Here is a 72,089-nt window from a genome sequence, read left to right as displayed (position 1 = left end):
GAAAGAACTGTTCATGTTGGAGATGTCAACAATGTCCCCTGACCCTGTCAGTAATACGATGGACAATCAGTGGCAGTAGAGTCTGGTTGGACTCATCAGCCAGAGCCATGGTCTATAGAAGACTGCAACCAGGAAACCTGCGCTGAGGCTAACTTAGAACTCTTTCCAAAATGTACCAGACCCAGGACCATGAGACAGACACACTCCCAAACTTAAAAGAATAGAAATTCTATAACATAGGACTTAGACCATATTGGGTTTAAACTCTGAGTCAATAAACCCAATATACACGGAAAGGATAAAGCATCAAGGAGATTAACCTACCAAATTATGCACGAGTCAGAGAGGAGGAGCCTTAGAGAAATTTTGCATTGAAAACCTAAAACAGATAAGCAAGACAATTGAGGGGAATGCGTGACATGAGACACACGGGAGGAGACAGAGCAAGGTCAACCTCTGACCTTCCAACCTGCGGTGGTAAAGAAAGGCAGGGCTAGCAACCCGAAGCAAGCAGGAGAGAAAAACTCACACAGTTGCACCAGAAATCCATGGAAAACAGGATGGCAACAGAGACAACCAAGGGAGCCAAAAATTGTGGTTTTTTTTTGAAAAAATAAATAAAATTTATAAACCTTTAATTATGCTAGCACAGAGAAAAGGAGAGAAGACATAATTTAATAATCTTAGAAATAAGGGTAGTGTGGTGGTTTGAGTAGGTTTGGCCCCCAGAGACTCATGTGTGTGATCGCTTGGACATAGGAAGTGGCACTATTAGGAGGTGTGGCCTTGTTGGAGTAGGTGTGGCCTTGTTGGAGTAGGTGTGGCCTTGTTGGAGTAGGTGTGGCCTTGTTGGAGTAGGTGTGGCCTTGTTGGAGTAGGTGTGGCCTTGTTGGAGTAGGTGTGGGTGGGGCTTTGATGTCTCGTATTCTCAGACTCCACCCAGTGTGGAATCAGAGCCTCCTCCTAGCTCCATGTGGAAGACATTTCCCCTCCGCTTCCTGCAGATCAAGATGTAGAACTCGGGGCTCTTGTAGCACAATGCCATGATGGTTGTGCCTTATTTATCCATCCCCTCTTAAAGTATTTAATAGGAATAGTTAGTCCACTCTTGTTGAAAGGGTTTATTGATAGACAAAGAGACGGTGATAACAGCAATCAGTTGCATGATCACAACTTATAGATTAATGAAATAAATGGTAGTGATGATGATGGACTAAACCCCAAAGACTGTAAGCCAGCCCCAAATACATGTTGTCCTTTATAAAGAGAGTTGCCTTGGTCATGGTGTCCCTTCACAGCAGTAAAACCCAAACTAAGGCAGGTGGCTCTCAGCAGCTAAGAGCACTAATCGCTCTTTCAGTGCACAGGAGTTTGGTTCTGAGCACCCATGGCTGGCAGCTTGCAAGTGCCTGTAACTCCAGCTGCAGGGGACCAAATGTCCCTTCTTGTAACTATAAGCATCTGAACATATATAGACACACATAAATAAAAATAAGGTAAATCCTTTTAAAATACAATATGCAGGATTTCCCCCATAGACCCCATGGTAGTTTTATGTCACAAATTTGATAATCTGTGTGAACTAAGCTGGTTTCTTTAGGACATAAAAAAAATATTAGAGAATCTGAATAGGCCTCTGTTCTATTAAAAATTTGAACAAGAAAAAGGATAACTTTACAAAGGAGAAGGTATCAGGCCCAAGATCTCACTGGTGAACTTTCTCAGAAAAAAAAAAGAAATAATACCATCTTTCTACAACCACTTCAACTTAACTGTGTGACTAAGGCAACACCAAGGTTTTAAGACTCTGGGGGGAGAGAGAGAGAGAGAGAGAGAGAGAGAGAGAGAGAGAGAGAGAGAGAGAGGGAGAGAGGTGAGGGAGGGAGGGAAGGAGGGAGAGAGGGAGAGAGGGAAGGAGGGAGGGAGGGAGGGAGAGAGGGAGAGAGGGAAGGAGGGAGGGAGGGAGGGAGGGAGAGAGGGAGAGAGGGAAGGAGGGAGGGAGGGAAGGAGGGAGAGAGGGAAGGAGGGAGAGAGGGAGGGAGAGAGAGAGGAACCTCTAGAATTAGACTCAGATAGATGTTTCCCATTTAGCCTCCATTGATATGCTGACGTTTCTCACTCATTCATGTTGAGTATTTAGTCATCCATGGCAAGGGACAGAGGTTGACCAACAGCAAGTTCACAAAGGAAGGCTCTGGGGTCTCAATTGTATTCTTCATACAAAGCGATCTCTTGAGAAAGAAGGAGCAGACTTGATTGCCACAGGATTTTCAATGTTGATCTCCCTTCCTTCCTTCCTTCCTTTCTCCTCCTCCTCCTCCTCCTCCTTCTTTTTTCGCATGTGTATGTATACATGAGTGATTGCATGCAGGTTCATATCTACATGCACCCATGTATGTACTGGTGTGCATGTATGAACAAGGGCATTGCGAAAGCCCAAAGCTGATATCTCATGTCTTTCTACACTGTCCTATATGTTGTGTGCTCAGGGTCTTTCACTGAACAGGGAGCAAATTCTCACTGATTCCGGATCGTCAAACTGTCCAGCTTGCTTACGGACACACTGTGTCTCCCTCTGAGCACAGAGAATATCTGTGACTACAACACCTGCCCAGGCTTAGTTCATGGGTTCTAGGTATTTGATCTCCAGCCCTCAGGTTCCACAGCACAAGTGTTTATTCCACTAAAGCCATCTTCCCAGCACCTACTGCTTAACGCAGAAGCTGCTCAGTATCTTCTAGTCTCAGAAGACTTTTTCCTCTTCTTAGTATAGCTAGGTATTACCCAAGAAAATATATTAACAAACACTATTACATAATTAATTATTAATAATGTATTAAGCACCTATATAACACATACACTGTGTAACATGCTATACATACATAGTGTTCACAGAAACACATGCATGTATGTTACATACTTATATATACAAATATGTAACATATACCTGTTTTCTAATATAGAATACAGAGAAGAAATCTACAAGTGTTTCAAACTACTTAAGTACATTTACTAGAACATTTGAAATTCCAGGATCATCTTCAGTTCAAAATCCGGGCCTCATCTGACTTCCTAAACAGACGTAGATTGCTGATTTGTGACTGGTTGGGAATGCGCATGCTCCCTAACTCTTGAAGGAAAAGCCGTTTGATAAGGCTCTGCTGTCATTGAGTGAGTCTTCCGGAAGCTCGCTCTTTATAGCACTAACAATCCGTGATCCTTTGCACATCCACTAGGGAATGATTACTTTCTCTCTCGGGATTCTATTTGGGCTTTGGCTTGCGAAGTGACTCCAAGGTACATCATTTCCCAGAGTGCCTTGCTTTTCCTTGTGGATCCTGGGTTCTCCGAGGTTTCCTCCTGGTACCCATCTGTTGACATCCTTACAGTATCTTCTGATGTTGGTTTTCTCTCCAGCCCCTGAATTGGAAGTACAAGGAGTGATGTCACATCATATATTATCATAGAAGGAAATGACCATGCGTGCTGTATCTTACAAAGATGTGCAGAGAGGGTAACAGTCATTTAAGAATGGCCAACCTCACTACATTGAGATGAATCCGTCTTTATGGGCAGAACAGGAGCACAAGCAGTGGGCTCAGACTGCCTACCAGAACCTCAGGGAGCTTTCTTAACTTCTTTAAGACTCAGTTTCCCCATTGGTAATGGGGAACCAATAACAGAATGCTGTAGTCAGAAGTGTCCAAAAATATACCTGAGGCCAGGCAGCCTGTATAAAAAATTAAGTAAATATGCGATCGCCATGTTGTTGAGCGTCACCACTGTTATTGCTGGTTCTTTTGGAGATTCCCTCTGTGAACACAGATTCCTGCATTCAGACAGCATGAGTGAAGTGTCTGTGGTTCAACCGTCCATCACAACCTTACACTAATGGGCACATTCCTTCTTCACGCCATCATACTTTGTTCTAAAAACAGAACGATGGGCTAAGGGTGAGCTCACTGCAAATGCTTTCCTAGCATGTTAATACCCCTCTACTGCAAATCTAACATATATAATATATAAATGACATGTAACATATGGCATATGGCATATTATATATAACATGCGATAGATGATAATTAATATAAATATTATATTACATATTTATATAAATTATATATAATATAAGGAAAGCTTAGTATGGAAAGAATTCAGTGGTGACAGTTTTGTGCTGGAGACTGACCCATGATGCCCACTATAGTATATTGCATAAATATAAATATATAAACATACAAAATATATATTTATAATATATAAGTTATATATTATATGAAAATAAATAAATATAAATTTTTCTCAGACGTATTAGATTTATTCTTCTTTTATGTGTCTAAGGGTTTGACTGCATGCACATATGTGTACTATGTGTGTCCAGTGCACACACAATAGGGCCACTAGATCCCCTGGAACTGGAATTACACATAGTTGCCAGCCACCTGAACCATTTCCTCTGCGAGAGCAGCCGGTGCCCTTAACCCCTGAGCCATCGCTCTGGCCCTGATACTAAGGTTTTTAAAAGTCTCTTTTCCATGCATTTCCTGAGTGGGTTCAAAGAGTCAAGAATGAAGAGTAATTGTGATTCTGTACTAGCTCTTCCCAGAATTCGTCACCCCATGAAGTTTAAAGGAAACAACATGAGTAGCCGGAACTCAAGATCTTGACATTTCCCCTGCATCTTGGAGCCCCATTATCTCAGCTGGCCTAGACACATCCCAGCAATTAGCATAGTCGTGCAGGCAGCTCGTGGGCCACTTAGGCTGACACTTTGCAATATTAGCAAGGAATTACTGCAGGTGCACTGAGCTGGCAGAGGCCCAGGAGCAAGTTTGCGAGAGCCTCAGAATTTTAAAAAGTTTTCTGCACTGTCCCTTATGTTACTAAGTTGTTACAATTAGAGGCGAAAATCCTGTTTTCTTTGGCAGCATCTTGCTTCATCTATAACGTACCGTCTGTCTCCCGAGGGAAGAGGGAGCATCATTTGGTGGGATTCTACAGAGGATGCCGTCATTGCAAACCGGATGCAGGTCCAGAGCGAGCTGTGTGACAGGTTGACAGAGGAGAGGACTCTTCCTTCCACACCAGGACAGCCACCCAGGTGGCGCACTGTTCTGGACACTTCAGAAGCCTCTAGTCTACCACAGCCTCACAGCCAATGCTCAACGGCGACATTTTTTCCCTAGAATTTCCTATATTCACGTTGTCCATATTTTCCTTATTAGATTCCGCTCACCCCTTATAAAATGGAGCGCTATGCAAGGCTATTACCGAAGAAGAAATGAAAGCTGTGGATAATTGCAACCATTAAGCCTCTTAATGCAAGATGGCATAAAGGGTTTATTATAAATCTTCATAGATGTGATCAGGGATAACTGACACTAGGAGAAAAAGTACCCTTTATCAATGCTAGAATGTTTACATTAAAAATATGTTTAATATCGTAATAGAATTTGATGGCTTCTTTGAAAATTCCATACCTGCATTCAATGTATTTTAATCATATCCACCTTTCTTCCTGCCTTAAGCGCCCCCGTAGGCTCCCTTATACCTCCCTCTTCCAAATTCATTTCTCCACATTTCATTTCTCCACATTTTTATAGTCTAACGCATCCCGTTGATGCTCACCTCAGGTACTACTTGGATGTGGGACCATCCACCACAGCTTGAGTAGCCCACTGCTGGACACGCCTCTGAAGAAAAATAATTCCCTTTCAAGCATTCATTGGCTGCTCATAGCTCCTCCCCTAGGGGCGGGATCAAGCGATCTCCTCCTACCTCCATGATGGAATTTTCATTGGCGTGGGTTTTGTGCAGATCTTGTGTATGTACCCATAGCTGTTTACGTTCACATGTGCAGCAGCTATTCCATGTCCAGATACATGCTTTCTGCTTCCTGTCCAGGGTGCTGGTCCTTGAACCTTGGCAGGGGCTTAGTATAGATGTTCCACTTAGGTCTGAACACCTCCGGTGCTAATTATAAGATATAATGTTGATTATTTTGAAGCATTGAAGTGGAGGTGCCTTGCACGGGTGGAGCAGCGATGCCCCAGAGACACAGGTTATATTAAACACATTACTGATTAGCCTGTGTTAATTTTGTACTCTGTCACTTTGCCAGAAGTGTTTATTAGCTTTAAGAGTTTTATTCTCCAGAGTTACTATTTTAAACACTAATTCCTGTCGTTTTACTGGAGCTCATAGTCCTTTCTAACCATCGAAATGTTTATTTCTCCTCCAATTATAATAGATAGTTTTCAGTTGGCAGTTGTGTTTCTGAGTACGAGGTGTGTCTTTCCAGGTTCCTCGGTGTGTGAGGCTTTTTACTGAATAGTTTGCTATTACTCTGATGGCTCTGCCTTTACAAGAGGCTCAGCCCCCTCTCTTGCAGCTTGTGGCACCCTTTCTTTATTCTTTGTCATTAGTTTTAACCAAGACGTGCCATGTGGAGCTTCTCGTCTCTTCCTGTCTATCTACTATTCTCTACTACTGTTCAATCTCGACTGCCATCTCCTTTTCTAGGTTTGGGAAATTCCATTGCATGGTTATAGCAAAAGTGTTTTCTGTGCTTTCGGTTTGGTACTCTCCCATGCCCATAATTCAAGGATTAGGTCTTTTCTTTGGTATCCAAAGCTCGCTTGTGTTCTGTCTGTATGTATTTTTAATTTACCAATCGATCTTTAACGATGACCCAATTCCTTCGTCTTCTCTTCCAGCTTCTATTCTGTTTCTCACGTGGTCATATCTATCGGTTAAGTTCTCTGCTGAGCTTTTTATCTGGCTTACTGAGTTAACATCATCATTTCAAGGTGGCTTTACTTCTCTATTGAGTTCTATTTTCATATGTTAGATTGATTTCCCTACTTCATTCATCTCTGGTCTTGTTCTCTTTGAGTTATTTGAACATAGTTATAATTACTCTTACCAATTCCTTACGCAAGAGCTCCAGCGACATATTGGTTAGTGTAGACATATATGCATTCCTTGTCTGGGAGTTCTTCAACGTCTTTACTACTGGGTTACTTACTACGGCTTAGTAGGTTTTGGAGAAGGCATGCTATCTTGGTTTTTGTTTTGCATCTGTTCATGCTTGTTCCTGTGCATTTGAAGTTAGTTTCTTGGTTGAGTCTTACTTCCTTTTGAAAACTCACGTCACCTTTTTTCTTTCTTTTTTCCCCCTGTAAATCTGTTCTATTGATTGATTGATTGATGATTGATTGATTGATTGATTGATTTTTACACTCCAGATTTTGTTCCCTTTCTGGTCCACCCGCCCCCCAAGACAGTTCCACATCCCATACCTCCTCCCTGCCTCCCCATGTCTCCACAAGGATGTCCCTCCCCAGCCCACCCACCCCACCAGACCTCTAAACTCCCTGGGGCCTCCAGTCTCTTGAGGGTTAGGTGCATCATCTCTGACTGAACCCAGACCTGGAAGTTCTCTGCTATATATGTGTTGGAGGCCTCATCTCGGCCTGTATGCTGCCTGGTTGGTGACCCACTGTCTGAGAGATCTCAGGGTTCCAGGTTAATTGAGACTGCTGGTCCTTCTACAGGGTTGCCCTCCTCCTCAGCTTCCTCTAGCTTTTCCCTAAGTCAACCAGAGGGGTCATTGGTTGGGTGCACATATCTGCCCACCAAACTGGTACAACCACTCTGGAAATCAATTTGGATGTTCCTCAGAAAATTGGAAAGAGACCTACCTAAAGACCCAGAAATACCACTCTTGGGAATATACCCCAAAAGATGCCGCACCATGCCACAGGGGCACGGCCTTATTTCCAGCCGGAAGCTGGAACCAACCCAGATGTCCCAAGACAGAAGAATGGATACAGAAAATGTGGTTCATTTACACAATGGAATACTACTCGGCTATTAAGAACGTGGACATCCCAAGTTTTTCAGGTAAATGAATGGAACTAGAAAATATCATCCCAACTGAGGTAACTCAGACCCAAAAGGACTTGCACGGTACGTTCTCACTAATAAGTGGATATTAGCCAAAAAAAAAAGTACAGAATACCCAAGATGCACTCCATAGAACTCAAAAAGGCTAATAAGCTGAAGGGCCCAAGTGAGGATGCCTCAGTTCCACTTGGGAGGGAGAAGAAAGCAACCACAAGGGGAGAGAAATGCAGGGACAGGGGATGGAAAGGGAATGGGGGTGGGACATGATCTGGTATTGATTGGGAAAAGGGACTGAAGCCCTGAGGGACAGCAGAAAGAATGTAAACAAGCGACCTCAGGAGGAAGGAGGTTGGGAGGACCCTCTAGAATGTACCAGAGACTGTGGAAGTGAGAGACTCTCAGGACTGAAAGGGGGATTCCTAGTTGAACTGCCCTACAGTGGGGAGAGCAAACTTATTAAGCCCACCTCCAGCAGAAAGACAGGGCACCAAGTGAGGGATGGGGTTGCTATCCCACAGTCAAAGCTCTGGCCCACAATTCTTCTTGTCTGAAAGAAATGCGGGGATGGAAATGGAGAAGAGCCTGAGGAAAAGATCCAGCCACCTTCCTTCTTTCAGTTGAGGGGTGTGCCACATTCAGGGGTTACATCATGGAAAGTTTGAGGTGTCTTCTGCTGTCAGACTGGCAACCAGTGCCTCTGGAGTTCGCTAATATCTTCAATGACAGTAACAATCAAAGATAACTTCAGCGTATCCCTGGCTGGCCCCCAACCCCATCACTATCTGTGGTAGCCCTGCCTGTGGATAGCTTTGTCCTGGTCTATGTTTCTGTGTCCATCCATCCCTGTTAAGGAATGCTGAGCAACTCAGACCCTTATCCTGTGACGGCTCTGATTCTAGAACAGTGTCCACGGCTTCATCATATGTGTGGGACACATATACCTGTGTGTGCCTAACCCTGGGCCTCCGATATTAAAAGCATTTTGTGGACCATTAAGGGCAGTACGTGTATATACACAAAGGTGCACGTGTAGTCCAATCATTTCCTCAGCATTGTGAATCATAATGTAAATATCTGTGTTTTCCGATGGTCTCAGGCAACCCCTGTGAAAGGGTTGTTCGACCCTCAAGGGGGTTGCAACTCACAGATTGAGAACCTCTACTCTAAGGGCTGAGCAAAATAAACATCATCAGTGACCGGTCTGTATGGTTTGGGTGCTCTCACAGTCCACAGAAGTGAATCTGGTAGAGTAATCCCTTCCAATAGCTTCCTGTCTGATATGGAGTCTTATTCCACTGTGGATTGCTGCTAAATCTATATGGTGTCAGTTTGGGTTAATAGATTTTCTATCTATTTTCACAGATCAAAAACGACCATTTGGTTGAAAGCACAGAGCCTAGAACGCAGTGGGAATTCATCACGCATTCTTTTTTTTTTTTTTTTTTTTTAGGAGCTGGGGACCGAATCCAGGGCCTTGTGCTTGCTAGGCAAGCACTCTACCACTGAGCTAAATCCCCAGCTCCCTCATCACGCATTCTACAGTTGAACGTGAACCTGTTTTGCTGTATTTACACACACTTGTTCTCTGTAGATATCTCACGCTTTCCCTTTGGAGAGCAGCATTGAAATGAGCCCCAGGGCCAGGTGTCACACTCAGACACTTGGGCCATAAATCTATTTTATTGTTTGTTTGAGGGTTTTACTGCTGCGAACAGACACCATGACCAAGGAAACTCTTATAAGGACAGCGTTTAACCGGGGCTGGCTTACAGGTTCAGAGGCCGGGGCTGGCTTACAGGTTCAGAGGTTCAGTCCATTATCATCAAGGTGGGAGTGTGGCAGCGTCCAGGCAGGCATGGTGCAGGAGGAGCTGAGAGTTCTACAGCTTCATCTGAAGGCTGCCAAAGGGAGACTGGCTTCCAGACAACTAAAAGGAGGGTCTCCAAGTCAACCCCCACAGTGACACACTTCCTCCAACAAGGCCACACCTACTCCTACAGGGCCACACCTCCTAATAGTACCACTCCCTAGACCAAGCATTTTCAAATCAACACATCATTGTTAATAGATTTTTCAATCTCCCTTTTGTATTTTTCAATCTCCCTTTGACTTTTGGTTCCTTTGTGGGGTTTGGGCTAAAACCAAGCCCCTCATATATGTTAAATACATGCTCAATCACTAAGTCCAAACTCCAGATACTTAAGAGTTGGGATTTTAACTTAGAATTCAGAATGCAAATAACTTGCCATTCATACGGTGTGAACCATTTTGATTTTAGTCCATAGCTATGTAGAATGAAATGAGATTTGAGTCTGCTCTTCACCACAGACCCAGTGAACCAGAGTACTATAGCTTATTTAAAACTTGACAAGCCAAACTTCAATTTGTAAAAACATGATAAGTTCTGAAACAAATGTAAGCTTACAAAACCTATACAAAGAGCTATAGTTTACAAAGAGAGACAAATAAAAATCAAATACTAAAACACACTCAAGTGAGATATAAAATGACAAGAAAATAAAGTTGAGGAATAAGAACAAACTCAGTATAAGTAATAATACATCAGGCTTAGACCCTAAAACATAGTTAAGAACACCAATGATAAGACTGAAGTTTGTCAGACTTGGATTTAAAAACAGAGCATGACCCGAGTATTCCTGTCTACAAGGCTGTTTCAAATACCACAATAGGATTAGAGACCCATAGACTGAAAGTCAGCAGAAGAAAGGATTTAACTGGAGCTGGATAGATGGCTTCCTGGCAAGGACCACATACTCCTCCTACACAGGACAGGGGATAAGTTTCCAGAGCTCATGTTGGGTGGATCACACCTGCTGTAACTCAAGTTGCAGGGCATTCACTGCCCTCTACTGGCCCTCTGCTGTCTTCTACTGATCTCTACTGCCCTCTGCTGCCCTCCTTGGGCACTGCATTTATGTGTCATACACACACACACACACACACACACACACACACACACACACGCACAAATAATATCTGTGAAAATGCAAAAGGAAGAATGAACTTCTTATAAATGAAAGTTCAATGGACTTTGCTTTTTTTTGGGGGGGGGGTTATTATATGTGAGTACATTGTAGCTGTCTTCAGATACACCAGAAGAGGGCATCAGATCCCATTACAGATGGTTGTGAGCCACCATGTGGTTGCTGGGATTTGACCTCAGGACCTCTGGAAGAGCAGTCAGTGCTCTTTACCACTGAGCCAGCCCCAAAACTCAATGGACTTTGATGGTAAGGCATTTCCTAGCCAACTCAGCCTGAAGACTTCTCCATTCTGTATGACGTCAGAAACACTCTAAAAGTGATAGGGCGTGGGAAAGGACAGCTACAGCACACAGACACAGAGAGTTGCAGGAAATGTTGATGCGAGTGTGAAGAAGGAGAATGGGGGAGGTTCTTTGTTCATGGATCATATCATTTTACATAATGGTTATGACGGTGACTGCATGGATCTACACATGGGATAAGATGTTGTAGAAACATTCGTGCGAACTCCAAATGAATTCAGGTTTGAAAGAAGAGTTAAAAACTAAAGAGGTTTTTGATAGAGTTAACAATCATCTTAAATACCAACTTCCTGCTTTTCACGTTACTCTGAAGTTATATAAGACACCATATTTGGGGTGAGAGAATAAAGGGTGCTTGGGGCACTGTGCTGCTTTTGTTTCTGTTGTTGTTTTGAAGTTTCTTGAGTTGATAATGTAGTGAAGACCTATCTAAAAAGAACTATCAGTGGTTCCCACAGCACAAAGTGTCTTTGCCTTAACCTTTGACCCCGTGGGTCTTTCTGACTGCTGGAATGAACAGGACGTGGCAGAGCTGAGGTCCCTCATCTCTGAGATTTAGAAATGGCTCTGAAGCTTCTGCCGATTGCTTTCTAGAACTTGATGCTCTCAGCAGCCAAGTCGGGAGGAGCCACCGGCCCCCTGAACTCACCCAAGAACTCCCTATGGAGGAGGAGATGTTGCCTCAGTTGTTCCAGTCCAGAGGCTGAGTTCTTCTCAAACCTGGTACCAAGAATCCCAAGTATCTCAGTGTGAACCTCTTGAGGTGACCTCGGTCTCAGCCAACGTCTGGGAGGAGTCATGTGAGGCAGTTTGAGCTCAGTCAATTCTCAAACTTAGCAAGGGGAGAAAGTAAATCGCTCGTGATTTAAGCCACTCATCTGTTGTGCTTGGTTGTCTCTGCTGATTTCTCTGTTGACTCTTGATGTGTGAACTCCGGTTACCTTAGCCCCTTCATGGGCTCCATTGCATCTAGCACTCCCTCCTGACAGCTGGGGGTTCAAAAGCTACCTCTCAGTGCTGTTGCTTGAACATGTTGAGTCTTGTTATCCTTTGTCAAGCCTGACTCTTGCTCTAACACTGAACCTAAGACTTGCTCCCAGGGCCCCAGCACGTTTTCTGAACCCTGGGTTCTGAGAGGGCTCTTTCTTTCTCAAAACTAAGAGAATGCTACAACCTGATCAGAGAGAGGGCAGGGCAGTCATATGCCATCAGGACTTTGAGGCTTCCCATGTGCCACCTGACTCTCTGGACTCCCATTTCTCTAATGCTAGAATGAAGAAAACAAGCCATTCAGTTGGCAATAATCTGTCTATTGATGGAGCCTACACCCATCAACTGTCATCATGAAAACCGTTGACTTTGGGTACAACTGCATACTGTCAAAGGCAGGGAGGGAGGGCATTGAATCTCCCAGATACAGGCAAGAAAAGAACATCCCTAAGCTCTTCACTCCACTCCCCTTCCCCACAAGCCAACGGTCCAGTCCAGCAATTACTGACAAAACAAACACAAGGCCCTTCTCCGGAGTGTAACCCAGGCCGACTGCCAACGAATTGGTGGTGGTTCCAGTCCTTGATTGCTGAGGAGGAGAGCCTAGAAGTTGTCTTCTGTTTTCAGTGTTTGTTAATGAAGCCCCCTTCGATGGACAGTCCCAAGCACTTGGTGTTGCAGTGAATAACTGTGATTCGACGCATCCTGGCAGGCTGATGTGAGCTGTGTTGGAATGATTATCAGGCTGATAGAAGCATCACATGTGATTTAGAGTGCTACCTGCCACCGAGACCCTTTGCAGGAGGTCACAGGAAGCGGCTTGATGCTATACATGTGGACAAGCAGAGAGAAGAAGGTGGCCGGATGGTGACTCCTCCAGAAAGGCAATTAGCCTGGCTTTGCTCCTCCTGCCGTGAATTAGGTGGGAATTAATGGGTCTCTTGTTCCATTCGCACCTGTGCTCACCCCTGGGCACTTCACCTCACTCACTGTGGAGTGAGTTCACCCTCCTGCTTTCCAGGTGCTGAGCAAACCATTCACACTTGTCAAGAACATTGTTACCTCTGACTTGCTGAAGCCCAGAGAGGAATGCTTCCCCTTGCGTTTCTGGAGTGACACGCCTGCAACTCTCCTTACACTTCTCTCCCCTATACGACTAGATTATAATGATACCCTACAGATATAGTCCTCAGGCAACTTCTGCTGAAACTCCCACGCTGCTCTCTGGGTTTTGCTTGCCCTTTGATTCTTCTGCACATGATGACAGCGAGGGAGAACAGTGTCCTAGTCAGTTGAGAATACGCTCTGTGCGCTGGACCCTCCTCTGAATGCCTTAGAGCCTGGCCCTACTCAATCTCTCAACCAGCTTCTTTCCTCATGATACAGAGAAGAAAATCAAGGGTGATTGGTTTAGGAATCAAGCCCCAGGGACTCCAGAGGGACTCAGTTGGTAAGGCACTCCCTTATCATGCAAGAATGAAGACCTGAATTCCATCCCTCATTCCCCTAAAATAAAAAAAAATAAAAAAAAAAAAAAGCAAGGCAGGGCCGTGCATACTTGCAATCCCAGGATTCCAAAGGCAGAGACAGGGGCTCCCTGGCCAGCCCGCCTAACTGAATTGGTGAATTCCAGGCAAGTGAGACAGTTTGTCTCCAGAATCAAGATGGATGGCACACTGGGGAGCAACTCAGGGTTGACATCCGGCCATGACATACACATTCATACATGTGCACCTGCAATGACCCCTCCCCCCATACAACCAAGTGCCAGATCACACAAAGGACTCAAATAATAGAGGGCCCCAAATATTTCACTCAGCACTCTGTTTTTTATTGTGGGGCAGTAGAAAGGAGACAGTCATTCTGGCTGAAGGTGACAAACTGAAAACAGACAGAGCACCTGTGGCTAATGCTATTGAAAATTTAATCTTAGGACGTTGGCACTAAGTAACATTGTCTATTTCTTGACACTATTTCTTCCATTAGCCTAAGGTAGTGACCAGGTAGGATATGTGAGAAACTTCATATGCCTGCCTGAGGTATTTATGGAACTGGTTGCAATTGGTAGAGCCTTTGGGATTGCCAATATTTATTCTGTAGCCTGCCTCCCACTAGGAGCATCAGAAATCAGAAGAGAGGGGGGAATTCTGCACCAAGCAGTAGAATCCATCCCAATGGGGCTGCAGGTGGCTCCACAGGGGTTTTCTCCCATGCCTTGGTGGTGTTAATTAGTTATGGGACATCTCAAGGTCTCAAGTTAGCTGACTTTCACTAACAGACCCTTAGGCCATTGTAAGTCCCAGGATCAACATAATTTTGGTGACTACTGATTCCCCAGAGCAGTGCCTTTGCCGAACGTTGCTTCACTTCTCACTTGAGACTATGTTCTGTAGTCAGCCTGTCACTAGCAGACATATGAGATAATTGTCATTTGATCATATCAGACTTGACCCGTGGTCTACAGTCTTCAATCACCCTCAAGTTCAGCACATACCATGCAATCTGCCCGCACCTAGAGCATCCCTCTGTCTCAGACCTAGACTCCCATCACTTATTGTCAGGGTTGTAGAATCACATGGCTACCTCCCTCCCACCCTTGTCTGCTTGCCCCAGCCTGACACATCTGAGCCCTCAAGCTCATTAACTCTGAAGCTGACTGATGCACAACTGTGATGCATTTCTTCAGGCCACAAGCTGAAGTGCACACAGGCTCTGAGCAGATTTGGTAGACTGAATAAACAGTCTGGGTGTCCTGTGCTGATTCCCAGAACCAGGAAGTTATTTCTAGGTCAAAATATGAGACAAGGTGGCCATTTTGGTTTGTTTGTTTATTTGTTTTCTACAGTGTCTTTCCAGAAATCCGCACTATATATGTCTGATCTTTGAGTTCTCCTCCATTGAAATTGATATCCCTTAATTGTCATTAAAAAAGTTTGTGAAGACCAAATTAATTGTCTATGAAACAATGTTGGCTTAAGATCTGCCATGTTGTTTAGGAAAATCTGCTGATGTGTAAGATTTGGGGTTAAAAAAATCAATTGGTAAATTTTCTCTAGTTCTTCAGTAGTATAAAAACCATATTCACTGTCTTGGGTACAGTTGGGTGAAGGATTGATTGACTGATTAATCGATTTTTCTGCATAAAATATTTCCTTTGGAAGTTGTGTTCACACATAGAACCAAAGTGATTAAGTCCAAGAACTAAACATGATCTGTCTCCTGGTCCCACACTCCTTCTGTGCCTACACAAGCAGACAGATGGTGTCGATGGTTGATTGGGAGAGCAGCGGGTATGAGAGTCACAAGAGCCCCAATGATGAAAGGGCCAAATAAGCTGAACGATGCAGAGTGGTGCAGCTAGTGTTACAAAGCACTTTTCAAATTCTAGTGGTTTTCATGTTTCCCGTCGCTGTGTCAGGTGTCCATAGGGCAAAGCTGAGCACATAGCATGCCAAGAATTGTTTGTACCATCAGTCGCTTGTCCCTAGAATGCCATTAGCAAACATGTTCTCTTCTATTCATGTCTGTAGACCCAGAGAGGATTTATGGTGTCTGGCTAAGGAAAGAAAGAAAGGGAAGGGGAGGGGAGAGGAGGGGAGGGGAGGGGAGGGGAGGGGAGAGGAGAGGAGAGGAGAGGAGAGGAGAGGAGAGGAGAGGAGAGGAGAGAAGAGAAGAGAAGAGAAGAGAAGAGAAGAGAAGAGAAGAGAAGAGAAGAGACGGAAAAGAGAAGACATTTTTTCCACCTCTACAGCAGGGCAACGGTGCCTGTTGGGGAAAAATAACAACACTGACAACTGAAATAGAAGTTTAAAACAGCTGAGTATAGAGAATCCTGTCTTTTAATGACCAGCGTTGTCAGAGAGATACCTTACAGAAATCCTTCACAGGTTTTGTCCACACAGCAGATGGTCTGCTTTGCTGCCTCACAGCTCCATCTGTGACAGAGACTCTCTTCTGTCTTGCTGAGGCTACTGCCAGATGGTGGGGGGCAACCTGCCACACCTCTGTGACCTCCCCAACACAGAAAAATGTCTCCAAGTGTGACCTTCCCTTCTTGGCTCCTCATGCTGAGGCTCTTGACCTTGCCCTGTTGGTCATAAGATTGAAGGCAAGGAATGCTCCATTTAATGAAGGTCTCAAGGGTAGGGAAGTCACCTCTAGATTTAGGAACCAGATGGATTCTCTGCCTAAAAGGAATCGGAAACCGTAAAGAAACCATATATTCAGAATGCTTTCCAAAGCTGATGAGCAAAGGAATCATATATCACTTATGCAAAGACATTGGTGTCATTGGCAAGTTCAGTTTTATCAGTTAACCTTGGTGGTTCCCTCTCTGCCTGAAATAGGAAAGCTCTGAAAGGGCTATGACTGTAAACATGATTATGTCTGTGGACACATAGCTGTCAGTTAGAGCTTTCTTCATTTCCCAAAACGTAACGGGAGCCAAGATAAAACATTGTTGTTATAATTTCAATCTTGTTTTAATTTCTGGCTCACGATCTTCTATTCCCAACTACCAGCAAGAATTCTAGAAAAATCATTGTTCTAGAAAATCTAGAAAATTCATCCCCTTCCCCCAATTCAATCAAAATGAAAGTTTCTCTATTGCTTGCATTTCTGTCTAGTCCAAAAGGCAGTGTTAACTGTGGTAATTGGTTTGTTTGTTTCTAAGTTTGTCCTCTACTCATCAGAATGATTTAATCCTAACTAAATCTGACCTTTACCCTCCAGCTAAAATCACCTCAGTGATTTCTGATTGCCTATGGACAAGTGTCTAAATTCATTATAACACAGTTCACAAGATTATCATGGATGGGATTTTTGTCTAACCTCAATCTATCACTATTTCTTTAAATTCTAACTGGGATAGACTAATTATTATCAACTCTAGAAAAAACTATATTATTATATACAGCACTTCTTAAAGATGGCCCTCAAATCTCCTTGTCTGTTGGACTTCATGTACTTTACCCCAACAAGGATTTCAGATTGACTCTTTTTCATTCTTTGTATGTGCATGTGGTATTCATGAATGTAAGCATGCATGTTCTCCTGTGTGGTGAGTGCACATGTGTGTCTATGTGTGTGGATTCCAGAGGATGCTAACTCATGTCATCTTCTATTAATCTCCACCTTATCTACTGAGTCAGAATCTCTCACTTGACTGCAGAGGTCACTGATTTGGCCAATCTTGCTAGCCCACTTGCTTCTGGAACATTATCTCTGCTGCCAGACCTCTGGGATTACTGGTAGACCTGTATACCCACTGAGTATTTAATGATTGCTGGAGTTCTCAACTCTAGTCCTTATATTTGCCCAGTGAATACTGTTGCCCACTGATCTCCTACCCATCATTGAGTCCCACAGACCCAGTTTAATACTCCCCATAAAACACTACATTAGACTGGGTCTAAATGAGCAGAAGAATTATGGTGGAAGCAAAGAAATAATCTAGATCTAGGGTGTAGATACCATTTCCACTTTACCCCTACATTCTTATATATATTATTCAGGGGAAACTGGAAACAGGGAAGACTTTGGAGTCCTGTGTAAGGATCTACATAAAAAGAACCTAGATCTCCTTTAACGGTCACCCCAACTTGTCACCCATGTTGAAAATGAGATGCCCCACCCCTCATTAAATGTCAGCTGACACAGCTCCATCTAATGTCATGTCTGAGACACTTTGAGTAATCATGAAACAAAACAATCTACCTGAACCCATTCTGAACTCTTAGCCTCCATGCAATTGTATGAATGCAGTTATTTCAAACCACTGACAATGTTTATTGAGCAGTCCACAAGTAGCTGGACGCATGGAGCAGGTGCATGCTTTTCTAAATGGTCGGCATGCCTTACTTCTTTAATTACCACAGTAGATGACACTGTCTTCACTTTACAGGGAAAGAATTGTGGGCCCTGAACAATTTTGAGTGATTTTTTCCCAATGTCAAAACTTGTCAAAGATTACAGCTACATTAAGACTAGAGCCACACATTTTTAAAATTCAAACTTGGCCGTTCATTTCATTGTTACATACTTTTATTTACTTAACAAATTTAGTTGGACTTCTGTCCTCTGCTGGACCCTGTTTCGGTTGATGATGGTGACATATGAAAATGATAAAGTCTTCTTTGCCCTCATGACACATGTGAGCTCATCCCAGGAGAATCAAAACCAGACACTGGAGGAAGAAGTGAGTAAACACATCAATAGACAAATCTGTCTGTGGATAATTGCTGTAATAAAAATAAAGCAAAATACTGAGGGAAATTGTGTAGGAGGGCTACTGTGCAGGCACTGGTCAGAAGGGCTTTGGCTCAGGTAGCAATTAAACAAAGATCTTAGTGAAGCATCAAAACTGCACTAAGCACAGAGCTTTGTCAGGCAGAGGCAGGGCACAGCAAGGTTTGGCATGTCTGATAAATAACAGAGAGCAATACAGCTGGGCAGAGTGAACTTCTTGCCTTGCCTTGTTGTATCTGAATAGCCACATCCCTCTGTCAACAAAGGTTTTGATTCTGATGTCTAACGTTCAAAAACAGTAGCTATAATTTAGCGAAACTAAAGGGGTCAGGCTTCTTTGGCAAGTGATGACAAGGATTCCTCATTGTTTTCTGTGGAGGATGAAGCCTTTGCTCTGTGAGCTAGCTAGTGAGTGGGCCTAAGTTCAAATCTCTGACCCTTTGTAGATCCCTAGGGGAACGTGTTTAGAATATGGAAATAGGTGAGGTGTGACTTCTTCCCTTGAAACTCTCCACCAAGTGGTTAACAGTCTACTACTCTCTCTCTTGGTCAAGGGAAAAAGAGCTCTGCTCCTGCTTCAAAGATTCAACCTACTTTCCTGTCCTATATCCAAGTCTTTATGGCTTGTTTGTTGGTTTGCTTTGCTATCCACTGATTTTAAACAGCGCCACCTGTTTGACTGTGACTTTAGAACTATAAGGTACCTGGGGTTCGGGGCAGACAGAGCAGGTTGGGCAGCAGATGAGAGTGTGGGAGTGAATGCAGACAGAACACACTGCACATGTATGAAACTGTCAAAGAACAAATGCAGTAAGAAAAAGATGAAGAAACAAAAGCTTAACTTAGGCATGTGTAATGTTACACATCCATATTGCTCAGGACGGTCAGGAGTTCAAGGCGAATCCTAGCCACTTACAGAATTTGAAGCGAGCCTACGCTACATGTGATGCTCTATCGTGGAAAAAAATAAAAAAGCTCAATCTGTTTAGTTTCTTCAACAATATCCCAGTGGCTCACTAGACATTAGTTATTAGAACAAACCAAACAAAAACATGAGGAAATTCTATGAATGGACAATCTATATGTCATACCTGTAGGAGACAATACATCATATATAGAAAAGATATGTAAATGTGTATATGAGTACATACAGACAGATATAAGTGCTGACACATATGCATGGGTTTCTATTGCATTATTATATTCAGTAGAATGTATTAAATTATATTATGGCATATAAAAAAGGGACTGAGAACCACTTCTGAGTTTTCACTCAGATTCCAGAAGAAAAAGTATTTCTACCAATGTGTTGTCTGAATTCCTCCCCTGAACACAGACTAAACAGGCCACGGCGCAGCACGATGAGCTCCCACAGACAGAACAGCATGAGAGAAACATGTGACTACCCTTACAGATCCCACCGAAATACCAACAGCACTGTCTGGGAAGACAAAGAAAGGGTTTGTAATAAAATAACACACATTAGGCATATGGGACAGAGAATAATACATCCAGAAGAAAGACTCCCTTTAACCAGCCAGTTGACTGACTCACCAGTCACACTTATCACAGGAAGGCACCCCAAATCAGTATCACTCTGAGGAGAGCCCTCCATTGGCCAGAGTTCATCAAAGCCATAGGGGTAATATAATACCTTCTCCCTGGATCATTTAACATAACTTAATTAACACATCTACTATGTGTTCATTTTCAAAGTAATTTTAGAAGTATTTCTCTATTGAAACAAACCAAGGTGCAAAATAAATTTTTATGAGTTAAAGAACAAAACAAAGCTCCAGTAAATTGATGTGAGTATCTCAAACCCTTTGGTGCCTGAATCCTCATGTGATCTCTGCTGACGATGCCTGCATCATCACAACACTGAGAACTGGGCGTAGGCCTGTGAGATTTAAGAAGAAACACACACTTGGGTCACTCATGTTAAAAGAATGCCGTCCAGGCTTTACTGAGATCTCCTTATATACCAGAGGCAAAAGCTGTGGAAAAATAATAAAGCAGGTGAAAATCCCCAAACAGGAAAACAGGAAAACAGGAAAAATCTGCATCATGGAAAGTCCTGGCCCCAAATCAGGGGCCGAGAGCAGCTGCCAAGGGTATAAATAACTTCTTGTCATAGCAAGCTGAAAGGCTCAGCGAGGGGGAAAGGAAACACCCCAAGGTAGGGCCCAACACTCTGCCATTCATAACATATTCTTTTATTCATATATGCATCTTTCAAGTCAACTAATGTGTAACTTCGCATCAGACCCAATGCTAGTACTATGCCAGGCATTATAAATGACCCTCAAACTGGATGTCTCTCTGAGACAAGAATGTAGACCCCACCCACCTCGGAGTTTCTAGTTTAGAATTCTCATTCCCTTGCCAGCTGGGGTCACAGCTGGTCCAAGGAATACACTTTGAAAACCAGTCCTTGAATGAAAACTCTATCAAGAATTAGATTTCCAAGTAACTCTGGGTTGCATCCCAGCATAGAAGAAGCAGCCAAACCACAGGAAGACAAAGGATTCACTCACAGGCATGTCTAGTGAATGGTCCTATACACCTGGTCCTATACACCTGGTCCTATACACCTGGTCCTATACACCTGGTCCTGTGCACCTGGTCCTATACACCTGGTCCTATACACCTGGTCCTATACACCTTGCCTTGCTTTCAGTCTTTCAGGAACTAAATGGAGTCTAGAATGTTTTTCATAGTAAAAGATTTGTGAACCAGCTTTCTACTCTGCCATGGGACCATGAGACACCTGATGAACTTCCCTTCTTCCCGTAGACCTTAAAGCAACTGTGGCTCAATAACTCGCTGTCACACGCTGTCACATGGGAAGGAAAGCATCTTCTAGGAGCTGGTTTCAGGCCTGTTAAGAGAACCAAAAGGAGCAGGAGCAGGATGTTGTGGTTTGCCCTGGAGTTATCTGTATTTTGATGCTAATTCCACTGCTCCAAGGACAGCTGCCTAGTCAAGTACTCAGGACTCCGGTGACTTCACCAGAACCTTCTCCCCATTGAATTTGTAAAATACAGGTGAGGGGCAGGTACAGGATAGAAGGAGGCCTGTCATTGGAGGAGAAGGAAGGATGGGCGGGAAGGACCTTTGAAGGAAGAGGAGGAGACTGGAACGAAGGGAGAGGAGAGGAGAGGGAGAAGCCGTGGCAGGACGATGGAGGCTGACGTTTAGATTCCGCTCTGTGTATTTACAGATTGTTATCAATGTTCTTAAGGGATGGATGGCACCGGGCTTTGTATGATTAAGTGGGCAATTATATCTTATCAATTGGGTCATAGGTTATTGTGTTGTGTGTTCGTTTATGTGACGGTTTGAGTGTAGGAAAGTGTGCGGCGGCAGGAGACACTGGGCCGCCACAGAGTTGGGATGTGTTTCCGCCAAGATATCTAGCAAATATCTTGGGGCACCACGGTGCTGGACTAAGTGAGGTAAAAGACAACAAAAAGACAACAATACTATATATATATATATATATATATATATATATATATATATATATATATGTACATATATATATTGCTATTTGACTGAATTGGTTTGGTTTGCTTTGTTTTTTTTTATTTTTTTATTTTATTTTTTTTTAACTTGAGTATTTCTTATTTACATTTCGAGTGTTATTCCCTTTCCCGGTTTACGGGCCAATATCCCCTTAACCCCTCCCCCTCCCCTTCTTTATGGGTGTTCCCCTCCCCATCCTCCCCCCATTGCTGCCATCCCCCCAATAATCATTTTTTATAGTTTTACAACAACAGCAGGACCCAAAGGCCATTGTGTCAGAAATGACCCAAATGAACAACGAAAGGGGAGCCGTAGAGAGACACCAAACGTGAAGCTACAGCTTGAAACAAAGGCACAGTGAGGCCGAGTTCAGGAAAGCATGGAGATTCACAAGTCAGCAACAGATCCCCATCCCTCTCATCCCCACCCCCAACCCCATCAGTTCTTATGACCACAACTCACTCCAACAACACATCATAGTGCCCCTCGGCAAACCATAGCAAAAGCTGTTTAAAACGTCAGGACATTAAAGCAGATATGCTGCTTTTATTTCTTTTGCTGTGATAAGATACCCCGACCTGCGTCCCTGCCTCTGGTCACCACCAGCCCCTCCCTCCAGCCATAATCAAGGAGTTATTTTAGCTCACAATTCTGGGGTAAAGTCTCTTGTTGCAGAAGTCAAGGCAGACACACGGGAAGCAGCTAGGCTCATCCCAGCCAGTCAGCATCGAGAAATGGATGCTTGCACATTCCCTAGGCTTGCTTTCCCTACTCTTCCATGATTCAGGGAATGGCACTGACCACTTCTAGGTTGGATCCTTCCACACAGATTAAGGCAATCAGACCATCTCCCACAGCCATGCGCGCAGGGCAACCTCAGCTAGACAGTCCCTCCTTGAAACTGTTTTCCCAGGTGATTCTAGGCTGTGATAAGTTGACGATGAAAAGTAACCCCTGGGAAATACCTTTATTTCAAAAATACTTGAAGAAATAAAAAACGATTGCGTGTGTAAGGTGATGGCTTAAGCTCATGTTTGCATTGGTTGGCTATTGAGGCATAAAAGGTCACCGTGAACTTCAATCCCATTTGTCATGTTTCAAAGAACTATAGGTAACCTTGACAAGTTTCTCTACAGGGTCTCCCAACACCAAAGGACTTTTTTTTTTCAGGAGTAGCTTCTGCCTCTGTGCTCCTTCAGTTTGCCTGCAGAATTTAGTTCCTCTGGGCCGTAGGGCTTGCGTTCTAGCTGATGTCAGCCAGGTGTACTCTGCTCAGTTCTCATCCTCCAGCATTATCCATCTCAGAAATCACATAATCTCCCCTCCTAGTGTTCTAGCTATCTCTCGTTTTCTCTTCTGTTGCCAGCTAGAGAAAATGGCTCTGCGTCCATGAATCTTGGATGGCACCATTGAAACTGTTTTAAACTCGCCCGATCACATTGGTGACATTGGTGAACTTCTTTGATCACGTGACATAATCACAGAGGATACCAGCAAAGAGACAAGGCCACTGGGACCACTGAGATGCCTCGAAACCACAGAAGCTGACACCCACAGGAACAGGGGTGAGTAAGCCAGGGCTGCAGCTTGTTGGCAGCGTACCGGTATAGCATGCAGGAGGTTCTGGGTTCAATATCCAGCCCTCCTGACAGACAGACAAAAGATAAATACATGTGTGGGCAGACAGACATTCATACCTGAATATTCCGATGGTATGGATTTCTGTAACAAAGAAAAGCCTAAAAAATGGATTTTTAAAAAGAACAACCCATTAATTGGATGGATTAATTCACACCTAGGAGTGATTAATATAATAATATGCCAGATCGGAAGCCATTAGTCCAGTACAACCTAATGAAGCATTTTTGAGACCGAATGCTGATGTCACCGGCGTCTTGTAGAATTCTCATCATAGCGACCTGGTGGGGATACCAGGGTAAAGCAGGGAAGCTGGTTATGTCAATAGGAAGCTTGTGACAGGCACAATTACCCTCAGTCTGTATTGACAAAAGAAATCCAATCAGACACGGGCCAGCAGCTCAGCCTTGGCTGCCAACCCCGAGGTTCCTGTCACCAGGCAGAGAACTATTTAACCTGAAAATAAGTATTGAATTTCCAACACAGTTCTAGGCACCAGGAACATAAGCAGGCATGAGCTGAACAAGGTCCTTCGTTTTATAAAGATTGAAGCCTACATACAGTAAGGATGACACTAAAAAGAAATGTGAATCAACTGTGGCTGATCGTGCTGAGGGCCATGAGGAAACGACAGAGCAGAATTCTCTGGAGTAGGTAAGCATGGGCAGAGGAAGAGAGGCGTGCATTGAAAGGGGGTCTATTAAGAGGATTAGAAAATGGAACATTTGAGGCAGAGGCCATTTCAGTGTGAACAAGCAGAATCAGGTAAGACTACCACGATGACCTATGCCAAGGTCACAAAGGAGGCCGGTACCCAGAAAGGTTACTGCCAAAATTAACACCCACACCACACAAAGCCTCACAGAAAGTGTAAGAAGTTGGGAGTTTACATCAATGTATTGGGAAATCATTAGGATACACAAGCTGTTGTGTGAAGAATAAGCTAATTTAGGTTTTTAAACTTAGTATTTTGGGGCATTTTCATGTATATCAGCTGTGTGGTGTGTGTGTGTGTGTGTGTGTGTGTGTGTGTGTGTGTGTGCGCGCGCACGCGCGCGCATATATGAGTATGTGTTCATGAATGGATACATGTATACATGTATAAGTTAATATGGAGATGTGGAAGTCAGAGGACTACTTCAAGGGTCAACCCTTATGTATCATGTATCCTTGTATTTGTCATGAGACATGAGAGATCTCTCACTGGCCTGGAACACACCAACCAGGCTGGCCTGCCTGGTGAGCACTGGGCTCGCATCCCCGGACCCATAGGCTGTAGGGTTGATTCAGGTTTTCATCAATACAAGGCAAGTGCTTCACTGACTGGTCTGCCCCTGTCCTGATTTATGCTTTGTAAGAGCTTGAGATGTCATAGGAATAGAGACCGCTATCCACGGGCCAATTTTCTGTCATAATCTGTGGGAAAGATGTTACTGGCTAGGACAAGTAAGTTGGAGAGACCAACGTTATCATGTTAAATGCTGAAATCAACTTCTGAAATTGTGGTAATGCTAGCCATCAAGCCAGGTAGGTAACTTTAGTGAAATGACTGCTTTGTCCATACACCTTCAAAATGGGTTCTTGTCTTTTATTTAGCGGCAGTGTTTTAAAGAAAGATGAGCATTACCAGGAGTATTAATGTCCACCATTTTAATTTCCTAAATGTCTGACCTTGAGTTTCACAGTCTAAATATATGTCCATCGTCTTTCTTTCTTGAGCTATGACCTTCCCTGGGCATGATTGGGATTAGTCTCCCTAGCAGAGTCAGAGTATAAGTCTGCTCTTAGAATGTGTGTCTATACTCGCTCTATAGAATCTCAGGTCCTCGTGACTCATGCTTGCTTTGCCTGTTAAGTGCAGCAAATCTCTCTCCACTCTTATTTCTTGACCAAGCCAATAGGATTCCTTCATCGTCGGTTACTGCAGAGTGTCAACCAAGCCCACTTTGTGTCCCACCTTTGCCTCTAAGTTCCCCTACAACTGTTTTGATTTCTAAGTAGGTTGGGCTAAAAGCAAACACAGACTTCTCTATTTTGTCTATTCCTAACATTTCATTTTGTGATAAGATCCAGGAAATGGTTGAAATATCCATCTCAACCGCAAATGTTTCCCCACTCCACCCCACTCTGCACACCCCATGTAGAGAAGGAAGAAGGAAGGCCTACGCGCATAGCTTCCACGCAAATGCTCATGGCAGCAGTGTCATGTGATCTCATAACAGTAGAAACCACCTCAATGTCCTGCGACCTGAAAGCAGGTAAACAAACTCGTGCATAGAGATAAAGAGGCAGCTCACTGATCCTAGGGAGGACAGGGTTTACAAACACAATTAAGGCAGATCAAGGGAACGAGATGCAAAGGTTACATTTTCTATCAGAAACACAGCACATGTGTTCACAGCTGATGAGGGATTGAATTTGGGGAGTGATTAAAACAGGTAAGGGAACCAAGGGCAAAAACCCTAGCAAAGACCTGTGGTAGATTCCCTAGTCCCATAAGAAGAAATCAAATATAAGTATAAACTATGTCTCAGAGCTGCTTTATAGTTGATGGAAATATTCTTCTAAATTCCAATATGATGATGACTATAAAGGATTAGCGGGTTCATACCACTTACCCTTTGCTAAAGAGGGTCACTATCAAAGCTCAAGCCCATCTATGGGCCAGGTTATTTTGAACCATACTTTAATAATGGGTCTTGCTTTACTAAGCATTACTAAGTGTCTGGCATATTCCTAGGACTAGTGAGATCATAGGAAACAAGGGACACGAGCCCTTGACTCTCATTTGTGAAGCATAGGGATAAACACACATGTCACATAGATGTCAGTATCCTATTCATAAAACTCTGTACCACTCTTTAACTCAGAAATGTGTTCAAACATCCATGGGTTCTACAACTTACTCCACAACTGTTTGTTATACATAATACATTTCAGGCATCATCAAAGGTGCTAAAAGACAGTGGGCAAGACAGCTTCTTCATCAGTAGGTGATTATATTCCATAAATAAATGAAACACACAAAAAAATGAAAAAAAACCATAAGGATTTTAGGAGATGACTAAATTGTCAAGAACAATTAATTGAGGTTCTTGCACAGGACCCAGGTTCAGTTCCCAGGATCCATACATTGACTCCCAGCTGATATAACTCCAGTGACCTGAGATCTGATGCCCTCTTCTGGCATCTCTAGGCACTGCATACACATGGGTCACATAAACTCACATAAGCACAGACAGAGAAATAGTAACCAAACGAACATACTATGACATAAATACATATCTATTTACAATAAAACAGAGTCACAAGGTAGAGTAGTCATTTGGTTAGGACATGACTTCGTCTTCAGGGAACAGCCATTCAGGTGATATCTGAGGCAAAAGTTTAATGAGGAGAAAGGATTCAATCACTGAATTAGTTGAAGATGGTGTGATGGCATCAGCCTGCCAATTCCACACCATTCAGCAACATCTGTAAAGGATTTCATCATCAACTACATCCCCTTCTAGTACATGGATGTCATAATAATGTTAGACATTTGGTTACTTTATTTCTTAAAATTTATTAAGAATATCATGCCTATATGCAAATAAATACAATCATATCCACCCCCTCATTCTTCCCTCAAGCTTCCCCCAGATTTCTCCCAACAGACCCCTTTCCAACTTCATGTCCTCTTTTTTCTTTTTTCTTTTTTTTTTTTTTTGTTAAAAACTCATAAACTCAATTAGTGATGCTCGTGTGTACACGGGTGTGAGCCCATCCTCTGGAGCACCGGCAAAGTACCAGTGCCCATACTTTCAGAGAAGACTGATTTTCCTTCCCACATGGCTACCCATGCTAATAGCTTCTCTGACAAGGGCAGGGATCATGCCCCACCACATCCATGTTGAAATTCTGAACAGCTTGGACTTGTTGATATCTTGTGCAGAAATAACAGCTACTGTGAGTTCATGACCATGCCATATCCACAAGATGGCATCTCATGAGTGAACTGAACCATCCCATGCCCACATGTCTGTCCTTAAAACTACTGGTTTTCCTCCTCTTCTCCCTCCTATGCCAAGCCTTTATCAAGTGTACACAGAAGGGTTCATAACATTAAAAAACATGTTCATGACGGTACATGTCTGTATACCCAGTACTTGGGATGGCTGAGGAAGAAACAAGTTCAATGCTATACATACATGCAGGCCAACACATACACACACAATAAAGTAAATAAATGTTTTAAAATAAAAAATAATCAAGGGCAGAGGATATAGACCAGCAGTAGAATGCTTTTGTGGTAGTCTGAGACCTTGTATCTAATCCTTCACAGCACAAAATTAATTAATCATTAATTAGAAAAACTGGTTTCAGTTCCCAAGCAAAAAGCATGTGGGAAGCTAATTTGGCCCGGAGATCAGACTGTCCACCGACTCTCAGGGATGTAGTTGCTTCCTCCTCCAAGGTTCTGAGATTGCAGGTGTGCGCCACCTTGTCAGATGCTCCCAGTCCACCCGTAAATGTCACGTCTCTGCTGATCTTGGCTGGCAGTGCCATGTCACTTCTGCAGCTGATCGGAAAATAAACTCTTATGCTCCGTTAGGTGCGCGAACACAGAATTTTCCACGGGCATTAAGCGCAAATGTCCTTCTCAGTATCAAGCCAGATTTCGATTTCATCTCGATGAAATTGTTCTGGCAGAAAGGAGGGTCTCTGAAATTTCTAGGCAGTACCTCGGGGGCAGCTCTCAAAGTAGCACTAATGTCAGTGGACATGGCTCAAAACAGTCTGCAGCAGGCTTCCTGAAATGGCCCTGTGTGTGCAGAGGAATGTTCAGCAAATCTGAGGGGAACAGCATATGGCGGTAGCATAGACAGCGACAGGCATATGAGACTATGCTACAGAGCTTATTCTCGTGTGCTTGGGCGTCCATGCCATCACGTACGCAAATGCCCCAACAACTAAGCCCAACACGTATCTGATAAATATGTGTTACTCTGATTTCCAAGAAGTACAATGAACATTTAAATTCAGGAGACGAAATAGGACAGAGAGATAGCCAGATATTGCAGAAGGGGGGTGGTGAGGGTTGTAGATATTTATGGCCAGTGAAGACAGTTGTAATTCAGGACATTTTAATTAAATCCTGAGGTTCCTAACACAGTTATTCATTTTTATGAAAATGTTTTATATCCCAGGAACATTTTAAAATTCAGTGCCAATTTATACCTAAATTCTTTTTTTCTGAAAGAACTTGGTCATTTTTAAGACTGCAGTAGGTAGCCTTTCCCCCAGCCAGTAAAAAAAAAAGAAATTCCACAAGCATTTCTCCCTATGCAAGAGCCGTGGAGGGTAACAAATGTCAGTATTAGAGCATATTCTCGCCAAAGCCATTTGGTAAACAAAATATCAGTTGATACAATGACTAAAGAATGTGGTTTTCTTTCCAATTATATTCAGTTCCCATTAAATAGCAGGGACTGTCATATTTTCTAATTTAATCATTCATGAATGTCCACAGCACATATGCCTAACTACTTGATGATTTTATTTTTACCACAACACAAATTTCTGTCTTAGAAAATATGGTCCTGCTGGGAGGACTCTGCCTCTCCGAGAGCCTCACCACAGGAGCAGTCACACTGGAGCTTTCTTGGTTTTTTTTTTGACATTTTATCTTCATGGCTTTTTTAAAAATCAATATTCATAATAATTCTGTTTTTCCATGTGATGAAAAAGGTGTTCAGATATGAAATTGTATATAAACAATATGCTCAGACATAAAATTCTATACAAACACTTAGGCAATTTGCGAAATAAGATACATATAGATACATATGTGCATCATAAGTGTCATAATGTTAAAGAGTTAATGGATGGAATTCACGATAAGCAGACTATGAAAAAGAGTATATGTGGCTATAGCCAAGCACAAAAAGAATTTGGTAATGTTTAACAGTTATTTCTAATAAAAGCGGTTAGGAAATCTGAGGAAATTGAAAATGCTCAACTTGCTAACAGGCAGTTAAAACATCTGTAATGCTACACTTAATTAGAAAGCCTGGAACACTGTCCTGCCACCAGCAACATGTCTGCTCTCACTACTGCTCAGGCAGGAGGTTGGCTCTGGTAGCCTGCTAGACATAAGCCTGAATACCAATGACACGGGTCACAGACGAAGGGAGAAAGTGAGACTCCTACTCGGAAGGCCCAACTACTCACTTCAGTCAGAAGAGGAAACACAAAATCTTAAGGAAAAAAATGCATTCATTGACCTATAACTAAATTGAAGATTAACCAAACCAACAGAAATAACAGAATCGTGTTCTTAGCTCATTTGTGTCTTGTTTGTAACTATTTCTTTCTTATCAATAGTCTTGCCAAACAACTGGATTTTCATTCACAAAGGTTCTAAGTATATACCTAATATTCCCTGCAAGGACGTACCTCCTCTGGGGAAAAATAGTACCTACTTCTACAATGTTATACCCCATGTTGAAAAATAGAAAACATTAAAAGTTAAAAAGAATTCTATTTTAAATTGTATGTATAGAAATGTTCTCGAGTGTCTGTGTACTGCATGGATGCAGAGCCCACAGAGGTCAGAGGAGACCAGAGGAGGTCATTAAAGCCCTAGAGCTAGACATACAGGTTGTCTCGGTGCCGGGAACTGAGCTAGGATCCTCTAGGAGAGAAGCTAATTGTCTTAACTAATGAGCTAGCTCTCCAGCCTCATAATACATAATTCTAACTAGATAATTAAGTCATCAGCCAGTAATCAACCAAACAAAAATACCATTATTGACAAAAGTACTTGCCAAAAATGTTAATAAAATTTAGAGTGCGTGGTAGCATAAATAGCATGTTACAACATGATCTGTACCATGTTTTAGCATGAACACATGGTCATTGAAACATATACATATGTGGCTGCAGAGATGGCTCAGTGGTAGTATAAATAGCATGTTACAACATGATCAGTAGCATGTTTTAGCATGAACACATGGTCATTAAAACATATACACATGTGGCTGCAGAGATGGCTCAGTAGTTAAGAGCGCTGGCTTCCTAGCGGAAGAACTAGGTTCTATTCCTGTAGTCACACAGCAGCTCACAGCTGTTAGAGTTCCAGGGGACCAGTGCCGCCTTCTCACTTCCGTGGCCACCTGAACACACCTACCATGCAGACATACACACCTACATCAAGACAAAAAATAATTCTTAAAGGAAGCACATATCCATTAAGAGAAGGCTGGAGGACTCTGTTTCCCATGCTACGATAGCTGACCGAAGAAACTTACGGCTGCCTCAAGACGTTTCCAATCTTTCTGGTTCTCCAGGTAGGAAGTGACCCTCACTTAACGGTGGCAGCAAAAGCTGCTTAGAATTTCAGTAGGATGCAAAGTGCAAAAATTCCTACACTTCCCCAGCAGAGGAGTCACGGCTTTCTGGCAATCAAGAACTCCGTTGATATTTTTTGATGAATTACAATTACGTATCTTAGGCTAGAGATAAGACTGAAGTAGAATTCGTTTTGAACTTCGCACGATGTCGTTTTGAACTTTGCAGGATGTGGTGGAACCAGACCTGAAAGAGCTTAAAATGCCAGGTATTAGGAATAGGGTGAGACGTCAGGGTCTCCCCTGAATCTCCCCTTAAACTTCTCAGCCAAGGGCTGGGCTTTCCTATCTCAGTGGTGATCTCCCTTCCCGATTACGGGTCCGGCTCCACAATTTCATCCTAACGAACAATGCTTCTGATGAGCAATTTTCAGCTGATGAGCGTTCTAGGTGTTTGCATCGATATGGCTTTCATTTTCCCCTTAAAGCATCCAAACAGGACGGTGAGTGTCTGCCAATCAGCCTCGAGTGCTGATGAGCTCCATGTATTTTGATACATGATTGGAGAATCTTGGAACCCGTGGGCCAGAAATTTGTTTCCCAAGAGAAGTTTCCAGAAAGAACCATGTTCCTGTTTAAAACTTACTTTCTTTCCTGATGACAGCGCATATCAAAAGTTTCTCCAGCTTCTGTGGGTTTCGGCCTCCCTCGGTTCTCTAAGTAAATACAAAGATGGCTCTGGTTCACACTCAGAACTTCAAAGGAAGAACTGGCCTGCTCAGTGATATAACCCTAGTCAGAAAAAAAAAAGGAAGAAGAAAAACCAGCATACAACTGAAATATAAATCAAACAAGACCTTCAACTAGAATGAAGAAGGCAGATTGAGGCTTATTTAACATTTTACCTTGTGGAAGTCCCCAAAAACTAAGTATTGTGGAGCGTTCCCAAATGACCACTTTGGCATACGGAGAGCTGCTATAGATTTCAACAGTTCATTTCTGTTATTCTTGTCTCTTTAAAATTTAAATACATTCTCTATTCGTGCCGATTAATCCAAAGAAATGGGTGAATCTAGGGCCATGTGCACGGCCAGACACAGAAGTATTTAGGGAAGATGATACAACCACAGGCCGGGTATAGTTCCACTGGTAGAGTGTTTTTCTAGCAAGCAAAGGGCTAGTGTTGGGCAAACATTATGAAGAATGTTTGCTTGGGTGTTTGATAACCAGCATCCCAACCTTAGGAGCAGAAGGATCAAAAGTTCAAGGCCATCCTTAATTCAAGGCAAGCCTGGGCTATGCGAGACCCAAGGAGGAAGGAAAGAAGCAAAGAAGGGAGTGGAGGAATCGAGGAGGAGGAAGCGAGAAGGAAGAAGGGAGAGAGAAAATACCACATAACCAAAGCAGCGGCCCCCTCATCTTCCTCAGCCTGTACATCACAGTTATTGGTCCACTGCTGGCATGAAATAGCACGACCAAGGCAACTCTTCAACTGAGGGCCCGCCTGTTGTTTCAGAGGGTGAGTCCATGGTCGGCACAGCGGAGAGCATTGCAGCAGGTAGGCAGCCATGGCACTGGAGCACAGCCGAGAGCTTCCTCTGACCCACAAGCAGGAAGGAGTTAGAGAGTCAGCTGGAAGATCAGAAGGGAGCTCTCAACTCCTGCTTCGGAGCATGTCAGCCTGCCTGATCACCACTAGACGGCCATGGAGTCACCTTCTGAAACTGTAAGCATCCACTTAAATGCTTCCTCTTATAAACTGCCTTGGTCCCGGGGTCTCCTCACAGCAATGGAACAGTTGCCTCAGGAAGTTCTCTAGGGACTGCAAGCTGAATGGAGTAAGCAGATGAGTGAAAGAAAGAAGAAAAGAAGGGAGGAAGGGAAGGAGGAAGGGAAGGAGGAAGGAAGGGAGGAAGTGCCAGGAGCCAAGCCCACTTATACACCCTCTGTTTCAGGAACGTTTCCGAAACGTTCTTCCTTGAAAGAACACTGGGAGGATGGTGACAGTAATGAGTTGGCCTTGGGCCCTGTGTAACCTTCCCGATTGCTTGCCTTTATAAGCCACTGCCCTGAAATAAAGTTTTGAGAGCTTGATCAGACAATGACTTGCTCTCCTTCTTTGCGCCTCTTGTCCCCCATTCTTTCACCCCCTCCTCAGGTCTCCATTGAACCAACCCCACCCCACGCAGGTCAGGGCAAGGAAGGAAGGCAGGACGAGCAAAGCCCTTGGCAATAAGATATAACAGCTATGCTTCTAGAAGTTTCTCACCCTCAGTTTCTTCCTCCACCTTTGCTGTCCTACTGGACACCACCCTGCACAGTGATAGGTACACAAATGGCTTCTTATCTCTCAGGCAGTACACCTCTTATGAAGAATGAGAGCTTTGTTGGGTTCTTTTTAAAATATTTTTTTTCTTATTCATGTGTTGTGGAAGAGAGGCACATATGCCCAAACTACATGTGTGGAGGTCAAAGACAACCCAGGAGAATCCTTTGTTTCCCTCTACTATGTGGGTCCTGGATATAAAATTCTGATTATCCAGCTTAACTGCCGGTAACTTTACCTGCTGAGCCATCCTGCTAGGCCCAGGTAGAGTCCTCTATGAATGTAGTGCATCGGTCAGGAGTGGGAGATAAGCTTAGGACTTCAAAGAAAGCAGCAGCACCCGTCCCCCCAACAAAAGAGCTCTTTATCTGCATTCTGAACTACAATATAATATAGATATGTGGTGGCCCGGGCATCAGTATGTGGAGAGATCAGTGTGTGGAAGAGATCAACAGACAGAGAGGCAAGGCTAAGCCCTCAGAACCATCCCTACCTGAAATGGACCACACTGGACATTTGTGCATGTGAGTGACTCAATCCTTCCTTACCTAAGGCTTTCTGCACTCAGATTATTTGACTTTCTACCATCTTGGCCATCACTCTCCAAGACCCACTTCTGTGAGAGAGGCCTTATCTCCTTGGTGTTTGCAGCTCGTTCCTCACAGTCCTCGGTCACTGATGTCCAACCATTTGCAAAGCTATGATGGATAGGAGACACAAAACTGGACACGGACAAGTCGTTTCCTTCTGAGAAGCTGGACAGTTGTCAACAGTAATTATTTTGTGCAAATCATTAAAAATAATTGAGTCGTCAGGTGGAAACTTATTATCTCTGTGTCAACAATCCCATGCAAGAATCAGGTGACTCTTGCTCCATTAGGCTTAAGCTACGATTAAAAAAAAAAAGACTTTAGCCCAGGATGTTTTCCTTTCTAGTTTTTAAAAGACCCAGTAGGGAGGAATAAAATCACACAGTGGTCATTGAGCATTACAGAAGCATGAACCGCGGGCTTGCTGGGATGCGAATGTTCTGTGTTGAAACCTTATTAACACTTAAAGGGGTAGACATGGAGATTGACGTGCACTTAAACCTAGGCTGCCTGATCATGCTATGGAAAAGTAGAAGTCTCCGGAGACTTTTCTCGGTAGCTTAAATTTTATCTATTTTTTCTGTGTTTTCCATCTCATCATTTATTCATGCTTACGACCCCATTACCGAGTTGTGCAGACCAAGATATGGAAAGATCATGTGGCTGATAGAGTATCCCATAGCGGGTTGTCAGTGAAGATGCCGGTAGTGGGCCTCTAATTATTTTTCCTAAAGCGAGAACATCATCTGCTGAAGTTGAATATCAATTGAGATGACTGAAAACATACTAAGATTTACAGATATGCTACCCAGTGTTTGGACATCTGTTTAAGATTGAATACAAGGATGAAAAGATGACTCAGTGGGTAAATGCTGACCGCATCCACCTGAGGGCCTGAATTCAGATCTCCAGAACCCATGGAAATGCCCACCTATGATTCCAGTGCTCAGGAGATAAAGGCAGGGGATCTTCAAATCAAGCCAACTCGCCAGACTAGTTCTATGGGCCAACTACGGGTTCAAGTGAGAAAGTCTGCCTTAATGAGGTGGAGAAAGATCAAGGAAGACTGTCTTCATGCGTATGTACACACACAAGCACATGGGCAGGAACACACACATGGACACATACCACATACATTTAAGAGAGGAAAAATAATGAATAAATGAATAATAAAAATAAGAAACAAAATGGACGCCTGGGGCCAGTTTATTAGACTCCCTGATTTCTTGGGTTGTGATTAAGAACTGCCCATGAATATGCCATTGACATTAACTCCTCCTTGCAGTCTCTCATTGTTCATCAGCCTATCATGGAGTTATAAGAAGTAGCATCTTGCCTGAGTGTGGGGATGCATATCTTTAATCCCAGCTCTCCAGTCCAAGCAGAGGCAAACAGATCTCTGCTAGTTCAAGGCCACCTTGCTCTACTTAGCCAGTTCAAGGTCATCAAGAGTTACATGCGGAGATGTATATTCACTTTCACACGTTAAAAAAAAATGTGATTTTGTCCCATTGTTCCTCTATTTAAAGTATTAAACTTATCTGATCCTTGATCTCACCTTGGTTTACATAGTCATGGCTTATCTTTGTGCTTCGCAATTATTTTAAATTCTCAATGCAAAGGTGTTAAAGAAAGGGAGAAAGTAATAAATAAGAGATGGAGGGAAGAAAGGCGGAAGACGGAAAAGGGTTTGCAGGGAGATCCAGCTTCTAGCAATCTCCTCGCTATTACCATCCCTCACTGCATTATCAACTGTTTCAAATTCTGTTTTAACTTTTGGTGAATTTCCTTTAAGGTGTTTTGGGTGTTAAGGAAGATTTCTAGCATATGTTTATATAAAAATGCCCCATTAGTTGTGGCCAGAATCACACTCCTAAACCAACAAACCCTCACATCCCACCTCAGATGACTGACCTTGGAGTCCCTCTGCTGTGGAGCCCACATGCGAGCCACGGCATCTTGCAACTGCCTGCACCTCAGCCCCCATCCCAGTGCCTCCACCCCTGTATGCTGAGTTCTACATCCGGGTGTGTCCCCCAGCCTCCATACTCAAAGCCTTGTGATGTTCATCTCCACCTAGACTTTCTACACCCTTTTGGACACATTTTTCTCATACAGATAGGAAACCTCCACAAGAACGTGAGTTAATCTAAAGAAAGTGTTTGTATTCACCGATGGGGCATCTTCCAAAGCTAAAACTAAAACTGTCCTTTAGGAAGAAGGACGAACTATGCCACCTCAATCAGTCAACAATTGGCACCTACAGCATTGTAGCAACATCTTTAGTGCTTTCTCTCAGAAATGTCTCCAATCCTCCTCTCTTCTGTCCCTGTCCTGTGACTACTGTCAGTGGGGAGAGCTTTGATTAGACAGCACAACCTGTGGGAGGAAGCACGCCAGGGTGAGTTTGATTCCCAAGAATCTTGAACATACCAGCTGTGGTTTGTATATCTGAGATTATCATGTGGGCATAATGCCTCATGACCTGCTGGGAATGAGAGTCCAGTGGAAACAGACAGGATTGATGATTCCTCCTAACCACAGCTGCAGCCTAACCCCAGCAAAGCTGAGCGAAGCTCCCTGCAGCTAACCTACAGGGGGAGGGTGGGATGGACCTCTTCCAGTCCACCCACCACTGGTTCTCCATGGCTAAATGTTTATTTCAAGTGCAGTTTCACAGCGACTTGTGATTCAGTGTTAGCTAATGGATCTATCTTTCCTTTCTCAGTAAGTTTTTCTCTTAAGTGGTATGCGTTTGTGGGTGCAAATGTTGAGCTCACCTCATTGGTTTAGCAAGTTAGATGGACTACTGCAAATCCTAAAATGTTGTTCCAGATTTTAACAATTCTGCTATCCAGGAAGTCTAAGCTGTTGCTTCCTAAATCTAATAATATTCAGGTTTCTATTAATTGATGTATCCAACAATCCTTAATGGTCATTCCTTAAGTCAAATATTCTGGGTGTTTTTGCTAATTATTCATATTTTCATTATTTTTTGAGATTTTTACATACAGATACAGTTTTATTACATAAAATCATTTCTATTTTGATGTTGAAATAGCTATACCTCTCACTGAGGTCGTTTCATATATTATTTAATTTTAATTAATTTTCCATTTTGTTTTTGTGAGACAAGGTCACGTTATTTAGTCCTGACTGTCCTGGAACTTCACTCCATAGACTGTGCTGGCCTCAGACTCACAGCGATCTGCCTAACTCTGACTCTGCTCCCAACTCCAGAGTGCTGAGACTAAAGACATGGCCACAGCACCTTAATATTTTAATTTTTCAAGTATTCTTTTCTTTAAACAAATATGCCCTATGGCACCTTTGTCAGGAGTTAATGAGCAGCTGAAGGAGTTCACCAAGGCAAAGGCTAACAACCAACATTTCTCAGGCTCTTACTATGTTCTACGAACTGTGGTGCATGTTATAATTTAATCTTCATAATAGTCAAACTAGATGAGTCTTAGCGTTCTTCAGGTTAGAGAGATTAACTTACTTGTTAAGGAGTAAAATTAAGCCAGCCTTATTAGCTCACATTTACATCCCAGCACTTAGTAGGCTGAGGCAGGAGTATGACAAGTCCTCACACAGCTTGAAATTCATAGTAAGAACTTGCCTAAATATGTAACTAGCAGATGATAATTCAAATGCATGTTTTATAAGAGATTGATAAAGGTGTATTTCTGATCTGAGCTTGATATTACTATAGAAGACAAGTATTAAGATGTCCTTTGCCATTACCATGGCCTTTAAAAATCCTTCATGTTGTCATCCACTCTATCTTCTCCATTTTGGAATATCAGAAATTGTACACAAGCAGCCTAATTAGAAGAGCCTAAGGAAATAATGGTCTTTGTTCTTATAACTTACAGAATAGAAGATCATGTCCTGAGTGGGTAAAGGGTGAGTGTTGGTTATATCCATCTGGTCTACCCACTTTAAGAAAACACACACACTGGCTAGGGAACATCAGTCAACTACCTATTTAAGTCATTCCTATATAAATAGCTTCCTTGCAAGTTAAACTTTGTGGTAGAGTCCTCCATTTTGTTATATAGCTTCTCAAATGCAGTATATTTCTCTATGGCAATGGCTTGCCTTTCTACTTTCTCTGCCTACTGTGTGACAATTGGCTAGAGCTCTATTCTGTAATAATGCTTCCTGCTTTCCACCACTGACCTCCACAGAAGTTGACCGAACTTTTTAGTCACCAAAATATTTAAATCAACCCTACAGACTATTATCATCATCATCATCATTATTATTATTATTATTATTATTATAGAAAGATTCTTAGACAGTGTAAAATTGTGAATAAAGCAATAGTGATGGTTTCTTTTAAGTAACAATACTTTTTATACCATTGAAATTATTAGTGAAAGGGATATTTTGAGAGTTTTGATTCCTGCAATTTTCCAGACTATATACATCTAAAGTTTTACTGGTTTGCGAAAATCAACATTAGTATAGTTTTCTCCCTCATTTATTTTTTAGGTCTGTCTGGATTGGCTCGTTTGCCTGGCTTGTCATTCGCTGAGCTCTTGTCTGTGGGTTGCAGTCACACTAATTTGTATGTCTTCATCATTTAAGGTCTAGTAGCTATAAGATCTTTTCATGAGAGATTATAATAACATGGGAGAAAAATGCAAATTATGCAAGCATATTTAAATCACCAGAACTGCTAATTTTACTACCACAACCACTGGAGGCTACTTGGCTATACCCAGTGTTAAATAGCATGAAAAGATGCCCATTACCAAAAAGTCATGGCAAGGAAATATAAGTTTATAAAGCAAGAGTATCACATTGGGAAGAACAGTAAAACCTGCCAATGTAAGCCCAGAAAGATATGTTGAAAACAGCCATGCATTTCCAAAACAATTCAACCAATGTAGCCAGACTGAGAGCTGCCGAAGGTCTAAGTGGCATCTCTAGTGCTTGACACAACATCAATTCTTCAGTGAATACTTTTAACAATATTGCATCCAGCAAATCACAGTCTGAACTGCCCATAGAGAAAGACCAGACAGGCAAGAGAGCACACTGGTCAACAGCATCAGTCACGTACTCTGATATACAGTACGGCAGAGTACTTGAAAACTTGGCTTCTGAAATCAAACATCTTTTCAATCTAGGCTTGACCATTGATTAGCTGTGCTGGGTCTAACGGGCTAATAAAGCACCCCTCACTATGGCCTTCTGCAAAATGGAGAAAAACTAAAAGAAAATATTACCTACCTTTTGTGGGAAGAATAACAGCCCTTCAAAGAAGTCTACTTTCTAATTCCTGGAAACTGCAAATGTGTTATTCCAAGTATCAAAACGGGGCTTCATAGAAATCATACATTTAACTCACTAATCATGTTAAAGTAGTGAGGTTAATGGGTGTGGGGGTGCGTGGCCATTTTGCCAGCACTAATAGGGAGGCAGATGCAGAATGGCTCATGAGTTGAAGCCAGTGTAGCTAGATACTGGGTCTCATGCCAAACTGGACTGAGTAGTAAGATTCTGCCTCTAATAAGTAAAGGTCTCTGAAGTAATCTGGTCTTTAAAATCAAAAACTCTCTGGAGGTGGAGAAGAGATTCTGAGCAGAAGTTAAGTGTTGACTGTCGGGAGCTCAGTGGTGGGGTGTGGGCTCTGAAGGCACCAGAGATGCTTCCTGAAGTGAAACCATCCTCCCTGAGAGGCGGGACGGGACCTGCAGTCCAGTCCCATAACCAGAAGGTGCTAGATTCCGTAAACATCGTGAAAGCATAGAACCACACCTGATTCTACCCCACCCAGTTAGGAAAGACAAACCCCCAGCTTTGACATTCTAATCCAGCAAGAGCCCTGTAGTGCTGGACTTCAGACACTGAGACTAAATGAGTGTTGCCTTGAGCCAAAGTTTGTGGTAATGTATTGGGCAATCATGCATAATGAATGGACCATTTCATAGTTTTGTGCTGAGAATCTAGGCATGTCACAAAACATACAGCTCTTGGGTTTGGGCCCCTGTTATCTATTCTATTCGTGTGCATAACTTTTGGCTATATTAAAAAAAGAAATAAACCAACTGGTTATGGAACTTCTCAAACTCTCCTGGCATGAAAAATATCATTAGCACACTTTTTTGTTTGTTTTTTGGGTTGTTTTTTTTTTTTTTTTTTTTTTTTGGTCCCATCTAATTAGAAGCCGCACCTAACAAGCAGAACACTTTGTATCAGAGCCGTCTGCTGCCTGGCTACCACAGAAAACAAGTTGTGTATCCAGCCCCTATAACTTCTCATTAAATTGTACTGGTTACTGGCCATCGCAGAATGGCCTTTGTTTAACCTTGAAATGCAAATGTTGATACCTCTCGCCAACCTACTGGGCAAGATGAGAAGCCCTTAAAAGAGGCTTGTAAGATTTTAGGATGGTGGACATCTTTACATTCCAGTCCTCTCTTCTCTAAAAATCTCTCCCTACCCACACGATCCCTGTATTTTTCTTTAGCGTCCCTGTCCCAAATACCTCTCTCGTGCTGTAAAGCACGTGCAGGGAATGATAGATGAAGGTTGAACGACGGATTTGGAAAGTCTGGAGTCAGAGTCATTTGATCACCTGGAAAAACAGCAGTGATATTGAGTCTGTGGAGGCAAGTTGGAGAGCCAAGGATCCTTGCAAACTAGGTTATTCTTGCCTTTCGATAAACAGGTGCATTTCTTCTAAATGATGTGGTGTTACTTTCCTCTCTAGCAGATGGGTAATTAGGGAGAAAAAAACCGCCAATCGACAGCCACACGTGGGGAAGAAGACGGAGCTGCTGGGCTGCCGGTGTGCTGTCAATTCGGATCCAGTATTTTGTAGTCCTGGCTTTTTTAAAAAAAACATCTCACTATCATGTGCTTTTAGTGGAAGAAAACCACTCGTTATGGTGGAGTGGGGCACCCATGCATTATGTCAGATCCCACCAGCCCACACTGAAAGGCTGTTTAGCTAATGTTTTTATTTAATTACTTTTCTGGTCTTGAGATAAAATACCATGATCAAGACAACTTAGAGAAAGAAGGGTTTCTTGTGGGTTTATGATGCCCGGGGCATGAATCCATCAGGACTAGATGTTATAGCGGCAAGCATAGCTGCTGAGGAGAAAGCCAAGAGAGTTTGCACCCTGGACCTTAAGCACAAGGCAGAGAGAATGACCCCGGAAGTAATACAAAGTGTCAAATTTCAAAGCCCACCTCCAGCGACAAGCTTCCTCTAGAGAGGAGCACCTTAAATATCTCTAAACAGCACTACCAACTGGTGACCGAGGGTTTAAATACCCAAGACTGTGGGGGCCGGGTGGGTATTTCTCATTCAAACCCCACAGCAAACAGTAAGGGGTTCTGAAACTGCCCTCAGTTCCTGCTGGGAGAACAGGATATCTCTTATTTAACAAACCGCAACTGTGATGAGGCCCCCAGGATAGCAAGATGGATACTGAGGCAGGCTAAGGAAGCCTGTGGCAGGCAGAGCATCATGGGATAGCCCCCACAAAGGGCTTCGTCAATTACTCTCACCCGAGTTTCTCCAGTTGGAGCTATGGACAAACAATCGCCATGGCAACCATTATCTCCAGCACTTTACATTCTTTGCTCATTTCCGTTCCACTTTTGCAAAGCATTAGTGTTTTCATGTTCAATTTGCCTTTTTTTTTTTTAAAAAAACCATTCGGGTCTTTTCTCACGCATGCGGCCATACTCAGCATCCCCTATCATCACACTGACAGGATTTTTTTTAATGGCCTGGCATTTGGCTTTTGTTAACTATGAATTAAAATCCACCTGCTCGGAGCTCCTCTTTGAACACCAAAGTTTCCTTCAAAGCGATTGAAGAAGATGGGCTGTCTTGAAGTACTACCACCAGCTCTTTGTACTTGAGAGCTGGTGAACAGGGCTGGCCTGATCTGGACAACTTTTAAGAGTGAAATTGAAAGAAAAAAAGGGATGGTTGCCTAACTAGATTCCAGGAGCCCTTCCTCTAATCAAAGTCCAAGCCTCACGGACCATTGCTCTTTCTAGCGCTGGACCCGTCCGTCCCTTTCATATATAAAAGTATGACGTGCTGAGAGATGTTCCTTTCAAGGCCTTTAATATCAACTTTCCTGCACTTTTATGACAAATAATTACTCATTCTTATAATCCTTTACCTTACCAAAAAGTTACAGTGCTCTTTGGCGCTATGATTAGAGCCGAGAAGAAGAAAGGGGCAGCTCTATTCCTTATGGAGGAACAATGATTTCTCTCTGTATGTCCCTGATGGACAGCAATGAGGACATCCATTCTGTCACCAGCATCTGGCACAGACACGTGTGTGGGGGGGGGGCGTCTAGTGCCCCGGGAGATCACGCACAATTGGCACGGGCTGACCGCAGTGCTGAATGCTGTGTCACATTGAACGGAAGCTTTTGCCGTCATCGTCTTACATGGGAGGAGAGGCAATTGGGAAAGATTGAATATCAGGGTCAAGTCTCAGGAGCGAAGTAGAAAGGCGGGTGCTTGTCAGTAAGACTGAAGCCTTGTTGCAAACTGCTCTGAACTGTAGCGTAGTTAAAGCCCATCAGGTGAATACCTGCTCAGCTTTAGATAGCCTCGAGGTTGAACCCAATCTGCAGTCCAGTTTCTGTTCTAGAAGGTCCGACAGGGCCTGAAACTGTACAGATTGATGCCTCTGGCCAGACCTTAACCTGCCCAGGACCCCTGCTCCACCCTGCACTTTACTTAAATGGATAATTCCAGTGAAATAAAGGTCAGAGACCCTTCCTAAGTCTGGGTCCATTATATTGAGGGAGGTGGAAGAGTGGGACACATACAGACCCCCATGGAAAGAATCGACCCCCCGGGCAGAAGTGGCAAGGCACAATCAGGGAGCTCCAAGGAGAACACAGTTTCCAAAAGAGGGGCGACTATGAGAAAGGGATAGCTCTTCTCAGATCTGTTCTCTGGCCCAGCTCCCTGTGGACAAATGTCTAAACTCTGCAGAAAATGGGGAAAAAGAAATCTGGAGAACTCTTCCAAGAATCTCTTATTTGGTGACCTCAATCAGAGCGGAAGTAAGAAAGAAAAGACACCATCTAATCACCTATGACATCTCCCAAAGAGGGTGCATTATTATAAGTATTACCATCATCATCATCCTCCTCCTCCTCCTCTCATCCTGATCACAGTTCCCCCTTCCTCCTCTCACCCCAGTCTCCCCTCCACCACTCCTCTATCCTAGATCTAACCCATCTCTCCCTCCCCTCAGAAAAAAGCAGACCTGGAGACATCAACCAAACACAGCAAGACAAGCTAAGTAAGACCGAGCATGTACCATTACATCAAGGCTGGGCAAGCCAACCAGGAGGAAAAGGATCCCTCCCATAAGTAGGCAAAAGGGTCAGGGACAGCCCCTGATCCCACTATTAGGATTCCTATAAGAACACCAAGTTGGGCCATTATGTATACAGAGGAATGAGCTCAGACCTCTACAGGCTCCCCGATCTCTGAAAATTCCCAGGAGACCCCGTGAGTTGATTCTGTGAGCCATGTTCTCTTAGTGCTTCCCTGACCCCTCTGCTTCCTTCAATCCTTTCTCCCCAACCTCCACAGGACTCCCCAAACTCTGCCTAACGTTCGGCTGCGGACCTCTACATCAGCTCCCACCGGTTGCTGGATGAAGTTTCTCTGGTTTCCTTGATGATGACTCTGCTGGATTCTCCCAGGATTTTCCCCCTCCCTCCTCATTACCGGATACTTCCTGTTCTCAACCCTACCTGCCCCCAGTCCACCGGCAGAATCTAATTTATTTCCCCTTCCCAAGGAGATCCCTGTGCACTGCCCCTCACCCAAGCCCTCAGTATTACTCAGCCTCTCTGGGTCTGTGGACTGTACGATAATGAATTGTCTTTTCTCAGCCATTAGAGGTTGGGCTTACAACCAAAACTATAACAGTTGGGTGTCTTTTACAGTCACAGAAATGCAAGGCTTTGTAGCAGCCTTGAGTAAAGGCAGGCAGTGCTGAACTGGAGACAAAACTACCAAAGGGGAGCAGCGCAGCCACGCCTCCTGGAAGCTCAGCGCATGCGCTGAAGATTACAGCCCCGAGTCTTGCAGGGAGACAGTGTTGTCTATGCCAGTGAAGCGGTCATGCTTGCTGACTCTCTAGGGTAGTTCATACAACTGTGGGGGGAAGAGGGATTTAAACACATTCATCAAAAGCCAGGAGACTGGCCTCCACAGGATGGCCGTTCTTTCATTTACACACAAATGAGCAGCACTGGGCACTAATGAATTTCACATAGTGCTCAACTAGAAGAAATCAGTTACTGATACCAGTCTGTCTTCAAGGAACTTGTAAGACACACAATAAAATGCACTAAACGATCTCTATGAGGGATACGGATGGGTGTTCAGAGTTAGGGATGGATTTAGAAAATTAAAGGCATATTTAGGTGGTGAAAGAAATTCTAGGTTGGAAAACTGAGGAGAGTGGATCAGATCCTGAGGCAAGGATGAAAGGTTTAAGTACAAATGTGTGTCACATGGGGCCTCTGGATGGGACATGGAGGTTCTGGTTTAAGAGATACATCTTCACTGTGAGTGAACAGGGTTGACAGGCAAGAGCGTAAAACGAGCGAGAGATTGCTTGGAATTATTCTCGTTCACCATGGAACTCATGCCTTGACTGCAGAGTGGTCATTATGTCCTTCTCGGACTCCAGTCTATAATCTCTCTCCTTGGTGTATCTTCTCTCCTCCCACAGGCGGGGTGGGGGGAGGAGGGGTCGGCTCTATCCATGAAATGAGAGTCAACCACGAGTCTAGGCTCAACCAAGGCTATATTGTCTAAGGGAAATGCACAGGCATCCCGTTGTAACTAAAGTCTCAGACACATGTGACCTCCAGGGCTGCCTCTTACTGCATGACCGCAGTGCAGAGCTCTCCAGATTGTGAACGAGGTTAAACAAATTCTTACTGGTCTGCTCCGTCGTCTGAAACGCTCGATTTTTATCCTGCTTTGTGAATAGATGCTTGAAAGTATGTTCCAAGCTACGGCTGCCAAGATGGTTCAGTGGGCAAGAGCAGTGGCTGCTCTTCCAGGAAACCTGGGTTCGATTCCTGCACCTATGTGGCTCACAACTGCTTGTAGCACCATTACCAGAGCATCCAAACCTTCTTTTGGCCTCCACAGACATTGTATGCACACACGTTACATATATGCAGCAAAACATCCATCTACATGAAAATGAAAATAAATATTTTTAAAGTACAATGAATGAAAAGATCTTGCCTAATACGAGAAGACCGGATGATTTTTGAGTTTGCGGACAGATAAAATTCTTCATCTATCACTGACTTATACAGCATGAGAGGCATATTAGCCAACTAATCGAATCCTTCCTTTCTGCATTTATAAAGTGGCAGTCAGGCATCCCTTCACAATGTAAGGCTTTAAGAGATTGTCAAACAACTCAATTGTCCATGATTCCAAGACAAATGTTTTTACTGCCTTAAGCCTTGCTTCTGGAGACTTAGACAACTTAAAGAGACGGTTTTAAAGATCCACAGCTCCTACTAGAAAAAAAAGTAGTTTCTAATTCTAAGCATAGCTACCATAATATTAATTAATATTAATTTGTATTCCCGACATTTGTTAAATTTTGTTCTCAGCAAAGGGGGAAAATCAGGAGAGCCTTGGGAACTGAATTCCTTGTACACAGAGCCAGGACCCATCAGCAACACTTACTTCACACACAGCTCACAACTTCAACGGGCTTAGCAGACAAAGCCCAAGGGTAGAATCACACTTAACGTGTTCTCAAACGAGCTTTGATTCAGAAGGCTAAGAGAGGTATATTGAAATGGTTGTGGCCGGGGACTGGTGGGGGGAATAATTGATACAAATTAAACTAAGCTTTCAGTCAATAGTGTAATTACCAGGGCAATGAGCAGTGAAAAACAATATCTCTTGGTAAATATGAATTCCTGTTGAGTTTTATGCTGTACCACAGTGCTCAGGGCTACATGCATTCAAATGTCAGGAAAGTACAGGCAGAGCACTGTCCTGTGTGTGTTAACTTTATGAACTGGAAATCCACATTTTTTTTAAATTATTTTTTATTCTGTTTGTTTTGAGTAAAATGAAGGAAGGGCAGTTGGTATAAAATTTGCCTCTGTAATTTTGATATTTTTTAAATGAACAATAATAACAATAAACCCTGTTATACCATTAGTATGTGTATGTGTGCATGCATGTGTATGTATATGCATGTGTTTATATGTACATATGCATGTATGTGTGAGTGTATGTTTGTGTATGTGAATGTGTGTGTATGAGTATATGTTTGTGTGTATGAGTGTGTGTGTCTGTGTGTGTATGTGAGTGTATGGGTGTGCATGTATATGTATGTAAGTGTGTATGCATGTATGTGTGTGTATGTTTGTGTGTGTGTAGTTATGCATATGTGTGTGTTATTATCATGGGCAGTTCAAGAAATAAAAAGTTAAATGTAAACATTTCTATTTATAATATTATCTTCACATTTCTGTGATTTTTAATTTTTCATATTTTACTCTGTCCACTAACATTCTTTGCTGATTTCAGTTATCTTTTAGAGTATTTGTGGAATTTTTGTTAGTTTTCATATGTATATATATATAGATATAGATATGATATATACATATCTACACACATACATATATACATATCATATCTATATCTATATCTGTGTCTATATTAAGACAAAAAATATTTTCCATAAGAAATGGCCTAAATATCCTTAGTTCTGGTCCAGCCTGAACTCCATGAGGGGTAAAGCTGTAGGCAGAAGGAAGGGGTTTCCCCTTGCTTGGTCCATCTGTGGATCACGTAAGCAATCTCTAGGGAGGAGCCTCATGAGATTTCAAGGCTCTTTTGGTGGAACACAGGGACGGATGAGAAGCAGACTCCATGACTGACAGTGACCGGGAGGGAAGAGTGCCTGCTTAGCTATGCATGCTCTTAGCCCTCTACTTGAAACCCACCCTCATTTCAGGACCTGGAAAACAGAAAGGCTGATTCCTCGAGTCCTTGGAGCCTGTTCCCAATGTGGCCACAGGAGATCAATCCCCCACTGTCACCATCCTTTGTTTCTCTAATTGACTGATAAAAGACAGTTAGTCAGATTTACCTCTTTAGGGCTGCCAGGGCCTGGAGTCTCAACCCCAACAGCTCCCTAAGAGCAACTTATTTATGGGGAGCACTTGCTGGGCTTTGCAGGATCCCTGGGGTGTGAGCACCTTGTGATGTAAATGGTTAGGAGCACAGAGACTGTTGCCTCCTGTCTAGGCCTATCCTCCAGCAACTACCACCACCCCACCACCCCTGACCCTCCATCCCCACCCCAGCTAATGGCTCCATTGTGAGAGCTCAGTCAGAGATGTTTGTGTAATGTGGTCTCAGTGGGCTCTCTATAAGGAGGGGAACTGTACTTTATGGCAAATATCCACTTGTGAGTGTATACCATGTGTGTGTTTCTGGGTCTGGGTTACCTACTCACAATGATCTTTTCTAGTTCCATCCATTTGCCTGCAAATTTCATGACATTATTGCTTCTAATGGCTGAGTAATACTCTGCTGTGTAAATGTACCACATGTATGTGCCTGCATATGTGTATGTATGTGTGCATATGTATATGCATGTATGTGTGAGTGTATGCTTGTGTGTATTTGTGTGTGTCTATGTGTGTTTGTGTGTCTGTGTCTGTGTGTGTTTGTGTGTGTCTGTGTGTGTTTGTGTGTCTGTGTCTGTGTGTGTTTGTGTGTGTCTGTGTGTGTCTCTGTGTGTGTCTGTATGAGAGTGTATGTTTGTGTGTGTGTCTGTGTGTTTGTTTGTGTGTATGTCTGCGTGTTTGTGTGTGTCTGTATGTGAGTGTATGTTTGTGTGTGTCTGTATGTGGAGTGTATGTTTGTGTGTCTGTGTGTGTTTGTGTGTGTCTGTGTGTGTGTCTGTATGTGAGTGTATGTTTGTGTGAATGCATGTATGTGTAAATGAAGAACATCTAGGTTGTTTTAAGTTTCTGGCTATTACCAACGAAGCTGCTATGAACATCCTTGAGCAAGTGCGGGATGATCATGCTGCAAAGCACAGACCCGAAGAAAGCTAAGCAACAACAAAGAGAGTCCAAAGGGAGACACTGGAATCTCACTGAGAAGGGGAGATAGATTAGGCATCTGAGTGGACCCACAAAGGGAACTGGTTGAGGAAGAGGTGGAGATGGGAACTGGAGGGAAGAGGTGGGGGAGGACAGAAGGAGAGAGTACTGGGAGAGACAACTGGATTGGCAGGGGCGGGGGGGGGGTGATTCCTGGGACAAGCTAGAAAGCTAGGACAATGGAAACTCCCAGGATTCTAGGAAAGTGACCCTAGTAGCTAAGACTCTTAGCAATGGGAGATTTGGAGACTGAAACCATTATCTCCAGGAACCAGGGAAGACTTCCAATGGAGGAATTGGGACACCAGCCCAGTCACAAAGCCTTCGAACCATGACTTATCCTGCCTACAGGATGTGCAGGGGTAAAAGATGAGATGGAACAGAATTTGAGTGAAGGGAAAACCAATGCCTGGCCCAGGTGAGGTTCATGCCCTGAGAGGGAGCCCTGACACTAGTAATGATATTTCACTGTACTTGAAGATAGGAACCTAGTTTAACTGAGAGGCATCACCAGCAACTGATAGAAAACGAGGCAGAGACCCAAAGCTAAACATTAAATGGAGCTTGGAGAAGAGCAGAGGAAGGATTGAAGAAGACAAAGAAATCAAGGACACCACATAAAAATCTACAGAATCAACTAACTTGGGCCGATAGGGGCTCATAGAGACTGAACTGCCAGCTAGAGAGTATGCATAAGACAGAGCTAGGCCCTCTGCACACACGTAACAGTTGTGCAACTGGGTCTTCATGTGGGACTCATCAAGTAGGAGCAGGGGCTGTCTCTGACTCTGTTCCCTACCTTTGAATCCCTTTCTCCTAACTGGGTTGCCTTGTCTAGCCTCAAGAGAAGAAGGTGATCCTGGTCTTACTACAACTTGATATGCCAAGGCTGCTCTCTATCCATGAGAGGCCTTCCCTTTGCTGAGGAGAGGAGACAGACATAGTGGATTGGGACGAGGGAGGTGAGAGGGAGGAAATGTGAGAAGAGAAGGGTGGGGAAGCTGTGATGGGGGATGTAAAATAAATTAAAAACTTACAAAATAATTTTAAAAAACAAAAGGAAATAGGGGGAAATTGGGAACCTCTATCCAGTGCCTTAAGACTGAGGTCAAGATATCACATTCATCCACTAAATGATGTTTTTGTTATTTCCACTTATGAAGGTTACTCTACTTGAGGCAGGAGATAACATCCCTTTGAGATACTGGCTACATTTCCACTGGAAGTCTTGGCACACACACAAGTGCTCCTTGATTTGTGGTGAGATAATCTAGCAAACCTGTTACAATTTTAAAAGATTGCAAATCAGAACCTAAATGACCCAGCACCATGATAGCAGGATGTTGGCTATCTGTGTTCGTGGTAGCCTGTCTGGCCAGGGGCAATGGCAGAAATTGTGCATAGTCCCAGTGTCATTTAACCAGGACAAGGGTCAAGATAATTTGTACTAAATACCACCCGCTTCCACATTGTTGCAAAGTCAAAAACCCCTAGGCTGAACATCACAACCAAGGAGCCCTTTGTACTCAAAGAATGGGATTACTGGGTTACATGGCAACTCAAGTTTAGTTTTTTTAGGAATTGCCTTTTTCTTAAATGTCTACAGGGCCACGCCCATTTACCTTCCCATCAATATGATCCTAGACTCTCCCTTTCTCCATGCGTCCTTAATAACATCTGTCATCCTTCCTTTTCTTTTTGAGAAGAGTCATTCTAACATGTATGAGGTGGTAGGAAGCTTGACTTTTCATAAGTGGGTAAGTAAACGTGTCGTGTATATTTGAAAATACACAGTTGTCCCTAGGAAACTAAATGTTAAGTGAAAATAGCTGAACCCAGAAAGACAAATATTATATACTATCATCTACCGGGCATGAGGTAGACGGAATAAGAGTTGGTATCAAAAGTTAAAACGTCCATCTGAAGAATAAAAAATACTGTAGGATTAATACACAAGAATAGTAATAATTAATACAATAATTAATATCACAATGCCATATTATATGGTTCAAATTTGCTCAGAGAGTTGAGCTTCAGTTCTCTCATTAGACTCCAAAGTCATGGTGTGTTTGATACTCAGTGGTGGGACACTAGTTTGAATGTATATATCAATAAACCTCCATCAAAACTTCATGATGTAAACCTTAAAAATGCCCATTGGCAAAGTAGACTGTATTAAAACTGTCTGCAGCAAATAAATAGAATAAAACATTATAGCACACTTGGAGTTATTCATTCAATATATATGTTGAACGAACTACTTAATGTAGGCCATGATTAATGATGCATCTTGAAATTGGAAGCTTTTCATGTTTTATGTACTCAAACCCTTCGCCTTTTGTGTGAAAATTCAGCTTTGTAAATGCAACCGGAAGTAACCTGAGTGCAAATTGTGCGGAACACTCCCAGGCTCTCATTTCTCACACTCGGGTGCTCTCAGATCTCTCTCTTCTTTCAGGTACAGAAATCTAGAAAAACTAAAGTAATTTTCCTGAGTACCAAAAATTCCTTTGGAAGGTTTTTTTTTTTGTTTTTTTTTTTGGATTTCCAATCAGATTATAAATCAATTAAAGGGAGATATTATTTGATGGCCATTATTAACCTTCTTCATCCATCTGCATTGGTGCACTGCTGAGAGACAACCACAGGAAAAGATGGCTGCTTGCTTTGTCCAGTGTGATGGTAGGTTAGATAAGAACCACAGAGGGGCTCCTTTGCTCCACCTGCTGTGACTGGACTTCCTGCTAGACAGCAGTGACAGCATTCTATTGTTTCTGTGCAGCCATTTCCTGCAGGGAACCAGAGAGACTTGGAATGACAAGGTAAAATTTAAAAATCACTCACATTACAAAAGCACACAAGAAAGTTATAAGACTCACAGGGACCTCCCCTGAGGTTACAAAGCAGTGAATGTTTGCTAGGGGAGAGGAGACTTCATGAGAATTATTTACTTTGTTTCTCTTTTCTGTCTCTTTCTTTGACAACTTCTGGAGGTTACAGAGCGTAGCATAGCAGTTGACCCATATCTTCTATCCAAGTCCCACAGTCCCCATACCATCTCCCTGAGTATGTAAATTCCCTTTCCAGTCTTCATATGCACACAGATTCTTCTCCACTCACAACAACATTTTACTATTAATCACGAGGCCCTGACCATGGTCTAAGCATGGTCTCGAATCACAAATTTCAGATAGCAACTTTGCACTAAAAATAATATAATCGGTGTTCATTTCCTTCTCTCGTTGGAGGATGATGTAATAGCACGGACGTTAAGAAATGCAGTTGATCAACCAGGAGCTTGCAATGGAAAGCACAGAGGAGTTTGTGGAGTCTGTTTCTGCCTGACAGAATGTTCTACAGGAAAGAAAACAAAGGGCTTTCACAGAAACTAAATAGTTTCATTATGGGAAGGTGCATGCAATTGTGAAGCTATTACAGCAAACTCCCAGCTGTACAGAACAGTGGAGAAATAAACATAAAGATGTGGTGTATATTTCCTATGACCCTGACTTAAGCTCTGGGAGGATCATGCTACCAACCCCATCCAGAGAATACTAGATCCATGGATGAAAAACACACACACACACACATAGCTCAGTTTCAACCTGCCTTATTGGCGCAACTGCTGGACTCTTCTGAGCCTTCCTCAGCTATATCACACCCTTCTTTGCATTCCCAGCTCAACACCCTAAATCTGCCCTCAAATTTAGTTGCCTGGTTGCCTTCTCCTTGTTCAGCCCCCTAAATCTGCCCTCGGCTTAATTACGTTTCTAATATCCCACCTTCTACCCAGGCCCAGTCAGGGAACGGGCCAATGGCCACTCCACCCTAGATCTCATTTGGCTGGTGGCTTTTTCTTCCTGAGCATGGTGAATCTCTCACTTCTTCTCCTCCTGCATCTCTAGCCTGCCCGTCCCACCTCTGTCCTTCTGCCCAGTAACTAGCCCCTGACATCGTCATTGATCAATCAAGAACCAATTAGAGAACAGGACCTTAGCATCAGAACCAACCCCTACATAAAAGGGTTTGGAATTCCTTTTATGGTGTATACCTTCATGCGAGCAGCGAGAAGGGATGAGAACTGAGAGTCAGGAGACGCCTACTATGAGGATTACTGTTGCTTTGGAGGGCAGTCAACAGCACAGTAACTGACAAGTCAAACCTTCCAGAAATCAGCCTTCACAAACATCCTTTCCCTGTAGAAACCCCCTAAGACTTCTGATGAGCTTTCAACAGCAACAGGGGAAGAAAAAAAGGGATTTTCCCAAAGCAGTGCTGCAAAGAAGACATACAAGTCCACAGAGAGCCCTCAGGAGCTATACGGTTTTCCTCCACATTGCACATGAACTGGATTTACAATCCTAAGACGCTCTGGAAGGGATTTGGGTGTTTGTATCAACCAAAGGGAAAAGAATAAGTAAATGTACTTCAAAATCACTATGCAAAACAGAACCCAGATTGTGCCTTTGATAGAACCTTTAATATGTGTAAACAGAAAGTTTATAGTGTGTGTTCACATGTATGCTAGTACGGTCATTCATGTATACATGTTTCTAATCTGTGTCCGGTTGGCTGTGTAGGGAGTGTGACCCCTGAAAGAGAAATATATATGGAATTGTGAAATAGCAATTCCTTCTTAAAAAATATAAGCTGGAAAAAAAAAACAGGAGTATGAACAGTTTACATAGATTTTAGCATGTTCCTCATTTAATGAGCTGATGTGTTTTTATTATCTTAAGAACATGTTTAAAATAGTTTTAAAAACACCTTTTCTCTAATTAGCTACTTTTAAAAAATATAGGAAGCTAATTAATCATGCTTATTATCTATGTTCATTATTCATGAGCCCTAAAAGGGACAAAAGAGGCATCAAAAACACCACCTCATAATTTTATTTCATTTGTATACTTGAAACTACCTTTTGGGGGTTGACAAGTTGGCTTACTGGATAAAAGTGCTTGCCACAAGCCTGAGGACCTGAGTTCGACCCCTGAGACTGACATGGTAGAAAGAGAAAACTAGTGTGGAAATCAAAGATGCACAACCCTCTGTGTGTGTGTGTGTGTGTGCGTGTGTGTGTGTGTGTGTGTGTGTGTGTGTGCGTGTGTGTGTGTGTGTGTGTGTGCAGGTGCACGAATAAATAGAAAAAATAAAAACACCTAGTTGTTTGGGAAAGAGCTCCTCTGAATATTTAAAGGATTTGTAACACAAGCACTTAATTTGGTGAAATAATTGAGTCATTAAACCAGTGTTGCCCTCCCTGCATTTGTTTTGGTTTGGGGACACATTCTTAGAAAGGTGATGTACTAAGTCCACCTCTTCAGAAGGACAAGCTGTTGGCACAGTGATTAAAATTCCAAATGCCCATTTCTTATCACTCAACAATTCACTGCTTGAAATTATTAATTACGGTATTGTTTTGATAGCAAATACAATTATTTAAAATAGAATGTTCATTATCAAAAGATATGTGAGATGGAGTTTATTCTGCTAACACCTTAACAGAATTTCAAGAAGCAAGCTCATTTATGTGTGAATTGTGTAAGTGAAAAGAGCAAAGTTAGAAATAATATGTGATTGGGGCGTAGTTACACATATTAAAAAGTAATGAAACAGATCACTCTAAGCCCACACCTAATGGCACATAGTTCTGAGACTTTCATCATGAAGTTAATCTCAACAAATGACTGCCAGAATTTTTCTTTATGGAGAGGGTTAGAAGGAACAATGAGAAGAATGGGTTTCCAGATTTGTCTTCTTCCAGAGAAGCTTTATATAGTTTATTTGGTTTTTTGTTTTGTTTTGTTTTGAGCTGCCTGGTGTTTAATCTAATAACTAAAGACAGTTAAAACTTAAAAACTATATAACTGTGGTTGGAGCTGAGGCAACCAATAAGGCTTTAATGAGTGTATATAAATATATATTTCCTAATAATTTTTCTACATTTTTAATTACAGGGACACAGGTAGGCATATACAGTGCTTTGTGCACATAAGACAGACACCTGGAAAGACTAAAGGAGAGTGCTGAATCCCCATAAGCCAGAGCTATAGGCAGTTGTAAGCCACAAGGTTTGGGGTACCAGGAACACCTAGCATACACCTAGACTTTCTACAAGACCTGCACAATGCTCTTACCTGCTGACTCACCTCTTCAGCCCCATGAATACACAGTTCTATCTGTGAGGTATGTGAACCATACATTGTAGGAAAAGCATTTATAAACACACCACTACTCATGAAGAATGTATGGCTGTCTAAAATACAGGATGACCATCTATCATTGAATCTGTCCCCAGTTTATATTTAATTCAAAACTTTTCCCTTTGAGTAAATTGTTGCCATGAGTTTGTTGCAGGATATTCGATCTGTTCATTGGAAAAACCAGTTTCTAGTTGTGGTGTAGCTCAGCCCAAGCACTCTGGCTGGAATATTCTGGCTGGAATACAGATAGGCTCTTAGCACACACCTTTAATACCAAACAATGAAGGTAAAGTTAGTTTGTAGAAGGAAGCGCCCACGTTTGAAAGGGCTGTCTAATTGAGGGGCAGACAAAGTGATGAATCAGAGAAAGATTTGACAGAATGTATCAGACACAGGGTCTGCCCAATGCTCATGAGAAGAGAGTTTCCGAAGTTACTTGAGGGGCTGTGCAGAGAGAGGGGAGGCAGTTTTATCAGGAGAGTTTTACAGCGGCAGGGTGAAGAAAGGCCAAGCTAGACACAGGTGAAGTCGGAATGAACCAGAGAATGAGAAGGAGGCAGAAGATCAGAACATAGCGCCAAAGTTAGTTTGAGGCCAAGCAGAGAAATTCAGAAGACAGAGAGAAGACAGATTGAATCAGTGTGGAGAGGAGTTTTGAGGCAGAGCAGCTGAGTTGACCAGCCAGCCAGAGTTCAGAAAGAGCTAGCAAGGATGGTTGTATTCAGCTCCAAGTTCATTCCATTCAAATTTATTCTCTTCAGGTTCAGAGGCTGACAACATTCTAGGCCTAGATTGTGTGGAGGCTTGAAGCTTCCAGGACTAGGCCTAGGTTAGCAGACAGAGGCAATAAGCCTCAGAGATGACAATTAATTCAGGCAAATAAAAGTTATTTTTACATGAGGTTCTCTTTCAACACAAAACGAGGCCAAACTTTTCACAGAAGGAAGTATCTAGACGAGTGTACTAAGTGTTTAAAGATTATGAAAATTAATTATTGTCTCCCCCTACACTTTATTAGTGGGGACAGTTTCTCGCTTGAAAACACACGGTGCTTCGAATTTATGACACACAATCCTCTTTCACAGAAAGACGGCATCTCAGATTATATCCTTCTCAATTCCTCGAAGTATAATGGATAATAAATTACAGAGTTTAATTAAAACCTCTTTATCAGATGGGCATTTACCCATGACATGGTTATGCACAACTGGGGTTTCTGTGGAGGGCTGCATTTCCATATCTCTTCGTGATTTTACTCACAGATTCTTATAATTGCATTTCAAATTATATCCATTTCCACAAAGCCACACCATAAACCCGTCAAACATTTATGACGACCCCTTTACCACACACATTCACTTAAAACCCCCCTCTCATGTTTGCTTTTCAAAAAGCCATCCTTTCCTCCTGTTTTTCAATGGCCAGAGGAAGAAACACTAACCACTGGGTTTAAGGGCAGTTAGAGAAGAGGGATCCGGCTTCCATCCCAGCTCTACATTGCATCCAGAATGGCTTCCCTTCCGGGAGCCTCAGCTCCAGTTCCTACTATAGCATAAGTCTAGCCATCACCTTAAATAAAGAACAGGATGTTCTGTGTGAAAGGAAACATTTCCTGGCATCTACTAAGGGGTGGGTTTGATTATAGTCATAATTATTATAACAAATTCTACTTAATGTTTCAAAAATGGTTTTCTCTTTTGGAGCTTTGGAGGTAGTATAATACAAATAAACATTTATTGCTGATGTCTCGGGCTGAACGTGGAAATTTTACTACGTTATTAAGGTCTTGGCTTCACAACTTAACTTCTGTTAAGTGAAGGGTTTCTCTGTACACTGAGTGGTGTGACTTCCTTTCAAGTTCACTACAGTCTCGATGTTAATATCCTTCCAAATTGCTGTGATTTGAAAATGTTGTCAGATTCTGCTTCTTATTTATATATCACGGGAAAGAAAAAGGCATTAATGGATCAAAGTGTTCAAAAATCTACAAGGTGCCAGAAACAAGTATTTTACAAAAGACAGAAAAATGACTAAAATAATCTACAAGAAGAGTATTGAATCCTTTAAAAAAATGAATCATTTAAAGAAATATTTCTTTCTGGAGATGGAGAGATGACTCAGTGGTTAGTTGTTTCCTGCTCTTTGAGAGGACCCATGCTTGCTCCCAGAACCCATATGAAGAGATTCAGGATCACCTGTAACTCTAGCTCTAGGGGATCTGACCACCACTTCCAGCATCCAAGGGCACCCACACATGTGTGGTGCATACACACATGCACACACACATGCACTCAAACATGCATGCACACATGCACACACATATATACACATACACAGGTCCATACAGATGCATACATGGACACACATGCATCCACACATGCACACATACGTACACACAAATATACACACATACACATACACAGACATATACATAAAATAAACAGAGCTTTTAAAATGTGATGTTTCTTGAAGATCTGTTTCTTATCAGCACGTTCAGATTTTTCCTTTCCGTCGACCATGGCTGGGGGAGGAAATTCATATAGTGACCCCAGCTCTTTGCATCTTCATAAAGATCAAGGGTCAGTAGTTGGCTGAAATCACATCACGCATAATGACCGGTGGCCCCAACCAAGTCAGGAAGGCTCAGAGTCGTGTCTCATTCTCTCTTTTCCTCATAAATAAAGTGTATTCTGGTTTCTTTTCCCTTTTTTATAAGTACTTGACCATGAAACAGAAGACACAGTCACCATCACATCCCTGGCTTTACATCTGTGAGGAGAGGAAAGCCAGCCTTCCCATAGAATGGTACACATGGGTAACCACGGAGCTTGGGGTGCAACGCTGAGACGTTACAAAGGAACCATCTCCCTTCAATGCTGCAGCCTGGGAAAGGATGCTAGTCCTTGCGACACCGAATAAAGAGGATTGGAGCTGAAGCATAGACAAATTCGCTTGCACTAATTCATCCAACCAGTTTCATCAAAGTATGTTTGAAAGCCAAAGCCCAGACGCTTAACAGCGCTGTAAACTATATCAGTTTCTTCAAGTTATAACAGTAGAGTAAGATCAAGGATACCCAGGGGGATGGGCCACCGCCTGCTTTATACCTGTTCGACAAGCATATGCTGGGTGAATCTGATGAGCCAGCCCCCTAAACAAAACCTTAGAAATTAACAAGACCCTGGGTGAGGTGGAAGTTTTGGTTTCTTTGCAAAATCAGTTGTATCAGATGCTGTTTAGCTGGGGGCAGACCCATGAAGGAGTGTATTCCTGAAGCAGACGCAGGTGAAAGGATGTTTTGCTAAGTACAACACGCGAAAGGACACGTGATGAAGGATTGTTCGCTAACAACAGGCATGCACTGGTTCGCCTTACATTGTGGGAGTCATGTGGAGTTTTGCTAAGGCTGAGGCAAGACACGTGGTGAGGCAAGACCCATGGAGGACACGTGATGTTTGGAGGGCGGATCAATAGGACTCAGTGGACAGTGGCGGGGGCTTGGATAGCTAGCTTTGCAACAGTTGGTTGGTTTCACATCTTCGCTGAGAGAGGCACAGCCAAGAACTTCGCCTGGAGATCCTGGCTGATTCACGACGATTTGGTGGAGGCCTGGCTGTCTCTGACAGGTCGTGGCCCTGCAGCTGATTCCTGTTTGCTATCCTGGCACACTGAGCCGGACTGCTGCTGTACCCGTGAAGTAACCGTGAAGTATTTGCAAGGGGATGGCTCCCTCTGGGGACTCCTATGAGCTGAACTGCTGACTTCCGGACAACGCAGATGGGATTTGCTCCAAAGAACCATTTCTAAACAGGTGCACTCCCCCTGCACCCTAAGAACCTTTCCTTTACACTACCTCTGGCGGGAGGTGGACCAGAAGTAGATTAAAGCGAGTAAGAACCCATATTAAAAATAGGTTTTGAAAATGTTAAAACTACACCTGGGCCTTACTTATGTATACATTTCTTCTTCTAGTCTTCTCCTCAGCCTTGTTTTCCTGTTTTGTGTCCCTGTTTTGTCTCTGTTGGGTTTTGTCTTCCCCTGGGTCACGGACACTGGGTGGGTGGGTGAGCGGGATGAATGAAGACTGGACGCGCTGAAATCCCAGCTCCAACAAGAGTATGAGTTTTCGGGGTTGGGGATTTAGCTCAGTGGTAGAGCGCTTGCCTAGGAAGCGCAAGGCCCTGGGTTCGGTCCCCAGCTCCGGAAAAAAAGAAAAAAAGAGTATGAGTTTTCTGCAACTACAGCCACCCAGTTTCCCAAGCTCTTCGTCTTATTTGCCCTGCAACTTTGAGTAGATCAGATTGTTCTGGAATTAAGAATACAGGGTTGCTAGGTCCCCGACACTGAAAACATGGCAGCTTTGCCTTCATCAGTCCTGAATGCTGGCGGTGGGTTAGCCCCAGCCGTTGGTCTGCATAGCCCCAGCCGTTGGTCTGCAGAATTCTCGTACATGCAAACGGTTCTCTGCAACTGGCGCCCTTCTCTACACCATGCCCATCCGCACCGCGGATGCGATCATTAGCTACAAACGTAGCACCTATTTCTTAGACACTATGACTGTAAGTTCGACTTCCGCTCCCAGACACTCCTTTGGGCATACTGCTTGTCACCACCCTTCGTCTGTACAATGGGTACATCCACTTCTGCTCTGCCACGGTGGTCTCTTTGGTTTTCAGGTCATGAAAATGAAAATAGAACACGGGGAGATGAAACGAGTAAAATTCTGACCAAAAAAGATTGTGGCGCCCCCCATAGGTGGGAATAGGGAAAATCACAAAGAACGGTTACAAAGGGCAGAGGGGGGGAAAAAAACTGAATATACCTGCCCCAGGACTGGGATTTTAAGGCCTTTGACCCACAGTGAAAAATTGGGATCTACACAAAATTCCAGAATCAAGCAGAGTTTCCCGATTTCGTTATGTTGGTTCTCTTTGGTTTGTTGGGGTTTGAATGATCCACGTAAGTAACACTTTCAGCTGTGAGTACACAACACATGCTGTGTTTGGTGTGTGTGTGTGTGATCATCAGAGGATGACATGTGGGAACTGGTTGTTCTGCCACTGTGTAGATCCTGGGGAGGAAACTCAGACCGCTCGTCTGAAGCTCTAAGCACCCTGCCTTTGCCTGCTGGGCCATCTTACCAGCTCAAGCCTACAGTTAGGAATTAAGAACAAATGTAAGCTCTTATGTTGAAAAAGGAACCTATAACCTGCCTTTGATTTAAGCTCAAAGTTTCCAGTTTAAGATCAAATATGTATGAGTTTAGAATCAAAGATCACGAAACGTAGAAGGGAGCAAAGCCCAAGAGAAAATGTCACAATGAAAATGCCACGACGCATAGTAAACAGCAGAGTGGGGTTCCAGGAACTTGTCATCAAAGAATTATCTAATATGTAATAAAAATAACTATTTGCCCAAGAGGTCTAACGGCACAGAAGAACAGAGACAAACACTCCACAAAGAGAAGACCTAGCTGTGAGGAAATATAAAGGGAGAAAATACAATTATTTCTAAAATAGCTGTAATTTAAAGATACATGGACAGTTAAATACCAGATAAGACATTTGAGGACAAATAGTGATTAGTCAGTAGGGACATCTGAGATATCCCAAATGCTGGCCAGCGCTGGCAGTTAGGAAAAGGAGGTGGAGAGAGGAGAGAGGAGTGTCTCATGCTGGGCCACTGAGTCCTGTCAGAGCAGAGATGGAAGTTCCCGTGGAGAACCCTGGTGGGACCTAACGATTCTGGGGTGGAATTAATGAAAGTCAGAGAAAGTGAAATAAATGTCCGGGGACAGTGAGTAGCCAAGAGATGCAAGGAGGACCTGAGTGGCAGCCACTGCAGGAAGGCAATGAACAAGGGAAGAAGGACTTGCAAGGAATCCCCTGCAGGGCTAGTCTTCAAAGACCCAGGGCAGCAGAGGCTGTCACCAGAGACCAGAGACCCAGGACAGAGGCTGTCACCAGAGACCAGAGACCCAGGACAGAGGCTGTCACCAGAGACCAGAGACCCAGGACAGAGGCTGTCACCAGAGACCAGAGACCCAGGACAGAGGCTGTCACCAGAGACCAGAGACCCAGGACAGAGGCTGTCACCAGAGACCAGAGACCCAGGACAGAGGCTGTCACCAGGACCAGACATTCAAGAAAGAGGCTGTCACCAGGGGCCAGGGATCCAAGACAGAGGCTGTCACCAGGAGTCAAAACCCGAGGACAGAGGCTATCACCAGGACCAGAGACCCAAAGCAGAGACTGTCACTAGGGACCCTGTGGTTCTAGAGTAAAATAAATAGCATTGGGTTTCCCCAAACAAAGACCAGAACTTGTACTACAGACAGATCGACTTTCCTTAAAGGGATTTTTAAGTTAACCAGATATTAAATTACTCCAAAGAAGCTCACTGTGAACCGATAGCACGCAGTAGTGGAGCCACGCCGGGAACAGGATCTGTGTTTGGCACAGGTATGGCTGGCAGTCAAACGAAAATGCCCTCGAGTATTCTGGCAAGAAATACGTTACTGAAAAAAAAAAGGGCAATATAAGAGGGGAGAGAGAGGAAAATGATTTAGGAACAGAAACATAAAGAATATCATTACATTTGGGGGTCAGTATTTTTAAAAGCAGAAGGGAAAGAGGAGTTGAGACACTGCCATAATCTGTAATCACTATTACAGAAAATGGTAGAGGTGTATCAATCTGTATTGAAATGGACACCAAGTATACAGTGGTAAGTGCTAAATAAAAATTGCATTTATCTATTTATCTATCTATCTATCTATCTATCTACTATCTATCTACTATCTATCCTATCTATCTATCTATCTATCTATCTATCTATCTATCTATCCACTCTATCCACTCTATCATCTATCTATCTACTGTCTACCTATCCACTCTATCTATCTATCTATCTATCTATCTATCTATCTATCATCTATCTATCCACTCTATCTATCCACTCTATCATCTATCTATCCTATCTATCTATTTATCTATCTATCTATCTATCTATCTATCTATCTATCTATCCACTCTATCTATTCACTCTATCTACCTATCTATCTATCTACCCACTCTATCCACACTATCATCTATCTATCTATCTATCTATCTATCTATCTATCTATCTATCCACTCTATCTATCCACTTTATCATCTATCTATCTATCTATCTATCTGTTCACTCTATCATTTATCTATCTATCCACTCTATCATCTATCTATCTATATCTATCTATTCACTTTATCTATCATCTATCTATCTATCCACTTTATCTATCATCTATCTATCTATCTATCTATCTATCTATCTATCTATCTATCCACTCTATCATCATCTATATCTATCTATCTATCCACTTTATCATCTATCTATCTATCTATCCACTCTATCTATCATCTATCATCTATCTATCATCTATCATCTATCTCTCTCATCTATCCACTCTATCATCTATCTATCATCTATCATCTATCTATCTATCTATCTATCTATCTATCTATCTATCTATTATTTGGTGTTTGTTTATACATGCCTTCATTTGCTCATTCATTTGTGTAGGGATTGAGAGTTGGGGTCAGAGAACCATTTGCAGGAATCATGTTCATCTTTGTAGTTGAGTAGGTTCTAGGTGGTCAGGCTTTGTGCCAAGCTCTGTCATACACTGAGCCATGTCACCATTCCCTGGAATAATACTTACTCTTCCATTAGGAAATCTCAATTCTGCCATTGGATCCTGGTCTGGAAGACAAGTCCTTTGAAGGTGTTTGTTGATGACACTCAACACGGCGCTTGGTTTCCAAAAACAAAGAGCCACAGAAACCCACGTTGATTGGATCTTTGCTGGGGAATGGACCCAGTTCTCTCTGCCTGAAATTGTAATCCTCACAGCCTTCTCTGTTACCAGGCGGACAACTGAGGCCCAGAGGCATTGGCAAACTTACTCAAGGATTCCCATCCAAAGAGTCAGTTTGGGGTTCTATGCCCAAGAATGCTGGGACTAAATTGTCAGATTCTTGATTCAGTTTGGCAAAGCCATGCAGAGAGACTTGGGATGGTGAGACGGCCCAGCAGGTAAGGGTGCTTGCCGGTAAACCCGAGGGCATAAGTTCAATTCCTGGGACTCCAGAGCTGTAAGTAGAGAACGGACTCCTGTAAGTTGTTCTCTGACTTCCGAATGTCCGCTGTGTGGCATGTTGCACCCCTTACGGACAAAATAAAGTTAATATCTTTTCATTAAAGTGTATTTTAAGAAAACAATGAGACTTTTTCTTTCCTGAAAATACTAAAAAGAGCTTACTAGGAGACATCCATACAATAAATCATGGATGTTCATGATGGCTACCCCTGCTCCTAGAGCTGTTTGAAACTCCAGAGACATGAGTTATGCTTACAAACTACCAAGTATCAACAAGAATGGGTATCTTTCTGCATTTTAGAGCAGTTCCCTGGTGTGGCTTATAGAAATACACACCTCCTGTCTCTCTTTCCTCCTGAGACTAATTTTCAACAGCTCAGCCCTGCCGAGGAGAAAGAGACATAAATATTTGGGTAATCAAAAGGTGACTCTCATCCCACCCCAAGTCAGAGCCGAGACAAATGTGGTCAAGGACATGTGGTCTTTAAAATTCCAGCCCATGCCTTGCCTCTCCAGCTTCCCGGGGTTCATTATAGGAGCAGGGTTGAAACAACACAGCTTAACCAAGTTCATTTTCAGAGCACCACAAGGTCTTGTTTTGATCTCAGACAAACCTGACCGGGTAATACAAGGAGGAAAATTGTTTTCAAAGATGAATGTGAATTTATCCGTATTTTCTCTAGGACAAGCACACTTTTTTTTGGTAGGTAGAAGTTCAGATGGGAAGGGGCAGAAGGTTGAGAGTTCAAGAAATAGAGAGGAAAATAATAAATAAGAAACCAGGACCATAATTTACAATTTCTTTTGTCTTCTAAATCACCACTTCACAGCTTTTTCTTATACGGTCCGAATGATATAACCTCATGAGAGAGACGGTGCATTCTGTTGTCTTGTGTTTAGCTTTGTATTGCTTGGCTTATCCAACACGCGATGGCTTCTGCTTCTGGTCTCTAGTTCTTGGTCATGTCTTCCCAGAGTTTTTCAATCACCTTTGTGTTGGTGGTGCTGGTTTGGTTTTCTGTTGTTGTTTGTTTTTATGTTTGGCTTTTCATTGTGGATAGTTTATTGAACAAGTACGTTGCAGGGAAAACAGAGCAGAATGGGACTAAATTTTCAAGCAGGTTTTCAGTATCTTCTAGGTTCCACATTTATCATAACAGCGACGACTTATTAGATTCCCCTGAGTAATTATTTTAGTGTAAATATAAGTTATCACTTGACATTTGTTGGGCAGACGATCGACCCATTTTTTTTACTTATTTAATCTGTGTACACATCCCAGCCTATCTGCTTTTCCCGCTTAATAGTTAGGCATGTTGCGTCTTAGAAGCGTGACTTTGCCCTTGTGCCTGCGGATGAGGGGTGGATGAAAACTGCAGTCATGTATGGTCCTTCCTCTGGGAGGCAGAAGGGGAGATTTGTGGGGTTGGGTAGACTGGGGAGAGGCTCTTGGCCTGGACTTTTTCAAGGGTCCCCTGATGAGATGCTTGCACTGCACCGAGGAGGAGAGACAAATAACCGTGTCCATCTTCATAAATAAGCAAAGCCAAGTTGAGAAACGGTAAGGAATGACTCCTTCCCATAGCTAATAACTCTCTGGTGTTCATATCCAGCCATTCTATTTTATCAGTAGACACACTCACACACTGAACACTCAGTACTAAAAATGGCTCACCGATTGACCCAGATGCAAACACACTCGTAGGCAAGCCCCTCGTGAGTGTGGGATGTTGCTTCAGAGGTGAAGTCAGTCATGGGTGGAATGCGACTTCCAGCTTGTTATTACCCCCGGAGGAGTCCTCACCCTGGTAGAACCCAGTTTCATGTAGCATTCTTGAGTGTTACATGGCTGGGGACAGATGACTCTAGGTAACAGACAAAAGAGTCTGACACATGTTATATGAATTTGGAAACACGTCCTCATCTAGTTGAACCTCTGGATTCTGCAGCCACAGAAAATACCTCATGTGACACCAGGAAACTGAAGCAGCCAACTGAGTTCTTCCACAATTCTTCAAGCAGAGCAAACACATGATAGCAATTGTTCACGGTGGCGAGCACATACTTCTTAGACTCCTCCCTTACACGTCATTAGATAACTGATACCTATGCACTTATAGCAAAAGTTGTCCACAGGCGACACGCTCCACAAAGTGTCTGCTCTTTTTATGAGAGACTCATGATACTATTCCTCCTGGATCAAGTCTAGTTTTAAATAAGAAAAATATCAAGCAATCTAATAAGTAGATGACTTCTGTATTTCGGTCAGGATCCATCAGAACATGTCACCTCAGGGTACGTTTAAGGCATAGGGTTGTTGTTATGAATTCTTCACGTTTTCCGATTTTTACCTCAGAGATCAGAAACTGAATTTTTCATTAAGGTGTGTTAAAGACATAAGTATTTAAAGTCAACAAATTGACTTAAACAATATAGACTTTACGCCATGCAACTAATACTTAGCATTTATTAGCGTAGCCATGAATAATCTATGTCATCGACACAGGGTCAGGAGTAAACTGTTGAAAAATTAAAATTACATCTGGTTCACTGCACATTTGTGTTTGATTTTTGTTCCTAGTTCCGCCCTGAGCAAGAGCAGTCACCCTGTGAGCCAAGTCTCAAATCAGTCAGATTTTTTTATGTTACTAAGACAGGTTTGTATAGGCTTCCAAAAGTTGCATGTGATAGCTGACTTACCAACAATGTCTCTAAGGTGGCCTCACACAGACAGTCAGGAACCATTCAGTGTGTTGGAGGGAGCATGCGTGGGGGGTGGGCATGAACATGCTTACATGAGGGAATGCATATATGCAGATGCTCATGCATGTGAAATTAAATGATGCCTTATGCTATTGTTGTTGAATCAGGACTTCCTGTAGCCCAGGCTGGCCTCAAGATCTCGGTGTAGCTGCAGCTGAGCTTGAACATCTAATTCTTCTGCCTTTACCTCCCAGTGGCTTGGATTACAGTCATGAGCTTCACCACACCCACTTTTATGTGTTGTCCAGGACTAAACCCAGCACTTCATGCCATCTGAGCTACATCCCCAAACATGATTTTAAATGCCTACATATGGTATAGCACTAACTTCAAGTGTTCTCTGTTTTTACACTCATCAGAACATGATGCCTGGACAACAACCAGCCGATTACTAACTTCACTTCCCTTCTGGTCTGAAGAATGTAGCACACGGAATTCTGGGAGATTTATCTAAGAACACTTTCTGCATCCTAGTTTCATCGGTAAATTATTCTCAAACCATGAGGTTCCCAAACTTGACCTTCCTGAAATTGAACTGGTGGTGGCCAAAGAGAGCATTTCCTTCTGATGTCCATTATCCTGGAGAAATGGAAAAGTATGTTCAGAGACACCCTGGGCTCAGAAGCTGTGCTCCACCATCTGGACAAAAACCCCCAGGGTTAGAAAACTACAGAAATTCTACAAATCAGACCAAGCGGCAGCCTTCGACATCCCCAGTCTCCGTTTTATTTATCTTCCCTGGCTACCTCCATTTTCCCCTCCAAATGGAAAGCTAAAGTAAGATATGTGTTTGACAGAACATTGTCAGAATTCATTTTACAGAAATGTACTGTTCACAGTGTCCTTTGATCAGTGGCAATGTCTTTTGAAATTGAAATGGAATGGATTATATGGTGACCCACCTCCTCTCCCGAGCTAGCTTTGGAAGTGTTGTAAATACGGAGGGTTTTTTATTGTTGTTGCTGTTGCTTTGTCTCTATTTCTTTGGCTCTTTTGGACTTGAACTTACCTGAGAGTGACTTTACCAAGTCTTTGAAAAGGATGCTGACAACAATGCTGATCAATGTGACTCAGACAATTACTTTAGAATTGGCCTATAAGAACACATGCTCATAAATCATTCACACAAAATTTGTAATTAAGCTTAAGTCTTTGAGGTTTGGGATGAAGAAAAGACCAGATGAATGTCAAGACTAAACTTTGCAAGACTAAAAGCATTAGATTACTGTCTTGGGCTTTGCCAGTCCATCTTTGGGGAAGAGGTTGAACAGAATGAGAACATGCCTGCTCTGTGGCCCAGCAGGGTTAAAAATGCTAGTTTGCTCAGCAGGTTTCCCAGGTCCTGCTCTTGAATTACCATCCTCCTTCCACCTATGCTCTGCTCTCTACTGGGGAACATGCTGCCTCCCAGCCAGCTATGGGCATTCCAGTTACACTCTTACATAGGGTGACCTCTCCAGTTACACTCTTACATAGGGTGACCTCTCCAGTTACACTCTTACATAGGGTGACCTCTCCAGTTACACTCTTACATAGGGTGACCTCTCCAGTTACACTCTTACATAGGGTGTCCTCTCCAGCTACACTCTTACATAGGGTGACCACTCCAAATACACTCTTACATAGGGTGATCTCTCCAGTTACACTCTTACATAGGGTGTCCTCTCCAGCTACACTCTTACATAGGGTGACCTCTCCAGTTACACTCTTACATAGGGTGACCACTCCAAATACACTCTTACATAGGGTGACCACTCCAAATACACTCTTACATAGGGTGACCTCTCCAGCTACACTCTTACATAGGGTGGTGAGCTCTCCAGCTACACTCTTACATAGGGTGACCTCTCCAGTTACACTCTTACATAGGGTGATCTCTCCAGTTACACTCTTACATAGGGTGACCTCTCCAGTTACACTCTTACATAGGGTGACCACTCCAAATATACTCTTACATAGGGTGACCTCTCCAGCTACACTCTTACATAGGGTGACCTCTCCAGTTACACTCTTACATAGGGTGACCTCTCCAGTTACACTCTTACATAGGGTGACCACTCCAGTTACACTCTTACATAGGGTGACCTCTCCAGTTACACTCTTACATAGGGTGACCACTCCAAATATCCAGTTACACTCTTACATAGGGTGACCTCTCCAGTTACACTCTTACATAGGATGACTTCAGTGTATCCAGGGATTTTATCTTCTTTCTAGATGTTTCCACCAGCCAATCCCAAGAAGTTGTGACATTCATTTACCAGGATTCATTACATGTTCTTGAGACAGATCACACATGCTCAAGATTCCTTATTGGTCTTCCTTGGCCATGTGCCCACTCTGGCATAGAGAAGGGAATGGTAATATCAAAACCTTTAGGGAGAGATGGATCTAAAAGCGAGTATCAAAAGCAACACATTAAGCACACTGCCCTCCGACTCCATCAGCCAGGGAATGCAATGCTTGAAGTATAATGCTGGATTAAAAAAAATTTCATCAACTATAAAAAATTTGTGATACCCTTCCTTCTAATGAACATGATGACAAACTAAAAATTAAAACAATAGTAATAATTAGCAAACACCTGCCACAGATTGAAAACGATTCTCTCTGTAGCTGGGGTGGGAGGAGTGGTTTTTGTCAGAACACAGACTGCCCAAAACTAGGAACATTCTTAAAACAGATTTGAGGTGAAGGGGTTGGGAGATGGGGGAAGTAGTTTGAGAGGGGGTGGCTGGGGAGGGAGCAGTGGGTGGAATGAAAAGTGAGTAAGTAGAGGAAAGAAAGAAAGAAAGAAAGAAAGAAAGAAAGAAAGAAAGAAAGAAAGAAAGAAAGAAAGAGGGAGGGAGAGAAAGGAAGGAAGGAAGAAAGATAGGTATTAATGTTGAATGTGTTTATGAAAGCTAGAATATGCTAGTTTCATAAGATGTAAAAACAAGTAAATTACATTTGGAAAGGAAGGTATGATTATTGCAATCGGTGACTGTTAAAATCTACCTGTGTAAAAAACAAAACAAAACAAAAAACAAAAAACAAAAAAAAATTAAAAAAAACAAACAAAAAACAAAAACCAGTGTCTGAGTAAACACTTAGATGTTAGAGCAAGAGTCAAATGAGTTTTCTGAAACTGGATCTGTGTGGGCGGAACACGCCTCACTCTGTGGTGCAACATAGGCTCCCTTTTAAAAAGTCCTCTTCCCGTCCTCCTTGCTGCTTCTCTGCAGGAGAGCCGGACCTCACAAACAGTCCAGGCTTCTCCAAAGCCTGACAAAGCCCATCCAGCGACAAAACTGCATCCAGTGACAAAACTGCCTTTACGATTAATGTGATTTATGTGGGGCCCCCCTCCCCCGCTGAATCACTGCTCCAGTGTCAAAAATGAACATTTAAAGGACATTGGCAAAGGTCAGCCACAAGTGCCGCTCCCACTCCTTGGTCAGGTCTAATTTAACACCCATCTGCAGAAGCAGTCACAACTGCAAAGTAACAGATAGCCCTGTTTACTGACAGAGAAGAGAGGCTCAGGCTGGAAAACAGCTTTTGTGTGGAAAGGCCGCGCGCAGACACACTGAGGTGAAGATGGTGCCTTTCCTCTTCTCTTCAGCTTTGGAGTGCATACTGCCACGTATATGTTGTCTCACCCACAGAGGACCCACTCTGCCACGGGCACTCGAGTTCTCACCCTTGCTACATGGAGGTTGTGCTTCTTGTGGATGAAGACACTGGATGAAATCAATAACCAAATAAATACAGAAACTCTCACAGCAAGGTGACTGTCCCCAAAGAAAAGAGAATGATTCTTGTCCCCGGGGGAGCGGCAGGACAGGTGCTGTGAGACGCTGCCTTCTGGATGGGCGTGGTCTTGGCTCTTGTTCATGAGCTCCTTGAGGCTGGGGTTGCTCACTCAGGGTGGAGTTAGCAAGATAAGTTTACAATCCAGTAGGCTGCACAGATTGAATTAATCAGGTTATAAAACAAAAGGAGACATGAAAGGGTAAGAGAGATTGTTCTAGAATGTCAGAGGAATGGGACAGGAGTTGGGACTGAGAGGGATCAAAATACATATATAGAAGAATGAAGCTGTCAGAGTAAATAACATAGGAAAAGGAGACGTGTGTGTGTGTGTGTGTGTGTGTGATTGTGTATGAGTGTGTGTGTCTGCACATGTGTGTTTGTGTGCACATATGAGTGTGTCCCTCTGTGTTTATGTGTGTGTGTGTGTGTGTGTGTGGTGTGTGTGTGTGTGTGTGATTGTGTATGAGTGTGTGTGTCTGCACATGTGTGTTTGTGTGCACATATGAGTGTGTCCCTCTGTGTTTGTGTGTGTGTGTGTGTGTGTGTGTGCGTTCGTGTGTGTATGTGTGTGGGTGTAAGTGCGAACATGGAACAAAGGAAGGGGATTAGATTACCTACTACAGAACTGGTAAATTGAGGCAGCCTCTCTGTGGGAATCCCAGTTTGCTTCCTTGTTGCTGTAATAAATACCATACTCAAAAGCAATGTAAAGAAAGGGGGTCTGTGGCGTATGGATGACTGCACATTGTGGAGGGAAGCCAGAGCAAGAACTCAAGGCTCAAGGCTGGAACCTGGAGACAGGAACTGAAACAGAGACGTGGAGAAGTTCTGCTTACTGACTTGCTACCTTTCTTATATAGCCCAAGCCTACCAACCTAGGAATGGCGCCACCAACAGTGGGCTGGGCCTCCTTTACCAATTATCAAATCCTTCATGGTTGCTTGAAATTTTCAAAATGCATAATACACCTTAGACAAAGCCATACTCCAGGGGTGAGAAGGTTCATTTTTAAGGAAATCTTTATATAAAGCTTATCTATGATTTTTTTAATCCCTACTGGCACACAGTAGCCCATTCAGTAGTTTGTAAATAACTGTATTTTTTTTTTTGCAACAAAATATAAACTCTCGGGTTCTAAGTGTTCTCAACACAAAAGTGAAGTTAATTGGTTTGATTTAGCTAATCCAAATGTATATATTTAAGACACCATGCCACTCATAGTTCATGTATGACAAGAGGCTCACAGGAGAGAGGGAGGGCGCAGGAGGAGGGGAAGAGGAGGAAGTAAGGGAAGGGAAGAAACCGGAGTGCTGGGTTCTTCCTGCTAATGGCAGCCACTGCATTTTCAGATCTTAGCGACAATAAGACCGCAGGACTCAGACTTCTAATGGATTAAAAAAATGGGTGAGGGGATGAGGAAGCTGCTCTGCACATGGATCAGAAGAGAGGAGATAAAATTAACGTTTCAGGACATGCGACATTGCTCCTCCCTCTAGCACGGTGTCCTAAGATGTCAGAAAAAGATGTCACCAACTCTCCCCAGGAAGATTAAGCCAGAGGGGGTCGTTTGCACATGTAGCCAGCAGCCATCACAGCCATGGATGACGAGCACCGTGCTCACTGTTTATCTCCAGTGTTCAGACCCATACATTTGACTCTAACTACTGAGACCTCGGAAAGGGAAGAAGAGCGCAAAGCATGCATGTAGTGCCCACAGCCCTGGAGAGATTTCCCAGTTCAAGCCAGACACTGGGACTGGTAAAGACACAGCCCACTCTGGACTTTTCCTCTTGGAGATGGTGGGAACTCAGAACCAAGTGGCTGAGTGGCAGCCCTGTGTGAGCCTGCATCCCCGACGATCCCTGCGACTTTATTAATGTGCTTCGCTATTACAAGGCTTTGATCTCTGATGGACTTCCCACTGCTCCTCAGAATAAGAAGCCTCCCTGGGTTTATTACAGCCCAACTTATCCATAATGCATTTAGGATTATTTTCCCATCCACACCTCTGCTCCCATTATGGCTTCAGAGAGAAGTGATTTTTTTTCCTTCTCTAAAAATAAGGCATCTTGCTTAGAATTACATTTTTAAGATGACAGTAATCCAGTAATCGCTTCCAGGAACCCAGATTTGTAGGACAGTATCCCTTAGTAATTATTATGGGCTGTAATATGGGGATGGATGATGAGAGAACAGGGAGGCCCATCGTTCCTGAGAGTTCAAACCTAATGAAAGCTGACACCCATTAAAGGTGAGCCCAAAAGGGAAGCAATTTGGATTTTTTTTTTTAATCTCAGATCAAGCCCTTAATATGATACGGAAGAAGAATTACCCAAAAGCTTCAAAAATTAAGAGAATCTTATTTAATATATATACATTGCATCAAAGTCCTTTTCCCTCCCTGTTCCACTTAAAATAACCCAGACAAATCATTGCCTTGTATTATAGAATGTGCGATGACTTCAAAGAGGGCAGACTCTTCTTCTCCATCTCTGTTTTCCTATATCTAAGCTAGGGAGTGTTCATTAGACACTCTTCTTCCCTTCTGTGCAGGAGAGAAAAGCGAAGCATTTTCTTTATCATTGTGTGTGCTTCTATTCCTTTTAAGAAGCCATTTTTTCCCCACAACACACACACAGTAGCTTTCTCTGCCTAGAGGAGACAGGATTGCCAAATCCCCGAGCCTTGGCTACCTCTGAAACTGTACCTGCTCCTGAGCCGGAGCCAGCATGGACATCACACACTGGGATCTGTTAAAGTCTTGCTAGAAATCCATTCTACCCAGAGGGAGACAGAAGGAGACAAAGTATCAAAGCAGAAGGCGCACTTGACTAACAGACAGCACAGAGGAGGCAGAGCTTGGCTCCGGAATACCGCTGCATATCTAAGCGGAGGGGGCAATTTTCCTACCTTCGTTTGAAATAAGATTAGCCCCTTGTTAGTCAAATCAGAAATAAACCCAGTTTCCTTGGTTTGCTTAAGGTGTGGAAGGGGAGAAATATGGGTTTCAGTCCTGATCCTGTTGTGTAAGAACAGCTCCCTCCACTGGGCTCAAAATAACCAGAATGGTTGGCATGGCAGATTCTCAAGGTTCCGATGTTCCGGATGCATTCTGACTTAGTTAGTCTTGGATGAAGGATATAT

The 72,089-nt window shown here is 43.0% G+C and overlaps 2 long non-coding RNA genes across 26 annotated transcripts; one reads left to right on the top strand and one right to left on the bottom strand.

Annotated features, from left to right (window-relative positions):
- Positions 1–18,226: 18,226 nt before the first annotated feature.
- Positions 18,227–42,705, bottom strand: LOC102552372 (uncharacterized). 25 transcript variants are annotated; one of them, XR_010065518.1, is made up of 6 exons: positions 41,276–42,677; positions 40,454–40,701; positions 31,592–31,737; positions 30,907–31,201; positions 20,272–20,348; positions 18,227–18,386 (listed from the first exon to the last, which is right to left on the bottom strand). It is a non-coding gene; the product is annotated as an uncharacterized LOC102552372 (long non-coding RNA). The 25 variants fall into 25 exon arrangements; XR_010065516.1 differs by having other exon boundaries at positions 40,454–40,705; positions 41,276–42,676; XR_010065519.1 differs by lacking the exon at positions 40,454–40,701 and adding an exon at positions 40,364–40,453 and having other exon boundaries at positions 41,276–42,675.
- A 12,253-nt stretch (positions 42,706–54,958) lies between these two features.
- Positions 54,959–67,660, top strand: LOC134486496 (uncharacterized). The gene is made up of 2 exons (XR_010065511.1): positions 54,959–58,809; positions 65,510–67,660. It is a non-coding gene; the product is annotated as an uncharacterized LOC134486496 (long non-coding RNA).
- Positions 67,661–72,089: the final 4,429 nt, after the last annotated feature.

The sequence above is a fragment of the Rattus norvegicus genome, chromosome 3, assembly GCF_036323735.1.
Source record: "Rattus norvegicus strain BN/NHsdMcwi chromosome 3, GRCr8, whole genome shotgun sequence".
NCBI classification, from domain to species: Eukaryota; Metazoa; Chordata; class Mammalia; order Rodentia; family Muridae; genus Rattus; species Rattus norvegicus.
This window is presented reverse-complemented; position numbering and strand designations above follow the sequence as displayed.